General features: G+C 31.6%; 4 protein-coding genes across 8 annotated transcripts; 2 read left to right on the forward strand and 2 right to left on the reverse strand.

The window, feature by feature from the left end:
• Nucleotides 1-1391: 1391 nt before the first annotated feature.
• On the forward strand, nt 1392-35675 carry LOC145304723 (uncharacterized). 2 transcript variants are annotated; one of them, XM_080146674.1, is made up of 30 exons: nt 2822-2884; nt 3832-3902; nt 3969-4627; nt 5590-5661; nt 6055-6153; nt 7167-7256; nt 7381-7459; nt 7719-7798; nt 7867-7942; nt 8667-8735; nt 9550-9636; nt 9704-9841; nt 9948-10021; nt 10081-10173; nt 10235-10317; nt 10707-10795; nt 10862-10915; nt 20705-20758; nt 20829-20951; nt 24959-25023; nt 25582-25651; nt 26031-26141; nt 26327-26427; nt 26490-26619; nt 32970-33067; nt 33307-33351; nt 34432-34550; nt 35254-35300; nt 35393-35445; nt 35521-35675. In XM_080146674.1, exons 6-30 carry the CDS (start codon nt 7189-7191, stop codon nt 35567-35569), a joined length of 2055 nt encoding a protein of 684 aa, XP_080002800.1. In that variant the 5' UTR covers nt 2822-2884; nt 3832-3902; nt 3969-4627; nt 5590-5661; nt 6055-6153; nt 7167-7188; the 3' UTR covers nt 35570-35675. The 2 variants fall into 2 exon arrangements, with proteins under 2 accessions (XP_080002799.1, XP_080002800.1); XM_080146673.1 differs by lacking the exon at nt 3969-4627 and having other exon boundaries at nt 1392-2884.
• A 620-nt stretch (nt 35676-36295) lies between these two features.
• On the forward strand, nt 36296-40813 carry LOC145304724 (Y+L amino acid transporter 2-like). 3 transcript variants are annotated; one of them, XM_080146677.1, is made up of 18 exons: nt 36296-36597; nt 36654-36717; nt 36775-36874; nt 37054-37196; nt 38550-38602; nt 38659-38736; nt 38902-39024; nt 39097-39194; nt 39289-39325; nt 39418-39499; nt 39565-39644; nt 39703-39741; nt 39904-39978; nt 40042-40116; nt 40197-40281; nt 40340-40432; nt 40559-40624; nt 40683-40813. In XM_080146677.1, the coding sequence occupies exons 1-17, from the start codon at nt 36403-36405 to the stop codon at nt 40621-40623; spliced, it is 1485 nt and encodes a 494-aa protein (XP_080002803.1). In that variant the 5' UTR covers nt 36296-36402; the 3' UTR covers nt 40624; nt 40683-40813. The 3 variants fall into 3 exon arrangements, with proteins under 3 accessions (XP_080002803.1, XP_080002801.1, XP_080002802.1); XM_080146675.1 differs by lacking the exon at nt 39904-39978 and adding an exon at nt 39802-39876 and having other exon boundaries at nt 36313-36597; XM_080146676.1 differs by lacking the exon at nt 40559-40624 and having other exon boundaries at nt 36313-36597.
• Nucleotides 40742-41891, reverse strand: LOC145304725 (uncharacterized). 2 transcript variants are annotated; one of them, XR_013874177.1, is made up of 6 exons: nt 41824-41891; nt 41544-41682; nt 41412-41486; nt 41229-41353; nt 41089-41136; nt 40742-40829 (listed from the first exon to the last, which is right to left on the reverse strand). XR_013874177.1 is itself a non-coding variant. In XM_080146678.1 (4 exons), exons 1-4 carry the CDS (start codon nt 41840-41842, stop codon nt 41272-41274), a joined length of 315 nt encoding a protein of 104 aa, XP_080002804.1. In that variant the 5' UTR covers nt 41843-41891; the 3' UTR covers nt 41228-41271. The 2 variants fall into 2 exon arrangements, 1 of the variants encoding a protein (XP_080002804.1); XM_080146678.1 differs by lacking the exons at nt 40742-40829; nt 41089-41136 and having other exon boundaries at nt 41228-41353.
• A 12464-nt stretch (nt 41892-54355) lies between these two features.
• On the reverse strand, nt 54356-61032 carry LOC145335216 (uncharacterized). The gene is made up of 12 exons (XM_080180950.1): nt 60936-61032; nt 60754-60813; nt 58039-58103; nt 57941-57973; nt 57671-57725; nt 57571-57613; nt 57333-57398; nt 57203-57263; nt 54902-55006; nt 54696-54790; nt 54571-54630; nt 54356-54512 (listed from the first exon to the last, which is right to left on the reverse strand). The coding sequence occupies exons 1-12, from the start codon at nt 60976-60978 to the stop codon at nt 54356-54358; spliced, it is 843 nt and encodes a 280-aa protein (XP_080037076.1). The 5' UTR covers nt 60979-61032.
• Nucleotides 61033-71329: the final 10297 nt, after the last annotated feature.

Genomic DNA, 71329 nt, shown 5'->3' on the forward strand with positions numbered 1-71329 from the left:
ACTTTTGTGTATACCAGTGAGGTTACTTAAAAGAACGTTTATATTATAAACACAATTTTACATTAAAAATTATCCTTCTAACCTTGTTAATACAATATGCGCCGCCTAGATTCCATTGGCTTGTTGACAAGAAAAATCAATGGTGTTATGGACTTACCGACGGACAGATAAATTGAATTAAAGATTAGCTTCGTTACTAAAAACGAATTAGGATTTTGTATTATTTTTCTGTTGCTATTCCATTTAATATGGTTTACTTACACTTCCATAACAAAGTTGTTCAAAGCTTTCCTGAAAAACTGAACTCATATTATCATTCCAGGTGTAAGATATCAGGAACAAAGAAAAATTATAGACATAGACAATTTTATGGTCGTTAAAATGTGTGACCATTTATGAAGACTTAACTTTTAATTATTGTTAAATTTAGAGAAGGCTCATAGATTGTATGATGACTCACAGACTGACGGCCAAAGTAAATTTGCTTTCCACTCCCTTATTCTTTATAACTTTATCACCTTTCCTTTACTTTCCTTTCTTTCTCCCTCCTTCCCCTGAATTCTTGACACTCACCAAATTTATAAATATGACTTGTTTTAGTGACTTATGTGGATTTGTAGTGACTCACTCTTTCCCTCTCTGTATTTCTTTTGTTTGTTTTTTCTCTTCTATTCCCCATTCTCAGCTTTGCTACTATAGGACGTAATTGTCCTTGTTTTTTTTTATTAATATGATTATTGCATTTTCATCTTAGGTTTATAAATTAAATGAGTTAAGACATACCAAAAATAGTACCAAAAGTAGTCGTATATTTATTGCAAAGATACACAAAAAATTAACAATCATGTGTCTGATTAACTACAGTGTGTTTTTTTTATTAGAACTTTTTTGAAAGTAATTTTACCCCACTTATAGTTATCAGAATTTAATGATTGATGGCTTATTTGCTTCGTTTTTTAATGCAATTAATAGAACAACAAAAAATATTTCAGTTTTTATTCAAAAAGGACAGTAAAATCTAAAATTCAAAACTTAGGTGTCAACATCTAAAAATGGTTTAAGCGCATTTTTCTTATGCATAAATCTTCTACCTTTTGCAAGAAAAAAATTGGATTTTCTGTAGTCGACTTTGGGGGGCCAGTACTCCTTCCTTGGTTGAAATATGACCTTCAAACTTTGATATGTTCTAGTACATGTCCCTAATAGTATCTGTATACATTTTTAGCTCTATATCTCAATTTTGAAGTGTTTAGCAGCCATTCTTGCAAAAGGTTGAATATTTGAGCATAAGAAAAATGCGCTAAAACCATTTTTAGACATTGACACCTAAGTTTTGAATTTTATATTTTATTGTATTTTTTAAATAAAAACTAAAATATTTTTTTGGTGTTCTATTAATTGCATTAAAAAACGAAGAAAATAAGCCATTAATCATTAAATTCTGATAACTATAAGTGGGGTAAAATTGCTTTCAAAAAAGTTCTCATAAAAAAAACACACACTGTATAAACAAAGGTTTGACTTCCATAGTGGGCGCAGGGCTTCCTCTGACTCGAAATGTTATTTGTTTGATCAATACCTGACTGATTCAGGCCCAGCATTGTTGTGCACTAACTAGAAATTACAGGACAGTTTTCCTCAACAGTAGCAAAGTATAAGCAACATCAATTCAATTGTTTTCACAGTTACGTTACCTTTGTACCTACCTACAATTCGAAGTTTCCGTCTGTCTGACCGAAATGTTTTAAGGAAAACTTAATTTGCTTAGTTCCTATTCGAGAAAAAAAGGCTGAAATTTTATATTAACGGCTCTGTCACAATGGATCATAATAATTTAGAAATCATTTATGGACTGGTTACGGGCAGCTTTTTAGCCCCTTTTGTCCTATAAAACTAATTTTTTTAAATCTTTAGTTTTTTTGTCCGTTTTTTATTCTTTTCTTTGTGGGCAGATTAGTGGGTATTAGAATTAAATTTCTTATCACTTACTGATTTATTGTGTCTATACATGAAGAACAAGTAGCTTTATTTTTTTTTTTTTTTTAAATACCTTTGGTTTTTTATACAGATATTCACAATTTTAGAATGACAATAGTATTAAAACTAAATTTCAAAGACTTTTATTTGATTTTTGTAACTTTAGGTGGAAGGAAAATTAGATTTTTCTCTTATTTTTTTATACTTAAAGTTTTAAATGTTTGTAATTTTTGTTATATGTTAGATTTTTTCTGACACTAACTTTTATTACTTTTTATTTCATTAGCTTTCTGGGTTATTTCTTTGTTTCATGACAAGGATTGTCAAGGTCGATTAAAGCAGCTGATAATCACTGCTGAACAATTCATATATATTATGTACATTATTATATAATAAAGGGGAATTTAAACTGCGACAAACAAATAAAAACTTATTCTGGAAACTTATGTAACGTACCTAATCTAATACAAATATTACAACAAGCTTATTTTTTATACATCTAAGAATAGCCTAAATTGTGATTTAAAACTTCAGTTTTCTCCCTGTTACAACTATTAAACTATTTCTCTACTAAACGATTATTTTACAAAGGTTGATCTTTCTTTCATGGAGACATGCAATCCATTGGAACCTTTTATATCAGGGGTGCCTTCTTAAAAAAAGATAAGTATAGTTATTGGTTATGATAGCAAAAAAAATTTATTTTAGTTCATTGTTTCCTCTTTCTTTTTTTTAACTTTGTGTTAAATCTTTCTTCTTTTTCTAACATTCTTAATGGTTGGCCGTATATTTTGCTACAATTGTACATAATTGTTCTTGTTAAATCTTAATATTTCATTATTTCAGAAAGATGTCTCATGGGACGACACAAAATGGAACCTGTAATGAATTATTTAAATCGGCTAAGGTATGAAAAACTATTTTTATACTATTTGAAGGTCTTTGGTAAAAAAAGAAATAATGACGCAAGAGTGACAAACGTCGAAGTGGAAAACGCAGAAGGGGGACAAAAATCAGAGTTTACATGAAATAAGTAAAACGTTGGAGTGTTTATTATTTTAAACCATCTTTAAAGGTCTAATGTTTATATATGGGGAGTTTATGCCCTTATTCTATTCTTAACAAATTTAAAATCATCTTTTGAAATTTAAAACCCCAGCGAAGGGCGTATTTGTTTATCATTTACTAGCGGGTACGCCCCCTGGAGGCCTCTAGGGGCACTTGATGAGGGGGGAGTTGAATCCCAAGACTCATTTAAATTTAGATTTTTAAAAAAGGAAAAAAAAATATTTTTTGGAGGGGGAAGGATGGGATTGACCTCCCATCAACTACATTTTATATTTATTTTTTTTAGGGGGGGGGGGGTGGTAATTTTTTTCTCTTGGAAGGTTTGTGGCACCCTCCATCAAAATAGTTCTAACCTTCCCGGGACCTATGAGAAGTACCCTGTTAAGGAGAACCCGATCGGTTCAGCAGATTCTTAGCGAGATTCTTCGGTACAGACAAACAAACAAACAACTTTATTATAAGTATTCAACCTGATCTACTTGAATATGCTATAGCATGTTTAATCGGTAGTTATGTTGTTTAAAATTTGATTGAAACCTTTACTTCTTAATATTTCAGACACTTATTCGTTTTACATACAAAATGTCCACTCATGCGTTTGTTTCATTCCGACATTAGTCCCACTCCGACCTTTGACAGACCCGATGTTTTTCACTCCGACGTTTGACCACTCCAACGTTTGTCGTTTCTGCGTTTGTTCTGGAACCATAAATATGACATTCCAAGAACTAAATTGTATAGTAGCTACGGTGAAATTTTTTTTATATAACTAGATGATTATTGTAGGTTATTCTAGTTCACATACAAAAATGTATTACATCTTTGGAAGAAAAAAACCTAGAATGTCAAGAATTAAGGTAAGTCTTATCAGGGATATAGGGATTTAATAATGAATCTAAAATTAATTTTCTTGGCTTTTTTAGACTTCGGGTACTGGAACTATTGCAACTTTTCTTATTTTGGCTAATGTTAAAGACTTCAGGAACTAGCGCACATAATGCTGCTGTTTTTTTTTTCTGCTGATAGCAGACCAAACTCAATTAAAAATAATCAATCAAACACAAGCAGACAACAAAAATCATATAATTGAACAAATCCTTTATAATAAACAAAAAGGTTTTGTCTGCTTTGAAATTCCTTTTTTAGTTTTACAGATTAAGAGGCCAGATTGGTTAACTAGATCTACTAAATCTATTCAAATTATAGTTCTAAAACTTGAATTACTCCTTGTAATGGACTGTTCAAAAGAAAACTCGTTGCTGGGGAGGTGATAGGTTTGAATCTTGGATCGACACGGCGTCATAACAAATGAAGTTAAAGATTGTTCCTACCGCTGTGCGACATAAATACTAAATAGTAAGAATAGGGGAAGTGCCTTGGCCCATAAACAGGCGAAACTCATAACCATGCAAAGTTAGGACTTCTCAGACAAAGGCCATGCTATCAAAGGATTGGTTGTCTGATGGATGCTATTTAACTTCATATCCTTAAGTTTAAGAGTATTGCATTCCATTACATGTGGATGATGCTCTGGATTCTCTACATGATCACTAAAATCAAAGGAGAATCATGACCTTACTAGGTAATGGTAATGGTAATATCTTTTTAAATTGTAGTTTTAAAACTTGAATTTATACTCATAATGGACTGTTCAAAAGAAAAAGAAAGATGAATAAATGTGTAACTTAAACTTTATTTCTAAAACTATTGTTTTCTGTTCAATTTTAAGCTGCTTTTATAGGGATTGAGGCAATTTGAGTAAATTTAACCTCTTACTATTGTATGTTACAATACATACTGACATTGGAGGCAAAAAAAACATATACAGGTCACCATAAAAGAGCTCAAAAAATTCTAGTAGTTTGAGGTTAGATTTTTAAAAGGGTCTTTAGTCATGATGCTCTCAACATAAATTCGCCTAAAATTAAATCTTTTCTTCATGTGGACAGTCCTTTTCATTATTATTAATCATTGTGAGTTTTCAAAAGATAGAAGGGAGAATACATGCTCACTTTCAAAACATAATCAAACACATTCATTTGTCTTTACAAATATGCCATCATTCTACTGGCTAATATAGGCCAATGAATGCATTTGTTTATGGTTTGAATGTGAGCATGTATGCTCCCTCCTATCTTTTGAAACTGACTTCTGCTTTATTGGATTTTGTATTTACAGACAATGCACAATATTGTGAAAATGCCGCTATTTCCATATTTTTTAAATTGTTAAATTCAAACTTTTACCCCCACCAACAGCTGAAAAGGGCAAATTAAGAAACATTGCATCATTTTGCCCCCCAAATCAATTTGCTTGTATTTCAAAATCCAATACTGTTTATTTGGTGCTGGTTGTTGAGAGAGATATTGGTTAACAAGCTCCAAGTGTGATATTACTAGTGATTAATTAGTAATTACAGAATTTTCTTTGAATTTCAATTAGAACTCTAAAATTTATATAATTGCCAATTGTCCCATTCCTGAAGTCTTAATCATAAGATAACAATTGAAAACTTTTGAAACAAACATCACTTATAATTTTCAGGGCTAAATATCGTTCCAGCAATGATAAAAGAGACCTACAAAATATTGAGATTATTTCAACACTTAAATCTTTTAGGAAAATAAGCAATTAAAGTTCTGTTTTATTCATCTATCATTATCTAATCATGTAAACAAGGCCGAAAATGGTCATAGGTTACAAAGAATACATCAAATACAGGCTTTTTAACTACCCCTAAAAAAATTTGCAGTATAAATTAGGACAAAAGTAGTAATATAAACAATTTTCAAAAGTTTTTTTATGATGAGCAATTATTTGTCTAGATATGCATAAGATAGATGAACAAACTTGTGGCTAACTTTAAAATGTTTTACTGTAAAAATCGTAATATTTCACTCATGCACGGCAGAAATAATTAGAAAATAATAATATCTTTCATGCAGACCAAAGGACCATGTAAAATGTATTAGATTAATAAATATATGATATTTACATTGCTTTTTTGCATAGCGATGTTATTAATGAAACAAAAGGTCTTCCAGATAAGTTTAAAGGTCTTATCACAAATCAGAAGAGCTGTTCAACCTCAATATTCTTTAGAGTCAGGTTATTTATTAATTTATTTTTTATTGATTCATCCCTCCTATAAAATTTGAAAAATGTAGAAGTATGCTAATATTTCCAAAAGGATTTTAGTGTACTATCTGATAATAAGTACAAAAAAAGTAAATTTATATTGTCACAACCAAATAAGGAAATAATAAGAAAAACAAAGATGAAAACATCTATAAGTAGCGAAGCACAAAAAATCATGGATGTGAATACATACAAGGATATTTTAAAGAGCATTTGTTAAAATCAAGAATGTATTATTGGAGAAAAAATCAAGAAACCTTTCACACAAATTCTTTTGTATTTTTAGTAGCGAAGCTACTCTTTAATTCCAAATGTTCATCTGTCTGTCAGTCCATAAGATACGAAGTGGGGGTAACGTGATTTTCTCGGCTCTTATAAAAGATTAAAGGCTGAAACTTTATTAGAACATTCCTAACATTAAGGAGCATAATCAACTATACATAAAAGTAACCATGGCGGTCGAACAGCTTTTGGGTTATTTTTATATTTTTCTTCTTATCTCTGGTGTTTTTGGTCCTATTTTAAAATTTTTATGAGAAGATGATTTTAAAAAAATTAAATTTCCCGTCATTCATTGCGGTTGAACTGCTTTTCAGTAGGCTTTCTATAGTAATAATTATGCTCCTTAATGATGGAAATGTTGTCAAAAAATTTTTGGTGTTTATCTTGAATAGAAGCCAAGTTTCCCCCATTTCGTCTCTAACGGACTAATAAAGGGGTATCATATAACAAAGCTTTGATTTCAAGAGTTTTCGAATAGCGGTACGTAAACAACATCTTATTTGAAAGTCCATGCATTGAGGAAAGTGGGTAATTATAAAGATGCTAGGCAACGCAAAGAATAAGAGGCAAAGACAACACATGTAAATTCGTTTTTTTGTCGTTCCTTCTTTATGGACTTAAAGAAGACAGCTGTAATTGGTATAAAAGTCTAACAATTCAAGATTTTTTAAATAGTTTGTTTCAACACTTTTAATTTGTAGGCAAATTATTTCACAAGTTGAGATGAAAAAGTTAACAGGATATTTCTTGGTGTCCAAAATTTTGCACAGTCAACTTAAAATTATGGCTAGGTACGTGAAAAGTATAAATAAATTTTTGGTATGCTCTTTTGGCAACATTATTTAAACTCTAGATTTGCAGTTAACAGTAAAGTGTTGCTTAATACTTTTTATATAAAAATAAGTATTATTCTAGACAAGATCTTGGGAAAATTAGATCAGAATTGGTAGATTTGTTTGCAATGGTGGATCTATACAACAACTTACTTACTCAGGTATCATAATCCAAAAGCTATAAACCCAAGCAACAATTTATTCATTACACACAATTAATCTCTTCCTACTCGACAACGTTACTTTGTGAATAAACATTTAACAAACAAAAAACGGTATATGATAAACACCTGTTAATCCCGATCTTGAATGTGGGGGCTGAGGCTCTTGCTTCAGCTACTGCTAAAAATAGTTTTTTTTATATTTTTAATCTCGTATTGAAAATTTTGATATTAATTAACAACATTACTTTTTATTAAGGATTCATGTATTCCTCAAATAAAAAGTAGTTCTCCTAGTGGTAATAATGGAGAAGTTATTTCTTCTGTTCACAATAATAGGTAAATGTTACAACAAAAAAATATTAGTTTAAACTGTAAATTAATTGTTCAGGTCTGTTTTGTTTCAGAAATTATCATTCTCACATACACGAAAATTTTTCTTTGCCACTTAATCACCAATTGAAACCAATTACAGCCAGTAAGGTATGAAAGATTTTGTTTAAACATTGTCGACCCTTTACATATTTTTTTCAGCTAAACTTTTCTTTAATTAGAGTCGGTCCGTCCGTCAGTCAGTCCGTAACGGTTAGCTTTTTTTGGGTAAATTTAGGCATGCTAGAATTGTCCTATCGATTTCAACTTGTGCATGATGATTCCTATAACAGTTAGGTACAATTTAGAAAGCGTAGCAACTCTATAATCACAACCAGAAAGTACGTACGTCAATTTAAAACATGTTTATTTTTTTTACTTTTTTTACTACAATTTTTAAGTTATATGATTATCCTTTATATCTGATTTTTGGAATTCTGATTCCTAGGACAATAAAGTACTATATCATAAGCAATCTATATCTCTATAATTAAATATACGTATATCCTTTAAACAGTCTCCCATATTTAACAGTTTTGCATCAAATTTACGTACAATATTGTTAAAATTTATACATTTATATTTGCTTATTCATTTTTGATACTCTACAAGTTTTAATGTTAGTTTGGAACCTAGTAATAGTAAACGTTTTATCTTTGTGACGTAACAAAAATCGAAGGATGAGAGGGGAGGTGGGAAAGTAAACCCCTAAAAAAGAGATGGATTTTTGTTACGTCACAAAGATAAAATGTTAGACACTATTACTAGGTTGTTAGTTTGTCCTAGCGTTTCAGAGCTTCGCTTTTATGGATGTTGTCATTCTTGTTCTTTTTAGATATTGTCAACATTTGCAAGAGAACGTGCCTCTGCTGTTTCTTTAGAAGTTGCAAATACATTCTTAGAGGTAAATGCTGAATAACTGTTTGAATGATAATACAACTTTTGTGCAATTAGAAAGTTAACATTAACATTTATATTATTAATAACGGCGTTGCTGCATGTCATACCCTCTGAATATATGACCCCTTTCAAGGACATGTAAGAAGCTCTAAATTTATAAAATTCTTTCTTCAGTTTAAGTTATTTTATTTAAAGCCCAAACTTTTATTGTAAATAGACTTAAGAAGTCTAATGTTAAGTTGCTTTTGAATTTAACAGACAACTTTACAACTCGAGGCTAGACTCAACTCATAGCCATGTAACAGCATAACCAGACAACCAACCCTTTGTCATTGTCTGGAAATCCTAACAGTAGATGGTATGAGTTTTTGCCTGATTAAGAGGCCAAAAGTTTCCCCTTCTCTCAATAATTGATATCTTGTTCTGAACAAAGTATCTTTTTTTAGCATAGGGTAAGACGCAAATATGAAATTACATCTTACATTATTTATCTTTACACTGAAATAAGGCATTTTTGTTTCGATATTTTTGAGACTTTGAATCCAACAAGAATCAAGGACCCATGCATAAGCAACAATCACACCACAACAAGCTATTACACAAGCAACCTATATCCTAGTTAATTTTTCGATCACAAATTTGCTGTGTTAATAACCAACCTTGCATACCTTATTTGGGCTAAGGGTTCCTCTCTTCTTTAAATGGTAATCTCTAAAGCCTAAAAGAGAAACTGCAGGCGCTAATTTTTACATCAAAATATTGATGGGATCTAGAAATAGACTATCTATCTGCAGGTATAGATTAACTTTACTTTTAAGACAAGCGACAGACAACATCTGGAACATATTGCTGAAGAGTTTTCCTGGATGGATGTTCCTATTGGCTTTACAACAATTGAACATCAGGTTAAATAATTAAAATGTGTGCATTCTTAAAAAGTAAAACCGTATGTTATAAACATGTTTATTACAGATTTCAGGAATGGAAAAAGATGAATTAAGCAAAGGTGATGTGTTCACTCCTGATATAAGAACTCATATTGACTGCCTGGAGAGAGTTGTTGAAAATGAAAGTGTTACGCTTCATCATATACTTCATGCTATACCACAGGTATACATATGATAATCATTACAACATTTATAAGTATCGAAGATCAAAAATTTAATTATTTTATTATGTTTTCTTTCTGTTTAAATTTGAATTAATTCTTATTAAGATTGAGGGCCTTGTTAATCCTAACCAAGTGAGACAAGGAAAAGATGGAACGCCTAAGCTTCAAAGCACAGTTAAGTAAGTCAACAATCTTGATTTTAAATTAATAAACTTTTTTAACTTGTGCGTGCATGCAGGAAGAAGATGGGAGAATATTATCATGATATACTGTGGCGACACTGTGGACAATTGACAGAAGAGCCAATTTTGTGGCAAGGAAAAACAAAAAGGTTTATTTGAAACATTTTTATATAAATATGATAATTTTTATTTTAAGTATATTTTTCATAGAATACCCTTGGGTCTTGTTCATCCCAGAGTAACTCTGTCAATTCAAGCAATGTTAAAAAATATTCTATCTTCACAATTACAAGGTAAAAAATAAAAACCAATACATTGCAAAAGCGTAGTCATACACATTACAAATTTAATATACAACAACACTATTAAAATAATAATATTCCACCGTCGTTAGTGCCTTTCCTTAAATTTTATGCAAAGCATGTTGTATTAGGCCTATTTTCCCTCGCTATGTATAACAGCGACTCCACTTATTGGTCTCTTTCTGTATACCCCTCTTGACATAGGTTTTCACACCCCTAATAAACCCCATAAAACCTTTATAAAATTATAAAGGTAAAAAATTCATACCTATCTGTGAGGAGAGGGGGAGTGGTTGATTTTATTGTATGTTTCTCAATTATATTAATTATGTTATATTAATCTCATTAATAATTTTATAAAAATCATTTTCTAATTTTAGAGGGATACCCCAGTTTGATCTTACCCGGCATTCACTTACTCACAGAATTATTGAGTAACCATACAGTTGTTGCATCATGGGACCTTCAGGTTAATTATTCTTCTCAATATTTAGTTATATAAACTAATATTTTTCTAAGAAAATGGTTAATTTAGTTCATGCGCAGTATTGCTCTTGCTGGGAGGCCTAAGCTACAACGAGTTATTCAGGTAAACAAATTATTTTCAAGATTAAAAAGGATAAAAATTTTAAATAAAGTGTGGAATGTGATTGTGATATGCCCTGAGAGAATACTATAAAGGATTAACTACTCACTCACAAAACTCAAATCTGCAGCGAGATAAGATAACTATATCTTGTTTTATACAACTTGTAGGAAAATGAAAACATATTAAAAGCAAAGCAAATTTGTGATATGTAGAGTTCGGACAAATGAACATTCATGATCCATTTTACTTTTAACTTTATTTAACAAAAATCCAAATGTCTCGACAGGGAAGCTGTCCCTGTGTCCTTTGGGTCGTGCACTATCATGAAAAGACCTTTGGCTATTAATCCTTTCACCAGAAATGGTAACGATAACATTTCCCGTCTCACAGAGACATCCAAAGTGCGGCATTGCTAGCGAGGTGCGCATGTGACTCCGATGAGCACATTTTCTTCTGTTGTTTACAGAATGCGTATGATGTGAGATGTATGTTGATTGTTGTTAAAAGAATCTTAGGTGTATGAATTCACCTGTAAGACTGAGAATACAAAATGCTTTATATGGACATACTTATGTGGTAAGCCAAAGCGTTTCAGCTCACCGGTTGCGAGTTCGAATCCAACGAGCCCTAGCCTTGAAGTATTCTACCAAAACAAACTAGCAGGATTTAGTCATACAGAAATTATATATTTAACTGAATACATTTACAATGGATGTTTACTATATATATACAAATAGATTATAACAATAGGTTAGGTTTGAAGGGGGTGTGGGAGACAAGGGCGTAGCCCGCGGCGGTAGACAGTTTGTGGGGGTAGCTGTGGTAAAAGGGGAGGCACCGCCTCCTGGTTGTATAGTTGCATGAGGGGCGCGTGATTGCTGCGTGTCCGTGCCCCTCCCCTATTTAGCCAGTCCAGTTTGACCGCTGCGCAACGGGGTCATCTGCGGTCATGAGGTGAATGGTGATATAATGGGATTAGTGCAGAAGGCTTGTCATGATAAGCCACTGCGTAGCAACTCTGTAAACTACCCGTCCGTCTGTTGCCGTATTACCACAACCTCCCCTTCAAGGGCTGCGGGGCTCCCGAGCCACCAGGCCTTGAACCTGGGGATACGGCAGCCTCTGTCTGCGCACGACAACATCTTCCTGGGGCACAGCTCGGTGTAGTACAGCTCTGGCTATACAGGCTCCGCGGGACACTCGTTGCTTGGTTTGGCTGTGGTTGGATATCAGCATTGTCAACTCCCGGTTGGCTTCCAGCCGCGGGTTGGCGACAGCCAGGCCCCGTCGTTGGAAGTTTGGCCTGGTTTGCAGGACTAGTTCTGTCTCAGCTGGTAACTGGACACGGAGGCCTAGGCTCACTCTGGAGGCTCCCAAGGGGGGAATAACGATGGAGGAAGGCGCGTAGAATTCCATGGGGGCGCCTGCCTGGTCCAGGTTGCTTGGCCTCTCAGCTCCCACTCGGATGGGGACGGCTGTCATCAGTAGGGGACACATCGCTTCAGCTTCACCCTCTGGGGCCGCAACTTCCATCTCAGTGGCTGCTTCTCCTCCTGCAGGCTCGCTGCTGGCCGGCAGGGGCTCCATGTCAGCATCAGGGTTCCAGATTGCATCCCTAGGTGGCTCTGGGGCTGGCAGCGGCAGCGGCGGCTCGTTGGGTTGGTGCTGCAGGTTCTCTTCTACAGGGTCACGATCCTGGCCGCTAGGCTGTAGGGCGGCGGCTGCCGGCTGGTACACTGGAAACTGTCCTGGATCACTAGCTGGCAGCGCCGCAGCTCCGGCTGGCAGCTCAGTGGCGTCCTCGTCGCCGTCCAGGTCGCCTTGGATGTCTGTTGGAATCTGCTGGGCAGTTACATCTCCGGTGTATTTGCGCAGTCGGCCTACATGCGCGGTGATTTCCGAGATCTTGGCTGTTGGAGAGGCAGGTTTGATGACATAATGGACGTCTGTGGCTTGTCTCACTATCTTCCAAGGGCCAGTCCATCTCTTGGTAATCTTGGCTGACTTCCCTGGCACCAGGCGGGGGGCCAGATACCAGACCAGGTCTCCAACTTCATACTTAGCCGTGCCTTCGTAGGCAGCCGCGCTCCTTCGGATGGTTCCCTCCTCTCGCTGCTGGATGGCGTCGTACATGGCATGGTAGCGTTGCAGGAGAGCTTGGACGTTGGCTGGGACTGAGGCATATTCAGTGTCTGGCAGCCGGAGTACCATGTCCACCGGAAGCTTGGCCTCTCTCCCAAAGTAGGCCAGGAACGGGGTCACGCCCGTGGATCTGCAGGCTTTGGTATTGTAGGCGAAGGCAATGGCTGGCAAGTGTGGCTCCCAGTTGTTGTCGTCTCTGTCCAGGAACAGCCTCATGCCTGTGTTGAGCGTCCGATGGAACCTCTCCACCCGGTTGGACTGCGGGTTGTAGGGCGGTGGATGTGTCAGGCCAATCTCGAGCTTGGAGGCCAGTTCCTTGAATACCTGGCCAGTAAACTCCATCCCATTGTCGGAGTGGATCTTCAGGGGACATCCGAACATGGCCAGGTGGTGGTGCAGTAGGGTTTCAGCCACCGTGAGAGTGCGCTTGTTGGGGATGGCGTAGAGGCTGACAAACCGGCTGAACCCATCCTGACAGGTGAGGATGTAGCGGTTCCCGGCTGGTGTCTCTGGCAGGGGCCCCACCAGGTCAATAAACAGGACTTGCTGTGGATACCCCTGGCGGGAGGGCACGTGTATCCCTAACTTCAGCCTCTCCTTGGTGACCTTCTGTACACACTCAGGGCAAGTCTGAACCATCAGGCGGACGTCACGGGACAGGTTGGGCCACCAGAAATGCATGGCGACGCAGGCAATAGTGGCGTCCATCCCAAAGTGCCCGGCCATGGGAGTCCCATGGGCCAGGAAAAACGCGTCCTGCTGGAGGGCCGAAGGCAGCAGGTATCTTGTCCTCTCTCCTGTCAGGGTCTGGTCGGTGGTGGTGAGGCAGCCATGCTCGTCGAGTCCCAGGGCTGCGAAGCGGCTGGCATACTGCTGCTCGTCCCGGTCCTTGCCTCGCAGCTCAGCCTTAGTTGGGGCCTTGCCGTCGGCCACCCACTGGCGGACACGGAGCAAGAGGGGATCCTGTGTCTGTGCCTCTAAGACTCTGGCCGGGTCCAGCCGTGCTGCGGAGGGTCTGCCAGCTGCGGGCTCCCCTAGCTGGCAAAGGGTGTGAAGGTACTCAGCCTGCTCTGCTACTTCTTCGGCGGTGGCTGTCGGCATATTATCATCCTCCCGGCGGCTGAGGGCGTCAGCATTGGTGTTCTGGGTGCCAGGACGATGGCAGACAGTGAAATCTAGGGCCGCTAGCTCCTCCTGCCAGCGGGCCACCATCCCTGTGGATGTGTTCAGTAACTTCATCTGTAGCAAGGCTGAGGAATCAGTGTTGATCTGGAAACTACGGTAGGACAAGATGCCGTGAAATTTCCGAATTCCATACATGATGGCGGCCATCTCTCCCTTCCAGGATGGGTAACGAGTTTCAGGGTCGGTTGTCTTGCGCCCCACGGCGGCAATAAGCCTCTCCTTGCCGTCCTGGCATTGGCTGAGTATGGCAGAGATGGCGCGGCTGCTGAAGTCTGTGGTGAGCTGGAACACGGCCGGTAAGTCAAACCTGGGTGGCGCTCGGATGGGGGCTTGGCGAAACTTGTCCTTGAGTTGTATCAGCTGGGCTTCCATCTCAGGCGTCCAGGTCAGTGTCTTGGCTGTTTTCTGCCGATTCATCTCGTAGGTGAGGTCGGCATACTCTGGGATGAACAGGCGGTAGTAGCCGAAGAACCCCAGGAGCGCCAGCAGATCCTTGGGGGTGATGGGGGCCGGCCAGTCAAGGATGCGGTCAATATAATCCTCTTGCATGGCTATCCCCTCACGGCTGAGGGTGTGGCCCAGGTAGTCTACTTTGGCTCGAAACAGCTTGGTCTTGGCTGGCTTGAGGCGGATTCCTCCCCTGCGGTGGGCTTCCAAGACTTCCCGGAGCCTAGCCAGGTGGGCCCAGGTATCTTGGTGAAAGGTCAGGACATCATCAAGATATGACTGGAGGTTGGCCGTGCCTAATGGGTTCAGGACTCCTGCAATAAATCTGGAGTAGACAGATGGTGCTGTAGCTAGGCCAAAAGGCATCCTTTTCCATTGGTACAAGCCTCTGGGGGTGGTGAAGGCGGTGCAGGGCCGGCTGTTCTCGGACACTCGGATGGTGTAGTACGCAGCCACCGCGTCTAAGGCACTGTAGACGCTGTGTCCCCCGGCTCGTTCTACCAGCTGCTGGATCCTGGGCAAGGGGTAGCTGTCCAGCTCAAGACACTTGTTGAGGGCCCTGTAGTTGACGGCCCAGTGGGTACTCCCGTCCTTCTTCTTGATGGGCACCAGGGGGCTGCTCCAGGCGGAGTCTGAAGGCTCTATGACTCCCTCTTGCAGCCAGGTGTCCAGTTGCTTCTCCAGCTCAGCCTCCTGCCGCGGGTTCAGATCCCTAAATCTCTGGCGGATCAGCTGGGTCCCTGGCTTGAGGCGCAGCTGTAACTCTACTACATCAGTGCAGCCGGGGGTAGAGTTTGAGAAGACATCTCTGTACTCTGACAACATGGTCCAGACCTCCTTCTTGAGCAGGGGGTCCTTGCGCAGAAATTCGTTCTCCTCCATCTCAAGGGCTGCCCACAGCTGCTGCATATCTGGGGGCTCAACAGGCTCTTGGAACGAATGGATACGAGGGGGAGGCTTGTCAGAAACCTCCAGAATGTCGGGCTTTACCAGCTCCCCAGCCACGGGGAGGCCGGCGTTCAGCAGGAGAGGCATCTCCCCCTCATTTACCACCAGCACTCGGAACACGCTGGCGGAGCCAGGCCTGTGTGCATACAGGCCTTCTGGGATGACAAGATACTCCCCAAACCTCTGTTCTGGGGCAGATAGTTGGATGGCATCCTTGGTACGGTGTCCCACTAGTTCAACAGGGACAGCCATGACACCGCGGCCAGGCAAGACCACCCTCTTGGCCGTATGGAGTTGGGGTGGTTGGCCATTGGTTGGAGTGACAGCGCTTAGCCTATACGTGGCTGGCACGGGGTCAGCTTCAGCTCCGGGAGCCACCGGCCGCGATTTGACGGGCTCGGCGCCGGGAGGGGCTGAGGTGTCGGAGCCATGCGTGGCTCCAAGGGCGTCCGGCCACGATTTGACGGGCTCGGCGCTGGGAGAGGCCGGGGTGCTGGGACCAGCCTTGGCTCCGTGGGCGTTTGGCCACGACTTGACGGGCTCGGCGCTGGGAGAGGCTGAGGCATTGGAGCCATGCGTGGCTCCGGGGGCGTCCGGCCACGACTTGACGGGCACGGCGCCGGGAGAGGCTGATTCCTGGGGGTTGAGCGTGGCTCCGGGTGCATCAGACCGCGACTTGACGGGCCTGGACTCGGACTTGGCCGGTTGGATTGCTGGGGGCCCCAGGTAGAGGGGGCCAGGTGGACACGGCTGGCCGTTGATGAAGGTGTCAGCGGAGAAGATAGGCTCTGGCGGGCTGGAAATCTCGGGAAACGTCGTTGGCAGGTTCTCCAGAGGCACCTTGGGCACTGGGGGCAACCCCATGGCTAGCAGGTTGGTCCCCCTGTGGGCGTTCAGCGCAGCATCCACCCAGTGCGTGCCTTTCTCAACTACACGCGGCTGCTCTGGCAGTGGGCCTGGCAGAGGCCCCTCGTAACTCAACTCTCTCTCGGCTGTCTCCCGGTCGATGGGGACGCCACGGAGTGGGATACCCTCCTAGGTTCAGAGGGTGTGAGAGATTCCGTACCACAGTCACGTGGTACAGATGGAGTATAAGAGTGTGTGAAACTGCCATATATAATTCATATAATTTTCCAATTACCTGAAGGGTCTGCCCTTCCTCATTAGCAGTCAGGATTTGGGTGTTGTCTGGAACCAACATGCGCTGCACGCCCATTGCGTGCATGAGGTGTTCAGAAATGACAGCAGACCCTGGTACACGGTTGCCAGAATCTACCATGGCATCAACCTGTACGTGCTGGGCAGGGTCAGGAGTAGGAAACCTCACCCTGATGTGGCAGGGGAAGTGGAGGTCCTGCCCTTGAGACAGGGGGGCCTCCCGCTCGGCTGGGGTCGGCAGAAACTTCGGCGGCGGCCGAACCGCAGCTATGGTAGTATCGCTTACCATGGTGTGTGTGTGTAGACTGCTGGTGGTGGCTTATACTGTAGCTTCGAATCACTAGAGCTTATCAATTATCTAGGTGTGATTCTGGAAGCACCGGCAGCAGGGAATGTCCGTCCTGCAAGGGTCAGATGGATGGCGGCGGCAGGGAATGTCCCGTCCTGCAGCGCCGCTGGTTCGAATCCCGAAAGATGGCGGCAGGGAATGGCCATTCCTGCAGCGCCTCCGGTTCGAATCCTGGGAGGCAGCGGCAGGGAATGTCCCGTCCTGCTGTGCCTTTGGCTCAAATTCTGCTATCCGTCGCAATGGTAGGCCTTACTTGTGTGCTGAAGCTTCGCAGCCACACATTGCCTTCTCAGGGAGACCAGCACTTAGCTGTCCGTCTCGTAGGTTTGGCCTGGGTGTCCTGGGGCTTGTCCCAGCTACACTTGCCAATTTAGACTCAGTTTTGTAGCCGTCTGAGCTAAATTATCTGATTACCGTGGCTGTGCACCTAGCGCTACTCCTACACGGTACGGAAAAACGCTGTAAACTGGCGCTTTTAGCAGGCTAAATCTGCTTGCCGTAGGCCAGAGGCCTACATAATGCGTTCAATTGATGGAAAATTGACCTAAAAAGGCCGTCTCACGGGTCAGTTGGCTTCTCAGTTGGCAGCTGACTGTCCCCTTACTTGCAAAAGGGTCCAATCAGAGGTAGAATAGGCTAATTTCTGTAGGGCTCGATTGAAACATGCTGACACCAAGATGTGGTAAGCCGAAGCGTTTCAGCTCACCGGTTGCGAGTTCGAATCCAACGAGCCCTAGCCTTGAAGTATTCTACCAAAACAAACTAACATTTAGTCATACAGAAATTATATATTTAACTGAATACATTTACAATGGATGTTTACTATATATATACAAATAGATTATAACAATAGGTTAGGTTTGAAGGGGGTGTGGGAGACAAGGGCGTAGCCCGCGGCGGTAGACAGTTTGTGGGGGTAGCTGTGGTAAAAGGGGAGGCACCGCCTCCTGGTTGTATAGTTACATAGGGGCGCGTGATTGCTGCGTGTCCGTGCCCCTCCCCTATTTAGCCAGTCCAGTTTGACCGCTGCGCAACGGGGTCATCTGCGGTCATGAGGTGAATGGTGATATAATGGGATTAGTGCAGAAGGCTTGTCATGATAAGCCACTGCATAGCAACTCTGTAAACTACCCGTCCGTCTGTTGCCGTATTACCACACTTACATTTTGAGAACTAATTATAGAAAATTTTTACATTTTGACAAAAGGCATCTAATTTTTGGTTCTTAAAAATTTTTACCCTTAACAGTCAGGCCCCTTGCCGCACCTTAATCGGTCCGGGGTGGGGGGGCGTCCCCCCCTCCTATTATCTCAGTTCCTATTCGAGCTAGAAGGCTAAAAAAATTTTTTGGAAGTCTCCTGTTTGATAATGAATTTCCGACCTTAAATAAGTCAAAGTCAATTTTCGCTTCCTTCACCCTTTTATTTAACAACCTTTCTTTTTAGGTCCTTTTTTACTTAAACATTTCGGTATTATCCTCTTAGAATTTTTTTTTTCAATTTTGAAAATTTGAGTACCCAATCCCCCCCGACAACGAACTATGAACTCTGGCCGCAGCGCTCGGCCCCCTTGCCTGCCTAGCAGCAGCGCTCGGCTCTTTAGCCTAAAACCTAACCTAAAATAGTTGTTCGTCGTTGTCGGGGGGGGGGGGGGGGGGAAGGGGGGGTTTACTCAGAGGATAACGCCAACATTTCAAATGGCTGTAATTTTCTTATTTTTGAAGCTAGAAAAACAGTTTTTGTAGAAAATGTTTATCTTTATATAGATTTTATATTAAAAATCTCAAAATATAAATTTCAGCGGCCGCAGCTGTACTTGGCAGCTGCCAGCCGCCGCAGTCGCAGTCGGCGGGAAAAAGGCGGCGAATCTTTATGAAATTTTAATACGTTATGTAGCCATGTAAGAAAAGCTTAAGTTTAAAATTTGAAGTCTCAAAGTAAAAAAATGAGGCCACAGGAGCCTTTTAAAGATTTCTGGAGACCTGGAGGATCAGGACCTGCAGGATAATACCTGGAACCTGAAATTGACTTGAACACCTGTATTTAATATGAGGATGTATAACTAGAGGGTATTTTAGTATTTTGGTAAGATAAAATGCTTTGTTCAAGTAAAAAAAAACATTCTTGCTCTTTACCAGGTTTGCTGGCATCCTGCTTTCCACCAGGATGAAGATATTCAAAAATTCCAACTCTCAGTTATGTGTCATACCCCTACTTAAAAAGTCACGCAGTTTGGGCTCTTTATCTTTCACACACAGAAAATAAGATAGAAAACACTTAACCCCCCCTCCCCCCTGACCGCTAAGGTTTAATAAACTATTTAGTGGTCATTTAAATAACACTGGGAACTTATTTTAGGTTGGTACCCAAAATGTATGTCTGTCTGTTGTTACACTAATTGTGTTTGTTTCCAAATTTTTTAAAAAATAATCTGACTCTAATCCCACGGTTTTAGTCGATTAATGAAAAGAATTAAAATATTTTATCTCAAAGTGATAAGACAATGCTTGATTGATTGATGTACATTGTACATAAAGAATGGTCCTTTTTTAGATAGTTTTATTAACCCTTTTTCTTTCTTATTTTCTGTGTGTGAAAGATAGAGGGCTATAACTGAGTGACTTTTTTAAAATATGTGTATAACACATAACTGAGAGTTGGAATTTTTTGAATATCCCCATCCTGACGGGCACAGGATGCCAGCAAACCTGGCAGGGTTATCCAGATATGAGCAAAAATATTTTTCAACTTAAACAAAGCATTTTATCTTACCAAAATACTAAAATATCCTCTAGTAGGAAACCCATAAATAAAATTTAGGTTTTCAAGTTAATTTCAGGTTCCAGGTGTGATCCTGCAGGTCCTGATCCTCCAGGTCTCCAGAAATCTTTTAAAGCCTACTGTGACCGCAATTTTTGACTTAGAGATATCAAATTTTAAGCTTTCTTACATGTCTACATAACGTATTAAAATTTCATAAAGATCCGCCGCCGTTTTCCTGCCGACCGCCGACTGCGGCGACTGGCAGCTGCCAAGTACAGCTGTGGCCGCAGAAATTCATGTTTTGAGATTTTTAATATGAAATTTACATAAGGATAAAAATTTTCTACAAAAATTGTTTTTTTAGCTTCAAAAATAAGAAAATGACAGCCTTTTGATATTTTTAAGTAAAAAGTGACCTAAAAACAAAGGTTGTTAAATAAACGGGTGAAGGAAGCGAAAATTGACTTTGATTCTGTAATAGTCGGAAATTCAGTATCAAACAGGGGACATGCACAATTTTTTTTAGCCCTCTACCTCTAATAGGAGCTGAGATAAGGGGGGGGGGGCGACCGATTAAGGTGCGGAAAGGGGCCCTACTGTTAAGTGTTAATATTAAGATGATTTTAGAGGGCAATATAATTTCTATATGTTTAAGGTTTGTTTGTCTTTGCATGAAAGGACAGTAATTTTTTTCATTTGTAAAAGGCATCAGTTTTCTACTCTTCTACTTTCTATAAATTATTTACATTTTTTTGAACATTAATAAATCATAATAGAATAAAATCTTATTTTTATCAGGATGATTTAACCCTTTCTACTCTGGCTGGGTCTTTCTACAATACAACTATAAACGTTAGTAAATTTTTAGAAAAATATTTTAAAATTAAAATTTCCCAATGCCTCAAATCACATGAATATTAAGAGCCTTGTACATCTCAATAACCGTTGTCTCCCTGATATCATGGATGATATAGTAAATCATGGTTCTCATGATGCTGAAGAGTTTCCATTTGCAGAAGAACAACAAATTTTGAGAAGACTTAAGGTAAATTAAAACATTATTTCTATAAATAGGTATTCATAATACAAAGTGGCTTGATGTCTGTTTATCTCTTCGTCCGTCCGTCTGAAGCTTATAATCTCACTAACCATTGAACTGATTGGACACATTTTTCTCTAAATTCATAGACAATGTATAAATATATAATAAGGTGAGCAATTTCTCTTGTTGCCCTTAGCCCTAGCCTTAAACAAAGCTAGACAACATGCATAAAGTGAAGGGTTGATACCTTGCCCTATGCTGGGTGTTGGCTTGGCTGCTGGTTGGTCCTTGTTCTCAGCTGTCATTCTCTCCACTCTTGCAGTGCAACTGCAGACTTCAGTTCAAGTGTTGTATGCAGCTGGTATCTCTATATTGCAACCTTTTCTGGCAAGGTGGCTGGCAGGCTGATGGGAAATCCTAGCCCTTAGGTTGCCTGACTGGTGGCCCCAGAAGCAGGTACTGGTCTCAGGCAGGTTTGGCAGGTTCTTTAAACACAATACAACACTGTACTAATGCCAGGCTTCGAACCAACAACTGAAAGGCAAGGTGCCACACAAGCTAGCTTTGGACTGCACAAGAGACCACACTTTGCCTACACACGTCCTTGGGTAGAAGTGGAGGCTAAATGAGCCTACACAACCGGTAATAGGCTGCTATTATTCACTCAATAAGGACCAGCGGGCCAATGCTTGATTAATCCAGACCAATGGGCCATCAAAACAAAAAATCTGAAAGCAACTTAGTCAAATCCAGGCCAGTTTGCCAACAAAACAGGTTAGCCTTTCTCCAAACATACAGAAGCTACACCCAATTGTGATAACATTTAGCTCCTCCTTAGCATCAAGGGACTATCACTGTTGGTACAAAGCACCTCAGATATCAATTAGCAGCAAAACTGAACAGTCTAACTTGGCTTTGGACTATTATTCAGTTTCCAATGTAACTTTGGCTCCAATTCCTTTCACTTCATGCCTCTATTGACCTCAACAAAAGGTCTAGTAGTGTATTATCGGCCTAAAAGGGTCAATAAAACTGGGCCCTCTCTTCTGGAATCCTCACTTGGGGATCGGACCATGTACTTTATATGAGAATACACACCTTACTCTAAGGTTGGTCACTGTTGGTGTGGCTGCATCAGCTGCATGTCTCTTACAGACAAAAACAATAAGCTCAATAAGGCGGCAATGACCGCCTATTCCTTGCGGCCAACATCCCTTGCAGAGTAGCTCAAGGCAGTAATTAATTTTGGGTGCTGCAACGCTAATCTTCTCTGTACTCCATCACTGTAACTGTTGCTGAAAACCAGGAACAATCTTTTCCACCACTTACCCCCTTACTTGGAAAGGAAACAGTTAGTGGCAAGTACAACTCGTTTGACGGCTTCGGTCTTAACCATGGCCCACCTCTTTTCTTGCTAAGGCTGTGGACGGCAGCTGGTATATCTCAGCCCTGAATTCAAGACCAAACGCAAGTTCAAATCCCTTTGCACATAATCTTTTATATTTAGCTAGTCCCTATAACTCACTACATTGCACTCACCATAATATGTAGCACAAGGACTCAAACCATTGCTACTGACAGAGTTGTATGCATAGTTAAGATTAGCTTTGCGCCTAGAATAACAAACAGTTGTTTAGAGGAGAAAGATTCATTTTCACCTCTAGTCTTATGGATGAAGCTTAATACGTGTTAAAGATAATAATTACTCTTCAAAAGTCTAAAAAATGTCTTTTGATGTGTTAAAAAAATCTTTTTCAAAATCTTGATTTTGAAGATGATGGCCTTTAAGATGCTTCCAATTGTGGTGATGGTGAGCAGAATGTTATCAAACTGCATGCCCATGATGACAACTTATATATTGAACTATGGTCTAATTTTTTTATTCATAGTAGCCTCCAGCCAAGCAGTAGAAAAAATAAAAAAAAATACAATTTTAATTACTCCAATTCATAAGGTAAATACTATAGTTTTTAGAAGAAGGTTATATTTCTTATTTATAATCCACTGGAGATTGCTTTGACTAAAAAAAATTGGACCATAGTTCAATATATAAGTTGTCATCATGGGCATGCACTTGGCTAACATTTGGCTCACCATCACCACAAGTAGAAGTATCTTAAAGGCCATCATCTTCAAAATCAAAGGAATAATGAGAGAGAGAGAGTGAAAAAGGTACATAGGTTAATAGACAAGTAGTTGTTACGGGCATGTACTTAGATAACATTTGGCCCACCATCATCACAAATTGGAGCATCTGAGAGGTCATCATCCTCAAAATCAAGATTTTAAAATAGATTTTTTGAACACATTAAAAACATTTTTGTACACTTTTGAGGGTAATTTTTATCTTTTACGTGTATTAAGATATATCCATTAGACTGGAGGCCAGTAGCTGGACTCTAAAGTGATAGGGGTAGAATTTCTTTTTTTCTAATATTTCTTAATTAGATAAATCATTAATATCTACTCTATACTAGATTTTATAATAATTAATGCATAAATCCTTTTAGAAATTTAAATTTATCAGAATCAATCTTTAAAAGAGGAAAAAAGTGCCAAAAAAATCGTTTTTTCATTAATTTGTTTTGGATTTGCATATCTTTTTGGTTCACTAGTATTTCTCCCAAATCCTGTTTATGAGATCTTTTGCTTTATTGGTTCTGATAAATAAAAAATTAACAGTGGAAACTTTTCACCAAAAGATGCATCTACATTTCATATTTATAGTAAAATCATCCAAAATGAATAATGAAGCTGCTATTCTGAAAATTCGGATTTGCCTATATTTTTGGTTCGCTGTGTATTACAAATATTTTGGATATTATAATGTAACTAGTGGCCTTTAGAGGCTTTTGAAGGTGGTGGGTTGATTTCCACAACCATATTTTTTGTATTTAGAGTTTTTTATAAAGGGGAAAAAATTGTGGGGGGGAATTTTTTCACCCCAAAAGAAAAAATAGTTTAAAACCATCACAGGACCAGTACTGATATTCCCTGACGAAAAAAGTCCTAACGGATCATTGGTTACTGAGATATTAAGCTTTAAAAAGACAAACATCTGATTCGTTCTACTTTGTATTAGAGATATGGACGTATTTAGTTTTATTTATTGTAAATTAAATGTTCTATTGTGCATAAACATTCATTTTATCTTTAATTACATAGGAACTATAGTGAGGATGGCTTCAGTCATTTTTAGTAGCGAAGCTTTAGTAGCGAAGCTACTCTATAATTCACTTTGTCCGTCAGTCAGTCCGTCAGTCAGTCCGTAACGCTATGGGGGAAATGGGATTTACTCAGCTCCTATAAAAGATAGAATGCTGAAATTTTTTGACAACATTCCCATAATTAAGGAGCACAATTAAGTATAAAACAACGATGACGGTAGGACCGCTTTTAAGCAGGTTTTAGGCTATTTTATATCTTTTACATTTTTCTCCATATCTTTGGTGTTTCTAGTCCGATTTCCAAAATTTTTTCAGTTATACATATCAAAATTAAATTTTCTGTCCTTTAAAGAAAACAATTATAAAGTTCAGACTCGCTTTCAGCAGGTTTTAGGCTATTTTTGTATTTTTCTCCATATCTTTTGTATTTATGGTCCGATTTCCAAATTTTTTTCAGTTATACATATCAAACTCAAATTTCCCTGTTGTTTAGAGAAAACAACCATGACAGTCAGACTGCTTTTTTGCAGGTTTTTGGCTATTTTTAAATTTTTCCCTTTTTTTCCATATCTCTGATGCATTTTGGGATATCAGTATCAAAATAATTTTTCCCATTGTTATGAGCATCTTTTATGTAATTTACTTTGACCGACATCGTTATACAGAATAAAACAAGGTTTCGTGTTTATTTTCTCCAATAAATCTATTCTTGATTTAATTAAATACACTTTAAATCTACTTTTACGTATTCCCATCCATGATTTTTTGTGCTTTGCTACTTATGGATGTTGTCATCCTTGTTTGTTTATTAAAGCTTTAATATCATAATCAATTTTATTTTAGATTACATTACATTCCTTAAGAAACTGGGCTGAACTTAAATCAATTGGCCTTATTCAAGCATGGAGGTATTTTTTTTTAAGGAACAATAGTATTGTAAATTTAAAACTAAAATTGTGCGGACTGTATAATAGAACAATTTTATGTCATATGGTCAAAAAAATATATGTATTATATGAGCTATTTGTAGTTTAAAACATAAGAGCTACACTAAAAAAAAGTGAGAAAAATAAGATTAGGTCAGTTATAACCCTTTATTACGTAGCTCCTAAAATATGCGTAGAACAGAATGAATTTTTATAGATCCAAAAACTAAAGAGTATAACAATTCTAACTGTATGCAAAACTTTGTTGTGTTATAAACAACATCTGCGTAATTTGAATTTAAAAAATATACGCATTTTTGCAAACCCTTTAAATTGGTCATGATTTATTATTATTCAAAAATGTGGCACTTTAAATAAAACGATTTTTAAGGCATTTTAGTTTAGGATTATGTATACAAAGTGTCCCTAGAAAAACTTCGTTTTCAAGTTTTTCCAAAAATTATGAATAAAATAATAATAGGTCCATATTTATGTAAAAATATGCATTAAATTAATAACAGCTCAATATTCTGATTTTAGGGTTGGAGACTTTTTTATAATAAACCATGCAGATATTGCAAGAATCATACCATTATTTAGCCTTATTCAGGTAAATAATAAAAATCATCAATACCGTAAATTGCAAAAAAAACATTGATTAAATTCTTTTCTCCAAATATACATTTTCATCCAAAAATTATACTTTAAAATTTGAAACTACAGTTTGAATTTTGATGACATTTTATCAAAAAAATGCTTATCATTTCAAAGTTTTTTTTGCATATAAAATCATAGAGAAATTAATTTAGTATATATTATTAGTTTATTCACAAAAAAATACTCAGGTTTACGGTTGGAAGGCTCTCATTTGTAAATAGTCACCATTAGATGACTTTACTAATTAATCCTAAAAATTATATTTTTATATAAAATCTTAAATTTCACAACTCAATATTCTGATTTAAATCTAAATCTGTAATATTTTATAGATTTGTGGACATGAAAGAGTTCAAGCAACAACGTCAACATCAATCAAATTGTTTACCCATGTTCAAAAATCTTTAACTGCTACAATATCTGATATCCAGTCGGTTGTAATGGTAACGATTACTTCTTTTTTGTTGTTGTTAAGCTTCTACAAATTTTATTTAATTTACAATTAATTTAAACTAATTCCATTTAATTTACAATTATAGACATCTTTTAGCTCCACGTTGAAGCACAGAGAAGCTTGGGTTAAGAGTTTTAATGATATCATGTAATGTTGATCAAATTATTTTTTAAGAATATTGCTGAGCATCAAAATGAAAATATGTGCAAAGTTTGCAGAACATTATCACTTGCCTGTCTACAAAATGTGTTTCCAGGATCAAAATTTTGGTCAAAGTAAGTAGCTCTAGCTTTAATTTTTTTTTTTTATGTCATAATACTTTTATTTATTATTTTAGATCATCTCCTGACACAACTCCCAGCAAATATGTCCGAGAGTATATTGAAAAAATATTGATGCCTGTTTTTTCACAGCTAAGCTCTTTTTCAAATCATGTTCAGCAATCAGTAGGAAGATTAGCCGTAAAGGTAAAAAATACCTTTTAATAGAAAATATTTTAAAACCTTAATTACAAAAATTAACTAGTAAATGTATATGCAGTAATTGGCAAGTCTCGCACGCACATAGAGTAGCTAAAATTTAGTATAAACTTTATCATTGTTATTGTAATATTTGTTAGAAATAAGTAGATAGATGGTTATAGCAGGAGGTACTTCTTGAAGTACTGGGGGATATTGACGTCCCTCCCCTTACCAGTTACCCTTCCTTCCAGGGATATAAAAGGTTTGCGTAGGACTAACTATCCTACCTGTAAAAATCCCCATAGTTACAGAAACCACCCACAAAACCTCAAACACTTATGGCTTTAACACAGCCAGAGGTGTGCATGAAACAAGAACTGTTGGAACTGATGCTCAGTTTACTGAGAATATGAAAGATGATGGTGAAATCCGAAAGGAAGCTATGAACTTGATGACAGGACCAATAAGTTCTAAGCAAAGCTGTAAGATAGGAACCTGGAATGTTAGAACAATGTATGAGTCAACTAAAACAGCCCAAGTAGTTAAAGAAATGACAAGTTACAATATCGGAATACTTGGAATTGCAGAATGTAGATGGACAGGACAAGGACAAACCACAACCAAAGATGGCCACCTAATACTTTATTCTGGTCATGAAAGTCAACATATGTATGGGGTTGCTATAATTATTCAAAAACGACATGTCAATTCACTAATAGACTGGAAACCTATATCAGACAGAATAATTAAGGCTAGATTCCAATCAAGGCACTGCAAGTTGACCCTTATCCAATGCTATGCCCCAACAAATGACAAAAGTGAAGAAGTAAAACAAGAGTTTTATGATCAACTGCAATCAATCAGAAACTCAGTACCCAAACATGACATGTGTCTAGTTCTTGGAGATATGAATGCTAAAGTAGGAACTGACAGGACTGGAGTGGAAAATGCAATGGGACACTTTGGCATAGGTACAAGAAATGAAAATGGAGAACTTTTACTTGAATTCTGTTTAAATAATGATATGGTCGTAGGAGGTACATTATTCCAACTCAAAAACATTCACAAATATACCTGGACAACACCTGATGGACAAAGAAGAAACATGATTGACCATATTATGATCAATAGAAAATGGGTCAAGTCAATGCAAGACTGTAGGAGCTATAGAGGAGCCGACATATCCAGTAGACTATAAAAGTTGGAAAGATTTTTAATCAATATAATAGATTTGAAATCTGCATAAAATTTTAAGGATTTTTTATAAAATTAGTTTTTTATATAGTTCTTTATTTAAAGGCGCAAATACAAATTAAGTTAAATAATTTTGAGATCTGTGATTGGTGGATTGAAAACTATCTGCGCTCTGATTGGAGAAGCTTAAGTGGAGTACATCATTCAACCAATTAGAGCGTAGGTAGTTTCCAATCCAGCTGTCCTATTGGTCAAAATTTATTAACTTAAATCGTATTTGCGCCTTTAAATAAAGAATTATATAAAAAACGAATTTTATAAAAAATCCTTAAAATTTTATGCAGATTTCAAATCTATTATATTGATTAAAAATCTTTAAAACTTTTATAGTCTAATATTCAGTGACCATGAACTAGTTGCCAGTACGATTAAATTAAAGCTGAAGCGTACTGGCCATGATAAAAAGAGTGAGATTGGTAGACAATATGATTCTTCAAGATTAAAGGACCCAGTGATAAAGAATGAATTTGTCTTAAAACTCAGAAATAGATTTCAAGTCTTAGAGGACCTAAATGACGAGACTGAGATCACATGGACTTCAATTAAAGAAAACTTTCAATCTACTGCTAAGGAAATCCTAGGACACAAGAAACCAGAGAAAAAAGACTGGATCTCTCAAGAAACATGGAACAAAATAGAAGAGAGAAAGAAGCTTAAAAACAAAATTCATAATGCTCAACATTTTGCTGACATGGGCAATTTAAGAGCTGAATATACTGCTAAAGACAAAGAAGTCAAAAAGCGCACAAGGAAAGACAAGAGAGATTACATTGACAATATGGCTGAAAAGGCCCAGAGAGCAGCTGACTTCGGTAACATGAAAACAGTATACAACATAACCAAGCAATTAAGTGGCAAATATAACAAAAAGAGTGGTGAAACTATCAAGGCTAAAGATGGTAAATTACTTACTACAGAAAAAGAAGTTGCTGAAAGGTGGAAATCGCATTTTGAAGAAGTGTTGAACAGACCTGAACCTGAAATTACTGCAGAACCAGAACCAGGACATGAAATAGACATAGACACAAGACCACCAACTATTCAAGAAGTTAAAGCTGCTATACATAGTCTAAAGAATGACAAAGCACCTGGACCTGACTTGATAACTGCCGAAATGCTTAAGACAGACATAGATCTTTCTGCTAGGACTCTGACTGATCTCTTTGATAAAATTTGGAGACAAGAAAAGATACCAACTGACTGGTCTAAAGGTATAATCATAAAACTACCTAAGAAGGGAGATTTGAACAATTGTGATAATTGGAGAGGAATTATGCTGCTTTCTATCCCAAGCAAGGTCCTATGTAAAGTCATTTTAAACAGAATTGATGAGAAAATTGACAATAAACTAAGAGAAGAACAAGCTGGATTCCGTGCTGGAAGAGGCTGTGTTGACCAAATTTTCACCCTTAGGACAGTTATTGAACAATGTGTTGAATTTAAGAAGTTATGGTATACCTGAAAAGATGATAATTATGATAACTAAAATTTATGACAACTTCCAAGCCTGTGTTTCAGTTGGAAACAATAAGACATCTGATTTCTTTAAAATAAGCCCTGGACTCTGGAGTTAGACAGGGATGCATCTTATCACCTATTCTATTTATATTGGTCATTGACTGGGTGATGAAGAAAACCACAGAGGACAAAAAACGTGGTCTCCAGCTGGGCATACTAGGACACCTAGAAGATCTGGACTTTGCTGATGACCTGGCACTGATTTCAGAAACAATTAAACATCTACAAGTTAAGACAGATAGACTAGTCAAATACGCAGGACAAGTCGGGCTCTTTGTTAATGTCAAGAAGACTGAAATTATGAATATACCTACAAACCCTGATCAAACTATAATAATAAATGGTGAACAATTGAAACAAAGCAACAAATTCACCTATTTGGGGAGTGTTATCAGCAGTGAAAATGGCTCAAAAGCTGATATTAAAACCAGGATTGATAAGGCTAGGGTTGCTTTCAACAGTCTACACAACGTTTGGCATTCAAAGAAATTTGCTCTGAAAACAAAAATCAGACTTTACAACAGTAATGTGAAATCAGTTCTTCTTTATGGAGCTGAATGCTGGAGAACTGTGAAAACTGAAACAAATCAACTTAATGCATTTCACAATAGCTGCCTAAGAAGAATTTGCAAAATATTCTGGCCAAACAAAATATCAAACATTGAGCTAGCTGTATGCTAAGACAAAGTGCAATAGTATTGAAGCAGAAGTGAAATTTAAAAGACTAAGGTGGCTAGGACATGTGCTTAGAATGGAACAAAATAGGTTTCCAGAAAAGTGCTTAAAATGGAACCCCACCACTGGTAAACGTAAACGGGGACAACCAAAAATGACCTGGAGGCGGAGCACTGAAAAGGACCTCTTTAATTTGGAATTAACATGGGGAGAAGCTGAAGCACTTGCCAAAAAAAGGAATTCATGGAGGAGCAGGGTGGCCGTATTCTCTGGACTCCACAGTCCAAAAGAAAGACGCGCCTGAACTGAACTGAACTGGTTATAGCCATCTAGGTGGGGTAAAACCCCTCCCCTTCTGCTCTACGAATAGACATGTTAAACTATCTCCGCGTGATAAGGCGCAGCCATTGAGGGAAATAACCTACAAGGCGTAGGTGCTAATCAAAAAGGGTGCAAGAAACAGTAGAATCTGGCATGCTAAGGTGCAGCCATAGAGGAAATTTATGAAAAATTTGGCCTGCTAAGGAGCATCTGCAGAATGAAAACGCGATAATATGGTTGATTTTTGCAAAAAATGATCCATGCAAAATATTTTTTCTATAATGCAAAAATTGCGACGGTACAAACACTTTAAAATTTTTAGGCCACCCTTATGAAGGTCAAAAATTCATTGCATCAAAACTATGGTGCTCCCAGGAAAGGCCTTGAGGAGTAGAATCAGGAAACTTTGTCCGTTTAAAAATTCTCGTTCCTCGCCTCAGAAATTACTAAAAAAACACCATTTTTTAGAGTTGATTGAGAATTGTCCAATTTGTAGAGGATTTTAGATATTTTCTTAGGCTATGATGATCCATGCAAAATATTTTTTCTATATTGCAAAAATTGCGACGGTACAAACACTTTAAAATTTTGAGCCCACTCTTATGGAGGTCAAAAATTCATTGCATCAAAACTATGGTGCTCCCAGGAAAGGCCTTGAGGAGTAGAATCAGGAAACTTTGTCCGTTTAAAAATTCTCGTTTCTCGCCTCAGAAATTACATTAAGTAAACATTCCCTAGAAACTTTATTAGCTAGAATTTAGTACCTGTGTCGTAGCCCTGTTATACCTGCGGATTTGAAGCACTAGTGTTGGTTATCCAACCACCCTACACTGTGGGCTCCCAGCTTAGATGGCCAGAGAAAATTTCATGCGGGAACCGACTTGGCCGGATGACGATCCCCAGCTGATACCCACCAAATACCAAAAACTCATGATGGCAGGCCTTCTCACCTTTGCCAGACCAAGGGAATGGTGCGTTGCGTCTAATGTTCAGAGAATGCTCCAATGCAAGCAGTTTAGGTCAATGTTCCTCATCACAGCGATACCAAAGCAGATAAAGGTAGGCACAGTATTAGTTTAGTCCAGCGAGGAGCTGACCCAATCCAACAGCATGGCCCTCCTAAGTACAACAGAGCTGAACCAATGGACATCAGCAGCATGACGGTCAAGCTGCCCTAAATGTGGGCTGCTGCAGTAGCTGGAACAGGGCAGCGGTTCATAGGTACCTGGGCATATGGCCAGGGACCCCATCAGAAGGTTGGCTACCTTATTGGAGAGAGGCTGCCAGCCCCAGCCTGCAGCAGCGGGCTATGTGAGCGATGCAAGATGCACAACCACACAGCTGTCACTGCGGCTCTGATAGGAAATTGACACCAAACTCATACGTGCTGTACTAAATTAATCATTACTTGGACTAATTTTACCAAATTAGGCTCTTGTTAGGTTTTTGATAATTTATGTTATTCATTACAATAAAATACAATTTTAAGATTTATTTACTGTGTAAATTTGCATAAATATGACGTTTTTACGCCTGCTTGTATGCGGAACTGACCTGCACCACGCATATTTCCCCTAATTTGGTAAAACTGACGAGGAAATCTGCTTGATAAAACCTCAGGAGACAATGCTTGTAAGTCTTGTACGCATATAAAGTAGCTACGCTGTTAACATTTTGTATGAACTTTGTTTGTCTGTATTTAGAACCATCAATTTATCATTGTTATTACCCTCCCACTCTGCACACAGGGCAGAATAAAAGGATTTTTACCTCTAAAATTCACCATGTTTCTGTAAATATAGTATAATTTGATGTTAAATATGTGCTTATTTCTTTGTATTCTGATTTTTAAATTTTGTATATTATTTAACAGTTCAACTGTAGCTTATAGCAAAGAGACTTAATAGATCTATGTACATAGTTTATTGTTTTTTTTATGGTTTAGAGCACAGCTTTTCTGCCGTCAAAGTTTTTCATACGTCCGCTTTCTCTACAGCAAATATGCTCAACATGACTATTTAGTACTTAGTTCCAAACCCTAACAAATTTTGACAAATCAATTAACAAATCAAAATTGTATGCATCGATAAGTAAAAATGTAAAATCCTTATAATAAAGTAAAAGGATGTTTGTTTGTTTGTTTGTCTGTCTGTGTGTCTCTTTGTCTGTCTGTACAGAAGGATCTCGCTAACCGTTGAACCGATCGGGTTTTCTTTTACAAAGTAGCTTCTCATAGGTCTTAAAAAGGTTTATTATAACTATTTATAGGTTAAATACTACCATCCTCTTAAGAGAAATCACCCCTAGAAAAAAAATTAACTCAGCCTCCAAAAAAATTTAAATAAATAAAATAAAATTTTTTTACTTTAAAAAAAATCTAAATTAAAAAAACGCTACGTTTTGGGATTCAACTCTCCCCTTTTTAAGTGTTCTTAGAGGCTTCTAGGATGACAAAACCGCTACGTAATAAATAATGAAATAGGAAAAAGGCTACTAGAAAAATTTATTAAATATATTTTTGCAAAATTTGGTTAGAAAAAATGCAAAAAAAGAGGCTTATAATCAAAATTAATATTTATTCTTTTTAGACGCTGTGTGACTCATGGCTAGAACACATTTATCAAAAGAAAATCAAATTTAGTACTGGAGGAGCTAAACAACTTGGACATGATTTTAATTACCTGAGGTTTTAATTGTATTTTTTTTTATATAAATTTCTAATTTGTGTTTTCATGAAAAAAAGTATAAGATTGTACAGTTTCTAATTTTTTAAAAACACTCTATTCATGATGTATGCTTTTTTTTACAAAATAATTTTAAAAAAAATTTTTAACTCAAAATTCTGCATAAAAAAACTTAAGAAGACAGACGGGTAAACATTTTGTATTATAAATAAATTTCTTACACTTAAATTTTTTTTTTTAGAGAATGGATAGCAGCTAACAATTATTTAAGAGATGACTCTAAAAGGTAATAAAATTCTAGTCTTGAAGGTCAACATTAAGACCAGGATAATCGCAATTATTATCATAAAGATCACTTACGGCGTTGCTACAAAAAAAACCAATTCTACAAAAGACCAACGCCTAAAAAAGACCAACTAGTCGGATTTACAGAAGACTATTACTACAAAAAACCAACGCTTAAAAAAGACCAACGCCTACAAAAAATCGTAGAAATGACCTGTGACCCTAAATATGATAGGCAACATTGTTAATGGTCATTTTAACTGTGTTAATGACCAGTTTTACTTAATAATCATAACCTAAATAATTAACTTATTTTTTTTTGCAAACATTTTTTTGTAATTTTCATGACAAATATGGCAACTAAACTGAACTTGTTGGTAACCTTTTTAATGATAACAGCGTTTTTTTGTCTACACAAGTTTAAAAAAGATATTTTACTTTTTTACTTTATTTTTGATGAGGTTAGAGCTATATTTTTCCACTAAGCACCTTTTAAAAGAACCATTTCGGTTCAGCAGTAGGCGAAATTGTTTTTGGTACAAACAACAAAAAATATTGCTATTTTATAATAAAAACTAGCGGCTTTGCTTCTAGCCTCTAGGGCTTTTTTCTGAATGTTTAGGGGAGAATTAAACAATTTTCTTTACATTTTTTTTAGACATTTTCTGTATTTGTTCACAATTTTTAACTCTATTACATTTTATACCCTTTATAATATTTTATTGTTTTTTAAAACTTTTTTGCCATTAGCAGGAGTAGTAAAGTTTTACATTTTTTTATTTGACAAAGTTTACAAAGAGAAAAGAAATTTAAAAAAAAGAAAATTATTTAAAAAAATAAAAAAATTTTAAAAATATAAAAATATGAAATTTTTTCCTTTTTTTTAGAGGGAGAGGGGGGGGAAGGGTTTAAGGTATCCCAATTCCCCAAAAAAAAAGATTTAAATTACCAATAGAAGAGTAAAATTCAATCGGTTCAGTAGTTACCAAGATCGTAAGCTTCAGACAAACAAACAGACGGACGGACAGACAGACATCATTTTACTTTGTATTATAGATAACTTTTTTTTCACTTGTTTTAGATACTTGTTATTGCTAGACAGCATTCGTCAATGCGAAGGAGTTGCGCAACTTTTGCAAAATTCGGCTGTAAAAGAAGTTCCTGTTAAACCAGTTAAATCAAATAAAATTTCTCCTGAAGGTATTTTTTATGAATTTTTTTTTAAGTTGCAAGATGTTTGGTTAACCTCAAAATACAAATTTGCCTAAAATGATAAAAAATCTATAAAATTTTTCTTTAAAGTAAATGTTAAAAGGTTTGAAGGCTTTAAAAAATAACATCATATAAAAATACAGTTCAGTTGTTGTGGTAAGACGCTTACAAATCAATTTTTGACAATGAAATGTGGTTTTTTTTTTGTTTAAATGTAGTTAGTTATCAGCAATTTTTAAAATTTTTTTAAATTTTTCAAAATTTTAGGTATTCTTATTAGGAACAATAAACAATTTTAAATTTTTATTTCAAAAAGATGCAATAATTATAAAGCTACAATTTTTTTGTTATTACTGCTAAAAAAATGGTTTTAATTCGATTTATTAAGTGTACTTTTGTCAGTTTTTATGCAATTAAAACAGTAAATTTTTTGCAGGCTTTTTTTTTATTTAGAATTTATATATTAAACATTGTAATTGGTTTTTTTTTTTAAAACACATATATTCCTAAAATCGATTATGAAAAAAAATTTCAATTTTTACAAGAAACAGTTATCAAAAATATACTTTAATTTTTGATAAAATTACATTTTCTAAATTTATGTCATATTATTTTATTTATATTACCATATGTAAAAATAATTAAACAAAATGCACTTTATTTTAAAAAAATACAAAAAAATACATTTTAGATGAAACAAATTTAGTTGACGATGCCCCAGTTACAAACATTTTACAGGTAAAATTAAATCTAAAAAAAAAAAAATTTTTAATACATTAACTTTTTTCCTAAATTTGCTTTTTTATTAAATTTTACATTTTTTTGTTTAGGCAATCCCACCAGAACTTTATGTTCAAAATCATAAAAAATGGTTAAGTTTAAGGTAATTTTAAAAATAAATTAAAACTAATAGTAAGAAAAAAGTATTGTACATAAATAATATAATGATATATTTTAGAGCTGGTGGTAATACAAGTAGTTCTATGCCATTGCCGTTTTGCTGTTAAAGTAATAATATTCTAGTTTAAAAAATGTACGTAATATTTTAAAAAATCTTAATTTAAAAAAATGTGAATGTAATATTTTGTTAAAATAAAAAACTTTGTAACAATACTCTTTTTTATTTGTTTTTAATCATAATTTTAGCATTGTTAAAAACTTTTGTTAACAAAAATTTGTCCAGCTATCTTATCTATTGCGCTAAAAATCCAAAGAAATATGAGTTTTATGGTTTAAAATTTACAACATATGTGTATTTTTATTAGAAAAAAATCACAATATTTACGGATTATTAGCGCAATTTTTTTTCTTTTGTAACTTATTAAAAATAAATAAAAAACTTAAAAAACATTTAGCATTTGCTTGATTTATTCATGCAGTTTGAAAAACGACATGTAAATTATTCCTGCTTTTTATTTTTGTTAATAAATAGTGTACAAATTCTTAGTATATAAATTTAAAAGTAAAAAGTATAGTTCAATATATTAAAAAAACTTTTATTTTTTAAATGTACAAAATTATATAATAAAATAAAATAAGTTTCACGAAAAAATTGTATAATAAATATTTAAATTTTTCTGTCTCTCCTTTTTTTCTGGTTTAAGTGTATTCTATAAGTAAAAAGTTGCAATATATTTTTAAAAATAAATCTTCTATAAAATTAACAATATTTTCAAAAAAATTAATAAAATTATTATTACACTTTTTTCAAATGAAATTTTTTTTTTGTTTTTAAGAAAGCTTTTAATAGACGCGTAGTTAGCTTTCTCAAACAAAAGCCGGCAAACTTTTCTGTTTACTCTCAACTCGTGTGATATTTTTCATTCGTAAATCATACGACATGGATTCAAAAGAAGCTAAAAAAAATGTTTCTTACGAAAACATATCTTTAAATGAAATCAAAGAAGATTTTAAAAAAAGAGATGATGATCAAGTTGAATTAAAGCCAAAAATGACCCTTTTAAATGGAGTCACTGTTATAGTTGGTAGTATTATTGGCAGCGGAATTTTTGTTTCCCCAAGTGGTGTGCTTAAGGTAAATTATAATTTAAAAGTATATTTTTGATAAAAGATTATTTTTTTTTAATTTAGGAAACTGGAAGTGTAAATATGTCGTTAATGGTCTGGATAACAAGTGGAATTTTTTCAATGATTGGTAATTTTTTTAGTTTTTAAATTTTTAGAAGAAAAAAATTATCAAAATGTTATTCAGGGGCATATTGTTATGCCGAATTAGGATGCATGATAAAAAAAACTGGAGCTGATTATGCCTATATTATGGTGACTTTTGGAAATTTTTTGGCATTTTTAAGGTAAACTTAAAAAACTATATTTACATATAAATTTACTTATTTAAAATTTTACTTAAAAAAACATTTTTGGCAAAAACAATTTAAAAAAAATTTGATTTAAAAAAATGGTTGATTTTTTATAAAAAAAAGTGCAAGTAAGATACTTAAGCAAAATTTTAATTTTAATTAATGTTTTTTAGGTTATGGGTTGAATGCATTATTGTTAGACCTTGCTCACAAGCTATTGTAGCTCTAACTTTTTCAATTTATGCAACTAAGCCGTTTTTTCCTGAGTGTGACCCTCCTGACGAAGCTGTACGACTTCTAGCTGCTATCTGCATATGTAAGTTTTTTTTTTTTTAAATTACGACATTTGAACACTTTCATCTTTGGAAAAAAATATGATTTAGAAATTGGCAAAACGACAAAAATAAAACATGTGTGTAACATATTTTAAAATCCTAACGTTTCATAGATTTTTAGTTATTGCACGTTGCTTGAAATAAAAACATAAAATGAGTGCACAGGTTTCTTTATTAAACAAACAAAAAAAATTTTAAATATATAATTTTTTAAAACAACAAAAGTATTTATTAAAGTGCGGTGAATTAAAAATAGAAGAAAAAGAATCTGTTGGTCTTAAACCTACACTTGGTTTAGTACAGGAATTATATTTATTCATTCCTTAAAATATAAATTCTTATTTAAAAAATTTCAAAATTTGAAAACAACAATAAAATTTAGGGTTGTACAATTATTGTTGGGTCTATTATTGGAAGTGGAATTTTTATTGCACCGGGAGGAGTTTTAAAAGAAACTGGCAGTATAAATTTATCATTACTTGTTTGGATAACAAGTGGTTTATTTAGGCAAGATTTTTTTTTTAATAAACATAATTTCTAAAAATGTAAACAAAATCAAAAACATTCTTTTACTTTATTAAAGATTTTTGAATAAAAGTTTAAATTTTTAACTGCAATATTAAATTTTATAAAAATTTAGTATGGTGGGTGCATACTGTTATGCTGAACTTGGATTGCTTATAAGGAAAAATATTACATTTCACATGGATTTTAATGTTAAAAAAAATAGTTTAGAAAAAGATTATAATCATAAATTATTTCAATAATGTAATATTTTAGAAAGGTAAATTTTTAATATCAAAATAGCTAAAATTGAATTTTAAAAAAAATTTGTTTCTCATCTGCAGCCTGGAGGCGATTATACATACATTTTATTGTCTTTGGGAAACTTTGTTGGATTTTTAAGGTTTTTTGTTTGTTTATTTAAAAATTTTTAATAAAAAATGTAACAAAACTAAAATAATTTTTTTTAGACTATGGGCAGAATGTTTAATTGTCAGACCTTGCACTATTACTATTGTTGCGCTAACTTTTTCTAAGGAAATCACTTTTTAAATTCCAAAAAAATGCTGTTAGTTCTTGTTATTTTTTTATATTACTCTAAAAATGCTAGTTATGTGTGTTTTAAAAAAAATTTTAAACATAGGATTAAAACAATATTTTTTTAAAATGAAATTATAAAAAACTAAGTGATTTTTAAGTATGCTGTGAAGCTTTTATTTCCTGAATGTCAACCTCCTGATGAAAGTGTTCGAATGTTAGCTGCGTGTTGTATTTGTAAGATTTTTTTATACAAACAAAAATTTTTTTTGAACTTATACCTTTAATTTAAGGTTTACTTACATTCATCAATTGTTATGAAGTAAAATGGGCAACATTTGTACAGGTATTTTTCTTTTAATATTAGTTTTAAAAAAAACTTATTCAATAAAATGTTTTTAGGATATTTTTACCTATGCTAAACTTTTAGCGCTGTTTATTATTATTGCTACTGGAATAGTTCAACTTGGCAGAGGAAAGGTAAGGCATTGTTAATAAATTAAAATATTTATTTTTAAAAAGGGAGAATCTAGTGTGATTTTTTAACCAAAAAATAATTTAAATAATTTTATAGTTATTTTCCTTACACGAGTATGTTTTATAAATTTAAAGATACTTAAGATTTAAAAAAAAACACTTTATTAGGTTGAAAACTTTACCTGGGAAAACACAGAAACTGATGTAACTAAGATAGCATTATCATTTTATTCTGGTTTATTTGCCTATAATGGATGGAACTATCTAAATTTTGTAATTGAAGAATTACAGGTATGAAAAAATAGTTTTGATCTTCATTAATATATAACACAAAATATAAAAATTAATAATATTTTATATTAGGATCCTGTCAAAAACCTTCCAAAAGCAATTTCAATTTCATGCATTTTGGTTACAGTCGTTTATGTTTTAACTAATATTGCATTTTATACAACACTTAGGTAATTTTTAACGAAATATAAAAATATTAACTAGTTAACTTAAAAAATTTAATAATAAAAATGATTTATTGGTTAAACGATAAATATTTCTTAGTGTTCCTGAAGTTTTAGGATCAGAAGCTGTTGCTGTGGTAATAATTTATATAATAAATTTAAGTTAAACATTAAAATTCAAATATTTAAAAAAAAAAAAAATTATATTAGGTAAATAACTTTGTTTTAGACATTTGCAGAAAGGTTGTACGGAAAATTTGCTTTTATGATTCCAATCTTTGTAGCAATGTCAACGTTTGGTGGTGTTAACGGTAAACTTTATATATATATATATTAAAAATATACGTACCTTTTTAATTTCAAATATTCTTTTTAGGTATTTTGTTAACATCAAGCAGGTTATTCTATGCTGGCGCCTGTGAAGGACAAATGCCTGAAATTTTGTCAATGATTCAAGTAAGATTTTAAACAAATAAGAAATGCATATTATATTTTTACGTTTTGTTTTTTTTAGGTAAAAAAAATGACTCCTGCTCCTGCTGTTTTAATAGTGGTAAATTTTAAAAATATTTTTTTTTTTGCAAAATTATATCTTTTTATACTTTTATTTTAGGCTATGTTGTCACTTTTTTATTTGTCTAGTTCAAATATTTTCGCTCTTATCAATTATACAGGATTTGCAACATGGGTAATTTATAAAAAAAAATTTATACAGGCTTTATTATCTTTGGTGTATTTGGGATCTTCAGACATCTACAGACTCATAAATTATGTTGGATTTGCTACTTGGGTAAGATTTTATGAATAATTTTTTAATTAATTCAATTACTTATTAAAAAATTTTAATTAAAAGGTTTCAATTGGTCTAGCAGTTTTTTGCTTGCCTTGGTTAAGATGGAAACATCCAGAATGGAACAGGCCAATTAAGGTTGTAAAATTTTTTTCACTAAAACAAGTTTTTAAAAAACTCATATTAAATGCAAAAATTTTAAAATTAATTTTTTGTAGGTTCATCTAATTTTTCCAGTGTTATACATTTTAGCAACAATTTTTATTACAATTGTACCAATGATAGCTTCGCCGATTGAAACAGGTACAAAAAATAATTATTATTATAACCAAAACCTATGCATTAATTAATGTTTTTTTAGGAATTGGAATTGCCATTATTGCAACTGGTATTCCAGTTTATTTCTTTTTTATTGCTAGAAAAAACAAATCTCAATTTGAAAAAAAAATTCTAGGTAATGTTTTTATTATAAAAAAATATTACTAACTCTTAATGTTATACAAAAATAACGAAATTAATAATGCAATTAAAAGTTATACAAAAATAACTTTTTTTGTTCTACTAACAAAATTAACTTTAGCTTGTTGCAATACTTCACTACAAAAGTTGCTGATTGTTATGCCACCATCAGCAAAACAAGCTTAAGGTATTTTATTTAATAAAAATTTAACTTATTTATTTTTGAACTAATAAATTTAATTTAGGAGTGTTTACAGATGTGCTTCAAAAAATGTTGCTGGTTTTACCAAAAGAAACAACAATATAGTTTTTTTAAAATTTATTTGATCAAAGTTGTCTTTTATAAATACTAATTTAATAAATATTTGATGTATAATCTTCTATTCTTTGTTCTAAAAAAAAAAGTTTTTGAATGTTAAAACAGTTATTTTATGGTATATGCGTTTTAATCAGAAAAAAAACATTCAGAAGTAGCAAAGCACAAAGAAATATAGATTGCTTAAGTTAATGTTTTAATTTATGTAAAAAATTAGATTTAATTTTTTTGAATAAATTTCTGCAAATTTTTCTAAAATCTTCATAAAAATTTTTTTTTAAGACAATATTTTTTTTGCATAAATTAAAGTTTTTCTAAAAAACAGTAAAAATTACCTTCAATGTAAAATACAACAAAAACTCTGCTTACTCTTTTATTTTGTCCTATTTAAAGCAAAAATAAAATTGTATTTTATAATTATATTTTAAAATTTTTAAAAAATAATAGGTAAATTAATCCTAAAAATCAGATTTACCTTTGTCGTTTTTGTTTAGAGTTATGTTTATTTTTTAATAAAGCTAAACAGGACCACGAATTGGTTCAGGTTGTCCAGGAAAAGGAGCTTTGTCTGGAAATGCATGTGGGTCTGGGTTTATTATTCTGAAATTAAAATAAGATAAAAAATTTTAATAAACTAAAATTTTTTGTAATAATTTACCTAAAAACATTAGGTGTTCCTTTTCCAAATCCAAGCATATCAAACATGTTCATATTTCTAAGAAATTCTCCAACTCTATAAAGAAATTAGTTATTTTTATAATTTTATTTTTTTTTTAATTTTTAAATACACCTGCTACATGATGCACAAAATGGACCACAAGTGTTTTGTTTGTTGTTGCAACAAGCTGGATATCCACCAAAACATAGTCCCATTCCTTCTGTTTGTAAAACAATCGACAACAAAAAGATGGCTACTAATATGCTGGCAACTAAAAAAAATGCATTATTAATTTTTTAAAAATAAGTTATTGTAGAATTAATTTTAATTTTTCTAAAAATAAACTTTTATTTTTAAACATATTTTCAGTAAAAATTTTTTGTGCGTAAAATTTTAGACTGCGTAAAAATACCACAAGCTCTTGGCAACATCTTGTCACTTTAAAAGCTAAACAGCAACTAAAATTGATTTTGTATTTACAGCGCGCTGTTTTAATTACTTTATTGATAATTATTACATTTATGGTTCAAAAAATATACATGTAATCAAATTTATACAACACGGGTTTTTTTTATCTATATATTTATCAACAATTTGTTTAAAAACATAAAATGTTTTAATGTAAATTTTTAAATTGTTAGTCTATGTTCATTTTATTATTTTATTCTTAAATTTACATTTTTAAACCAAAAACAATAGGTTTAACAATATTTTTATATTTTTTTAAAAGTGTATATTTTAAAAAATAAATTTTTTTTATATTAAAAATTATTTTAAAACAGAAGTAAATTTAAAAAAAGAAGGCTTATGTCTTAATTGTTGTTAAGTTAGGTTAGATTAAAACTAAACCGTTTTCAAAAAAGCATGATTTCTTATATTAAAAAAGATTAGTTTTTTTTATAAAATTCGTTTTTTTAAAATTCTTTATCTAAAAACGGAAATGCAATTTAAGTTAATTAATTTTAGCATTTGTGATTAATGGATTTAAAAAATCTGCGCTTTGATTGGATAGCGTACATCATTCAACCAACTAGAGCGCAGGTAGTTTAAAATCCACCTATCCTATTGGTCAAAATTAATTAACCTAAAATGCATTTCCGCTTTTAGATAAAGAATTATACAAAAAAAACGAATTTTTCAAAAAATCCTTAAAATTTGATGCAGATTTCAAATCTCCCCCTAACATTAAAATTTCGGAAAACTTATATATCGTACTGTGTTAACTTTAAGCTAAGTATTAATGAAAAAATGTATTTTCTCGTATTTATTTGAATCCGGTAGATAGGAACCGGTTCTCTAATATATAATTTTTCTTGTGCTAATCTCATTTAAGAATTATTACTTTTAAGTTGCTCAAAAGGAACAAATTGTAAATGGCAAGAATTGTGGCTATTTTGTGAAAAATGTTGTCCTACAAAAACCTAAGAATAAAAAATTAAATAATTAAAATGACACCTATACTGTAATTTTGAGGAAACAAAAACATTTTTTAAAAAAATTCTCCTTTTTTAGAAACTAAAACTGTTTCTAAGATAAAATTTTGATTACTAATTATAGTATATAACTATTTTACAAAATATCACACTTTTAGGACACCCTGTGCATGTTTTAAAAATTATATTTTTTTGCTACTTTTTGAAAGAAGGAGTTTTTTAGGCAAATTATTTGTTAGTTATGCATTAACTCCCTCCAACGAATTTTTTTGCTGTTAATTGCCGCCAAAAGCGATATTTGGACGTTTTTCTTCTTTTTTGATGTTTAACAAAGATCACTCTAAAATATTTTTTAAGGCAAATAATAAAAGTTTACGAAATGCATTTGAATTAACTGCATATTTTTTGCTAAATTATGGATTAAACTAAATTAATATGGCATATATTTCAATTTTCTACTACGTAGTTTTAAAAATATTAGGATTAAAAAATTGTCTTTTTGTGATATATAAAATTTTAAAAGACGATTTTTAAGTCTTGATATTTAAAAAACTACGTAGTAAAAAATTGTAACTCTTTAAAACTACATTTATATAGCATATATTAAAAAAATATGCGGTTTACTTAATTAAGTTTAAATGTTTTTCATGTAAAGTACATTTTTTTTTGTACATATTACCCATTTTTATTGTTTAAACAAGAATAAAAATTAAATGTAATATAAATCTAAAGTTTTGCACAAGTACCATCAAAATGAAGACAAAATAGGGAAAGAAGCATTTCTTTACACCCAAAAATACACTTTAAGAATAAAACAGCTACTAAAAGCAGAATTTAATGGCACTGTCTCTCGCATCGTGCTGATTATCTGGATACCCAAACTCTCGCTGTACGTCCACCCAGCCAAAGTGCAACTGCATTTTGAATCAAGTTCTACGATTTAACAATGGTTCAAATTTTCTAATATATAATTTTTCTCGTGCTAATCTTATCCAAGAATTATTACTTTTAAGTTGCTCAAAAGGAACAAATTGTAAATGGCTTTTTTGTAAATAATGTTGTTCTACAGAAGCCATTTTGTGAAAAATGTTGTCCTAAAAAAATATTTTAATTTAAATGACACCTATACTGTATTTTTGAGGAATAAAAACATTTTTAAAAAAAATTTTCTTTTTCAGAAACTAAAACTGTTTTTTAGATACAAACTTTGACTACTAATTATAGTATATAACTATTTTACAAATTATCACACATTAAAGATACCCTGTGCATGTTTTAAAAATTGTAATTTTTGCTACTTTTTCAAAGAAGGAGTTGTTTTAAGGCTAAAGACTTTATATTCATTTTTTAAAATCTTTTTAAGGCAAATTATTTGTTAGTTATGCATTAACTCCCTACAAAGAAATTTTTTTGCTGTTAAAGAAACTTTGTTCACTGGTCGCCGGAAAGTAAAGGCCAAAATGAAATCTGTAATAACTCCTTAGTTCAATGTTTACATTAAAAAAACTATCTTAATGTCTTTAAAAATATTCTTATATCCTTTAACCAATAACATCAAAGAACCAACTTAAAAAAATAACTATAACAAGTCCAAAACAGCTAGGGCAAAATCTGATATTGACTAATAATTTTAATATGTTTTAGGAAGCCCTAAGAAGAAAAGTGCCACATATGGCTACATATCTTAATTATGAGAACAAATTTTTAGTTAAAAAAAAATCTTAATATCTTTTAAAATAGGCTCATAACTTTTAATTTTAGTGTTTTGGAGGGTAAAATAACCCATTAGCCCTAAAAATGAAAGTGCCAAAATGTAATTTTTAGTGACTACTTTGCTAAAATATGTCAAAACAAATTTATATTAAAAAATAAACTTGACATTAAATTTGTCCAAAAATTAAATTAAAAGTACCTAAAATATACAAATGTACCTATATAAAATAATATATTTAACTCCTAGATGCTAAGCAATATAGTTTTTAAAAGGTTTGTGTAACAAGTATCAAACTTAAAATTCAAGAAAAAACTGCATTTTTAAAACTCTTGTATACTTCAGAGGATAGCTCAAAAACTAAAAATAGTACAAAAAAGTTATATACCTTTAGGAAGAGTGGGGATAAAACACACAATTTAAAAATACTTAATTTAAAAATGCCTAATTTTATAAATGTCTAATGTGACAAAACACCTAATTTATAAATACCTAATTTAAAAATGTCTAATTTAAAAATACCTAATTTTAAAAATGCCTAATGTGACAAAACATCTAACTTTAAAAATGCCTAATTTTATAAACACCTAACTATAAATACCTAAGTTTAAAAATACCTAATTTTAAAATACCTAATCTAAAAAAACCTAATTTTAAGTATATCTTAAAACTGTTCACGTATGGTCCCTCAGATGTCAAAACTTTATTTTAGTGTTTGGCCAAAATGACTTAGCAATTGTATCTGTAAGTACGTCTAATAACACCCTATGCTATTTTTAAAATCCTAGAAAATTTTTTTTGCAAGAAAATTGCATAAATTCGCAACCTTTTTTAGAACCACTACATAACTCGAGTTTTAAAACTTTTTATATAAAATCCTTTTTACAAAAAATATCAATAATTACTTAAAATTAAACCTGAAAGAAAAAAAATCTCATTACACGTGTTAATTTGCATGTTTTAGGTCTTTTTTTGAGGAAAGTATAACTTCCACATTTTTGACAACAATTATATTTTTTAACATTTCAAAGTAAAATATAATAAAACTTAAACGATTTTTCTTGTATTATCAGTTGAAAATTTCATCAAACATGCAATTTAAGTGATGAAAATTTAATAAAATCATTTTTTGAATGTTTAGAATTACCAATTTTCTACATTTAAAACAAAATGTTAACAAAATTTAAAAACATTCTAATATAAAACTTTAAAAATCAATAACATTTTATAAAATGATGTTTTAAAAAATAAATCATTAAAAGGTATTAAAATGCATTTTAAGTTGCTTAAAATTAAAACGAGAATATCTTTTTACACTTTATTCTTTGTAATAGAGATTAATCGTCATTTGCTGAAAATGAAACATTTAATAAACTAATTGAATCTTTTTGTGACCATATTTAGAATTTTTAATTTTTACACTAAGGTGTTTTTTAATAAAAATCTTTGTTAATTTCTGTTTTACGACAAAAAAAGAAAGGGACTTTTTTACTATTTCTAGGTTATCTTATGCAATTTAAACTATATAATATGAAATAAATTTTAATTGTCTTTCTTTTGAGCCACAAAACACTGTAAAATGTAACATATATGCAAAAATAACAATTTTTTTAATGAATATTATAATGTCCTTACATGACATTGCGTCAGAGCTTATTCTTTAGATCATATGTTCATGAAAAGTAGCCATAACTTGGAGGGTTGCGCTATTTATTAGAATATTAAATAAACTTGAATGGTAAAAATATTAGCATATCCTTTGTTAATTCAAATGCTTTAGGTATATTGTTCGGAAAGTTAGTTAAAAAAGAGAGAATTTGCTGTGTATACTGTTGAAAGACTTTCAAAAATGTGAATTACAAAGCAATCCTAAAAGATCGGGCCGTAGGCGAGTCTTAGTCGATTGGGGGGGTGGGGGGGGGGGGTGGGGGTGGTTAATGATTACCTTTTCCAACCAATATTCAATCAACTTCTATTTAACACTTATCAGTCGGTCGCCTGCCCCCCTATTATCTCAGCTCCTATTTGATCAGGGCTCAAAAATTTTGTGCATGTCCCCTGTTTCATAATAAATTTCCGACTATAAGTGAATCAGATTTTCGTTATTAGTATACGAGGTAAAAAAAAGAACATTTTAAAAAAATTATTTAAATAAAACCCAACGTGTATTGGCAGTACAAACATCTTAATGCTAGCAGACATATGTTTATCAACATTTGCAGAAAGCTATTTCCACAAGAAAAATTATTCAGGTTTCTACCTCACAATTTTAAATATTTCTTTTTGATAAAATGTTTGACATATATCGTATAATCATTTACCAAAAAAAATATTTTGATAATTTAGATTTCAGAGAAGATTAATCCTTTCAAAAAACTAAGACGACATTTTACATCTTCTGTCATGACATTTTAGAAAAAAATATAAAAAAAACAAAATTTAGTATGAAAACTATTTTCATCGATTTTTCTGAAGGTATTATCGTATTCTGTGGCTTTGTTATTATCATTTACTTATATTGAAAGTGCCAAACATTCTACCCTAACTTATTCATTTAATAAAAAATCAACCGTGTGTTGTTAAGTATATTAAACCGGCGGTTACGCCCCCTAGAGGCCTCTAGTGGCAATTGCAGTGCGGAGGGGAATTCAATATTCACTTAAGTCTTTGGGGGGATGGGGGGATTGAGGGTTCATGACCCCCCCCCCTCCCTCCAGAATTTCAAAGGTTGAAGGACAAGGAAACAAATGAATTTTAATTTTTTTTGGTTTCTTCCCTAACCTAAGTAGCTGTAGCATCCCTTTTTTTTCTTGAGGGTGATAGTTAATCATCCCCTATTTTTGTTCTAGTAATTGATAAAGAAAGATTGAAGAAATATTTAAAAACGGAGGGAAGGGGGGTATTTTTTCAAAGGGTGATTTCTCATTGGAAGATGTTGGTAAACTCCCCAAAACCTTCCCATGACATATGGGAAGCTTCATTGTAAAAATGCCTGGGCGTCCAAGCTGTTTTTTTGGGGGGGCATAAAATTTTAATGTTATCAAAATTTTAGGTATTTTAGTGAAAATATTTGATATTTTAGAATTAGGAATTTCTAAATTAGGCGTTTAGATAGTTTCAAATTAGGTATTTTTAAATTAGGCATTTTTAAAATTAGACATTTTTAAAATTAGGTATTTTTAGTTAGGCATTTTTAGTTAGGCATTTTTAAATTAGGCATTTATAAATTAGGTGTTTTTAAATTAGGTGTTTTTAACGTAGGTGTTTTTAACATTAGGTATTTTTAAACTTAGGTGTTTTTAGTTAGGCATTTTTAGTTAGGCATTTTTAAATTAGGTGTTTTGTCCCCACTCCCTTTGGGAGAAGGCAGAACGTAAGACACGGTATAGGAGAGTGTCCCTCTCATCGTGCTGATTCTCTGGATCCTTGTACTTTCGCTGTACGTCCACTTTAGCGAAAGTGCAACTGCATTTTGAATCAAGTTCTACGATTGAACAATGGTTCAAATTTTCTAATATATTATTTATCTTATCCAAGTATTATTACTTTTAAGTTGGCAAGAGTTGTGGCCATTTTGTGAAAAATGTTGTCCTTAAAAAACCTGAGACTAAAAAATTAAATAATTAAAATGACAACTATACTGTATTTTTGAGGAAACAAAAACATTTTTTAAAAAAATTCCTCTTTTTTAGAAACTAAAACTGTCTTTACAAATTTTGACTACTAATTATAGTATTTTACAAATTATCACACTTTTAAGACACCCTGTGCATGTTTTTAAAATTGTAATTTTTGCTACTTTTTGAAAAAAGGAGTTGTTTCAAGGCTATAGACTTTATATTTTTTTTTTAAAACTTTTTTAGGCAAATTATTCGTTACTTATGCATTAATTTTCTCCAACGAATTTTTTTGCTGTGAATTGCCGCCAAAATCGATATTTTAAAAATAAGCTCAAAGCGCATAACTTTTGTATTTTAAGGTTGTTTTACCCTACTAGACTCTAGAAAGAAAGTGTCAAAATGAAATCTGTAATAACTCTTTAATTCAATTATGTGAAAAATGTTTACATTAAAAAAACTAGCTTAATGTCTTTAAAAATATTCTCATATCTTATAACCAATAACATCAAAGAACCAACTTAAAAAGATAACTAGGTATAACAAGTCCAAAACAGCCAGGGCAAAATCTGATACTGACTTATAATTTTAATATTTTTTAGGAAGCCCTAAGAAGGAAAGTGCCACATATGGCTACATATTTAAATTACTAGAGTTGGCTCGATATAACTATCTCCCTATTGGCTAGTTTTCTGTATGCATATATATTTCTCAATAAATATATTTTCCTCACCCGGCATTACTATTTAAACGGAAGTAAATATTTAATAATTTAAATAATCTTAAAAAGATCTTTTAAATTATATTTTTTTCTTTACATTACCATCACCAAAGTTTTCTTAAATTTATTATATAACTTGAGCTCGTTTATAGACATTTATTTCCTATATAGATCTAACATGGATCTTGAAGCAATTAAGCAGGCCGTTTTGTACAGGTTAAAAATTGGAAGATTTCATTAAATAAAAGTTATCGCAAATATACTTAGTAAACGAAAATAAATTTTTATTTAAAAAAAAATCATCTTAATATCTTTTAAAATAGTTTGATAACTTTAAATTTTAGAAAACTTTTTGAAAATTGGACCATAAACACCAAAGATATGGGGGAAAATCTAAAAAATATAAAAATAGCCAAAAACCTGCGAAAAGGCAGTCTAAACATCATTGTTGTTTTCTTTAAACGACAGGAAATTTAATTTTGATATATTAAACTCAAAAATTTTGAAAATCGGGCAATAAACACCAAAGCTATGGGGGAGAATGTAAAAATTTTAAAAAAAGCCAAAAACCTGCAAAAAGGCAGTCTGACTGTTATCGTTGTTTCTTTAAAATGACGGGAAATTTAGTTTTGATATATTAACTGAAAAAATTTTGAAAAGCGGACCATAAACATTAAAGATATGAATAAAATATGGAAAATATAAAAATAGCCTAAAACCTGCTAAAAAGCAGTCCGACCGCTATTGATGTTTAAGAGTTAATTATGCTCCTTAATATTGGGAATGTTGTCAAAAAATTTCAGCTCTCTATCTTTTATATGAGCCGAGAAAATTACGTTTCCCCCAATTCATTAATTACGGACGGACGGACAGACGGTCGGACGGACATTGTGAATTATAGAGTAGCTTCGCTACTAAAAATTGTAACTCATTAAAACTACATTTATATAGCATAAATTAAAAAAATATGCGGTTTACTAAATTAAGTTTAAATGTTTTTTATGTAAAGTACATTTTTTGTACATATTTTTATTGTTTAAACAAGAATAAAAATTTAATGTAATATAAATCTAAAGTTTTGCACAACTACCATTAAAATGAAAGACAAAATAGGTGAAGAAGCATTTTTTTACACCCCATAATACACTTTAAGAATAAAACAGCTACTAAAAGCAGAATTTATTGGCATTAATCATCTTTATTTTAAGACTTAAACAGCTGTTGAAGCAAATTTACTTCAATTTAACCATTTAAAAGAGCTTACGAATAATATTAGAACGGTAAGCAAAGAAAATTCATTTTTTTTGCTGTTTTAATAACCCTCTTAGGTATAGTGCTCAGCTGTTGTATCTTAACGTTGGACAACTTTGTTGATGATTTTTAAACTCAGTGATCTTAGGAGATAATGTACTATATTTTTTTACATCCCTTATAATGATAAACAAAAGTGGGCCTTTTGTTGATTGAAAAATTGAACACTTCTTGTTTAGAACGGACGAAACACTGACAAAGTTTTTTAGTCAACGTGGTTACCTAACTTTAGTAAACGGTGTAATTTACAGTCAAATGTTCCTTTCCTCCCTGAGCAAAAAAAATTTAAAATTTAAATTATCCTTCTGGAATAAATACAAAACAGAAAATAACAAACGTCGAAATTACAAAACAGCGAATGTTACAAAATTACAAAACATGTTACAAAACAGCGAATGCTACAAAATAGCGAGTGTAACAATACAGCAAATGTAACAAAACAGCAACTATAACAAAAATATAACTATGTAAAATTTTTTTAAATTTATTATTATTTGAACAAAAAGAAAACAAACTATACATTAAATCAAAACAAAAAAAGTAAATTTTAAATTCTTGAGGGACAATTTAAAAATAACCAGCTTTTTTTTCCTCCTGTCCTTCCTTAAAATTTACACCAATATAACGATTCACGATTTGACGTTAAGCTTAATTTTTTTAATAAATTTTTTTAAGATAAAAATCGTAATATTTTTTATTTCAAATTATCGTTCTAAGAGGTAAAATGTTTAATTTAATTTTTTACCACATAAAGAGGAGTATCTTACGAATTAGTTTGTTTTAAAACTAAATTTACTTAGATTTACTATATTATGAATTTAAGTTTTTGTTTCATAAATAGAAATCAAATACTTCAATGTTATTTAAATAACAACATGAATTTAAAAAAATACTGAATTTTTTATGCAAAAAGTAAAATTATGGGCATTATTGTTGTAGTCAATGAGAGTCTATTATATTATTGTTATTACACCACTATTATAATTTAGGTTTATGTCTAAATTGTTTACTATTATTAAAAATACACGCATTTTATGTTTTTTGCATACTTTTTGAAAAATTAGATAGTTTAAGCAAAGTTCTTAGCCGTTTTGAGAAGTTTTTCTATTTTACAAATGAAATAAAACAAACATGCTTCATAATCAGCAATGATTCTGCATAAAGTATACCTTGTAACATTACCAAGTTATCTTGATCACAATTGATTCCTGGCTTAATGTCTAAAATGTTCCTGTTAATTAACATTAGAAACTGTAAGTCTTAAAAACCTAATTGCTTTTAAAGATCATTAGATAGAAAGAATATCAGGGACTAACAAATTGCATTTTAAAAAAATACAGTGCTTGATTTATTAAAAAGGTGGTAAAGAATGGTGGAAATGTTTTAATTAGAAAAAGTCATCTGCAATGGAATTACCACTTTTTAACCAACTTTAAGGGCTGCTAGTTAAGTTTTTATGTCTTTAACAAAAAAAATTCACATTTTATTTAGCAAAAAAAAACTAGATGTAGGTTTTAGAACACCATTAATGAAATTTACAGAGTAAAAAGTACGGAGGTTAATCTTTAAATCATTTTAATGATGCGCACCTCGATTTATCGCACCATTTAATTGATTTCAAGATCCAGTTTAGGTGATATAATGCCGTTTGTTCACTGTTCACTAGTCGCCGTAAGAAAAAAGGAGTTTTTGAAAAGAAATTATTACAGATTCTGATTTATACATATATAGACTAATGAAAAATGCAATAAACAAAATTAAAAGCGTTCTTTTTTGAGAGAAAATCCAAGAAAAAGATTCTAGCAATTTTTAACCTAAAAATTCACATTGGCCAGCCTGCAAAAAATAAAAAAACATTTAAAAACATGTCATTGCTCAGCACCTAGAAGTGGTAGAATAATGCTTTGCATACCATTGGAAAGCTAATAACCTCTATTTTTTATTAAGGTATATAACGTTTTTGTACTATTATAAGTTTTAAGCTATCCTCTAAAGTATATTCAAGTTTTAAAAATGCAGTTTTTTCATGAATTTAAAGTTTAATACTAGTTACACAAACCTTTTTAAAATTTTATTGCTTAGCACTTAGGAGTTATATATTTATTTTATATAGTTAAGTATAAAATTTTGCTCTAGATGTTTGGGCTAGTTGGTATAGTTATTAACCTGATTATTTTTGTAAAAATCTCTTATATGATTAATTATCAATAAAAATTAAGTTTGACACTTTTCTTATAGTGGCTAGTAGGGTAAAACTTCCCTTAAAACTACTTAAACTTTAAACTCTGGGCTTATTTTTAAAAATATTGGGCTGATTTTGTTAATAAAAACTTTTTTTTTCAAATAACTTAACTAAATAATCACTATAGATTTCAATTAGGCACCTCTTTCAAAGACTAAATTTTTTTTTTATGATGTAAAATAAGTTTTTATGGAAATTCAATATGAAATCTTTAAAAATAAGCTCAAAACGCATAATTTTTGTATTTTAAGGGTGTTTTACCCCACTAGACTCTAGAAGAAAAGTGCAAAAATGAAATCTGTAATAACTCCTTATTTTAATTATGTGAAAAATGTTTACATTAAAAAAAATAGCCTAATGTATTTAAAAATATTCTCATATCCTATAACCAATAACATCAAAAAACCAACTTAAAAAAAAATAACTATAACAAGTTTAAAACAGTTAGAGCAAAATCTCATACTTACTTATAATTTAAATATGTTTTAAGAAGCTCCAAGAAAGAAAGTGCCACATATGGCTACATATCTAAATTATGAAAAAAAAATTTGAGTTAAAAAAAATTATCTTGATATCTTATAAAATAAGCTCATAGATTCTAGTGTTTTGGAGGGTAAAATAACCCACTAGCTCTAAAAACGAAAGTATTAAAATAAAATCTTTAGTAACTACTTTGCTAAATTATGTCAAAAAAAATTTATATTAAAAAATTAACTTAACATTAAATTTGTCAAAAATGTTTACATTAAAAAAAATCTTTTATCTTATAATTTTAGTGTTTTGGGGGCTTTTTTTACCCCTAATGTACTCTTAAAAAATAATATATATAACTCCTAGTTGCTAAGGAATATAGTTTTAAAAAGGTTTGTGTAACAAGTATCAAACTTAAAATTCAAGAAAAAACTGCATTTTTAAACTTGTGTATACTTCAGAGGATAGCTCAAAAACTAATAATACAAAAAAATTAAATACCTTTGGGAGAGGCAGAACGTAAAGCACGGTATAGAAGAGTGTCCTTTTCATCGTGCTGATTCTCTGGATACTTGAACCCTTGCTGTACATTTATTCTAGCCAAAGTTAGAGGCAATTTTTTATCAGCTTTCCAATGGTATGCGTGGCATTTTTCTACCACTTCTAGGTGTTAAGCAATGACATAATTAAAATGTTTTTATATTTTTTGCAGGATTTTCAATGTGAATTTTAGGTTAAAAATAGCCAAAATCTTTTCCCCGTGTAAAAACAAAAATCTTTGCAAGTCACAGTTTTATTAATTTATATTGTTATAAAATACAGAAAATAAAAAAGAACAAAAATAACATACAATGTGAAAGTGTTTTGAATTTGTAGATTTATTTGAAAATCATTTTTTAACTTCTTTGCAATGTCAATAAAATGACTACAATACTTAAAAGAAACTGAAAAATAGCTTATTGCAAAAAATAAAATTTTACAAACAACAAAAACTAAAAGAGTTGTAAACAAAAAAAGACCAATTGTTCTTGCAAATTTTTCTGTTGAACTATTTTCTTTTGTTTTTTCTGGTAATGTAATAAATTTTTCAGTTTTCTAAACAAAACAGTAAATTATTTTTTTTTAATAAAATGTTTCAAAGACTGTGCAATTTAAAAATCAGCCTAAATCCTTTACTAAAATTTTTAATTTAACAAAAAAATCCTATTTACACATTTAAAATTCTTTAAATTAGCGATAAAGAATTTTTTTATTAAATTTTTTTTTAAAATAAAAAAAACCTTTTCCGTTTGTTTAGTTCCACAAGCTTCACAGGAAAACTCTACAAAAAAAAAAAAAAAATTTAATCAACTTTATTTTCTAGGATTTGTTTTTTAAAATTTATTTTTTTCAATGATATTTTTTCTTACTTGTAATACAGTTTTCTAAAGTACACATTTCACATATCCAATGTAGACTTCTTTTTATCTAAATTTTTAAAAACTTTTATCTGTTTTTTTTTAAACTTTGTAATATTTTTTCTAGCAATTACCTTTAAGATTTTGTCATTTGGATCAAGTAAATTATCAAGATTAATTTCTCCAATACTGCTTAATCTAAAATTTTTTGTTAAACTTATTAAAGATTTTTTTTTAAATAAAAAAAAATATATACCTTGATCCGCCACAAACTTGACAAATAGATTGTTCTAATTTGTTTTCTAATGTACATTTTCTACAAATTGAAGATAGGAAAATATATTTAGGAGTTAAGTGTACCATGTTTTTTTTGTTTAATACCTGCATGACCACATGCTTATTTCGTCTTCTTTATAGCTTCTTTCAATTATTTTATTTGATAAATTATTTTTTACAGATAAATCTTCGTTTATGTTCTGTAAAAATAATTTTTTATTAAATTAATTATTTAAAAAAAAAAAATTATAAATTTGTATGTTTTTTAATTTTAAATAATTTTTTTGAATTTTTAAAAAGTTAAACATTACTTTAGCAAATAAGTCAGCCTGACTTATTTCTTGTTGTTGTCTTTTTTGATGTCTTTCATTTCTTTTAGCTTTATGTCTTTCTTCTTGACTTCTTTTTTCCTTTTCCTTGATTATAAAAAACTTTAAATTCTTTTTCTTGTACGTTCTTGTAACAAAATATTCAAATAGTTCAGTAAACTTTTCTCATCAATCTACATTTGTTAAAAAAAGTACATTTGCAAATAAAATATATTTGTCAAAAAAGAGGTTAATTTGTCAAAAGAGTACCACCGGTGTCCTGGATAGGAAACAGGTTTTTTTTTGAGTTACGTATGACAAAACCTATATTTCTATGACCAAGAGTGTATGACAGTTCAGCACATGACTTTTATTAAATCACAGCTGATCATTTTTAAAGATTTTTTTAAAATTATTTTTTTATCCAAATTGTAATAGTTTTTCCCCAAAAAACTCACAATATTCTCACATTTCTAGTTAAGGTATTTTAAATTTATGCAAAAAAAGTATAACAGATGACATCTATAACAAGATCAATAACCTCAATTGACTATTTTAAGATTTTTAGGTAAAATATAGATCCTGGATGTGATAAAAGGTTCCTCTAAGGTTTTACCAAAGAAGTTTAAACAAATCAGAATTAGCAATGATTTTGTACAATGTTTTCATTGTAGTATTGGCAAGTAAATCACTTCTAGATACCAAGCATACAGAGGACTAGTAAATTATTTCATTACTGAAACCAGAAATACCTGACAATCAGGGTTCCAGCTACTGCCCTGTCACACTTATTTTTCCTGCCTGCATGATTCTTCCCTACCTGAATGATGCTGTTAAACTTGCAGACCAACATTATGGCTTTTACACAGGCAGGTTTACTACCACTCCATTACAGAGTATTTAAACCTTAATTAACAACAGCCTAAACAATAAGAAACCACTTTTCAGAACAGTGCTAGTTGCCATTTATCTTTCAAAGGCTTTTGACACTGTAAACAATAAAGTTCTACTATATAATAACAATGTACTAGACTTGAAAGAGTACATGAAACGTTTTAATGTGAATACCTTAGAGGTAGGCAACAATTTGTTGTTATCACAAAATCTAGATCTGCGTATAAATCTGATAAAAAGGCTGTCCTACAAGGAGGGGTCCTATACCCTGTACTCTTCAATCCGTAAATTTCATCAATCCAACACCAATTACATCTAGTTTCCTGTGCTGACAACTCCAACAGCATAGGTTCCCTTATTGATTCTTATGTCAAGGTCATTAAAGCTTACTTAGCAGTTCTTGATGATTGGTTTAAAAATCAAATACAGTTAAAACTGTACCAAAAGTCATACATTCTAAGTTCTTAGGTGTTATATGTGACAATCTTTTTTATATTGATCATCTTGTTAAGTAGCCTAAAAACAAAGTAAACTCTAAAAACAAAATGCTTGAAGCTCGATCTCCACCTGAGGGAAAGAAAAGTAAGTCATAAAAAATACATACAAAGCAATTTACAAGTCCCTGATAATCTACTGCAGTCCCATATTCAGTAATGCCAGCTAAAACAGCATTCTGTTTGCTGGAAAAGATGCTCTGAGATTAGACATCTACTGTCACATCATGACCATTATTGAAAAACTGCATGCAAAAACCAAGATTATGCCAGTGATAGACCATTAACAGATGCTAAGCAAGCAAGTTTCTCCTGTCAACAAAAACACAAAATCACCTCTACATGGCAAATCTGGTCCCATCACCCTCTAAACACCAAATAAAAAACAGGATTTGCCAACTAGGCCTGTCTGAAAAGACCTACAGATATAGACTTAAGGAGATACACACAAAATCTGTCAGAAATACCAACAGAAACTAAAATGACAATAAGTTCTAAACATACCAGCCCCATCTATCAGAAAACACGAAAACTCGTGCAACCACAACTTATCAACACCTAGATACCACAATACTGAACTGACTGTTTTCAATGATGATGAGCAGCAACAAACAATAACAGAGAAACTATTTTGACATTAAGTCAGCAAGGAATCAATATTGAGCAAGATAACCTTTCAATATTACAAGGAAAACTTTATACAGAATCATTGCTGATTCTAAAGCATGTTAGTTTCAACCTCATTGGTAGAACCTCAGAGGAACATCTTATTACAGCCAGGAGCTATGCTATAACAATTCATGAGGCATGCATGAAGGACATAAAAAGTGAGTATTTTTTTATCTTTTAAAAATAAATTTTAATTAAACATTTTAAGGTGAACTATTAAAACCTATATTGTTTCAGAAAAACTTACTTTTTTTTTCTTCTTTAAATATGATCTTTCACTTTCCAAATCAAAAGTAATTGATGAACTCCTAAAAACATAAACCAAAATAAACTATATAAAATCTATAATATATTATAAAAATATATATCAAGAATACCTTGATCTTCTACTTTCAGGTCTGTTAGCTTCTGGACTTCTACACTCTGATCGCCCACGAAAATGACTGCAAAACATTACAAATGCAAAAATAATGCATTTTTTTAATACAAAACATTGTTTTTTTTTTTTTTTAATTTTTTTATTGACTATGAATAAAAATTAATTATATTTATATTTTTTTAGCATAAATACACTTTTTTTATACACTTTAATAAAAAATGTCTTTTAAATCTTACTTTGTTCTTGCAAAATCAGTAGATTGAGAAGGGTTGAAATAATCTAAAATAAAAAAAATTAAAATTATTATTATTTTTTTCTTAAATTTTTAACATTTACCTGATTTATAAGAAATGTCAAAATTGCTTCTATTTTCAAAACTTTTAAATTGATCCTTTAAAAGAAAAAAAATTGTGTTAAAAATGAAATTTTTTGTTTTTAAAAAAAGCACTTTACAAATGTAAAAACAAAAAAAAATTTTTAAATGTTAAATTTAAATTACTAAAAAAATTATATTGCAGCCAAAAAAGATTCAAGTTTTAAATTAATTTTTGTGTAAAAATTATTTTGAATTTTTATATCTTTGTTTTCTTGAGAAAAAAAACTTACATTTTTCTGAAAAGCATATTCCTTTCGAAAAACCTAAATGTAACTTTGCTTTAGATTTTTTTGTTCTACTGTTAAAAAATGCAAATTATTGTTTGTACCTGAACACTTTGAGGATGATAAGGTAAAAAAGGAATATGTTTTGGTAATAAATCTGGAGATGCTTCTAAAAAAAAACATCCATTTATGCTAAATTTTGTTTGCTTAAATAACAATTTTTTGCAACAAAAAAGTAATGTTAGCAAATGTTTTCTTAAATAAAAGAATAAAACGTTTTTTTAATTAATTTCTATTTGTTTTACTGTCGTGTTTTTGTTTGATTTAAAAATTAAGAATAAAACAAAAATCGTTTGAAGAAATTTTAAAAATCTTTAAATTTTTTTTAAGAAAATTTTTATTTTAAAGAAATAATATTTAGTTTAACTAAAACTATCGACATATGTTAAGCTGAATTATGACAAAAATTAGTTAATTAAAGGAAAATTACTAAAGTAATATTTTTCATTTTTTTAATTTAAAAAAGATATTGGACATATGTACTAAGGACAATACTTAATTAAAATTATGCAAACTTTAGATAAATTTGATCAAAAAGAATCGTTTTTAAGAAAAAAATAGAAAATTTTTCTTAATCATTTGATTTTTCATAATTTCTGTTAATCGTTTTCAAAGCAATACCTAAAAAAAAGATTATTTTTTATCCCATACTTTTTTCTCACGTATAAAAAATAAAAATAAAAATTATTGTGTTATTTATATAAAAAAAATTGAGTCCAATAAATGACTGTAACTTTTAAAAAATAATTTATGTTTTACAATCCTAATTGGAATTAATATTATATTACTTTTAATAAATATCAGTAGCACACAAACAACAAAGGCAAGCACACGTTTTCATGTTTTTTTTTGTGAAGATTGATTTTTTTCAATCTTACTTTTACAGTCAGCTTTTTGCAAACATAGGTTGAAAATGTATGGGTACATAAACCACACACCAAACATTCACAATGGGAATTTCAAGGAACTAAACAATTTCTGCTGATTTGTTGGTTGCTACTCAGTATTTATCCTCTACTACTCAAGCTATTGGTTTCTGCCATTTATTAAAATGAGTAAAGGGCATCTTTTTTGGATGTATTGCGTTGGACTGCAGACGACATGTTATCGTTTCTGGCATCTTTAATTAAAATTTTTTGCCAAAATTTTTGACAGATGAAAACAGCATTGTACAAACTGTAAATAGAAACAATAGCAAAGCAATAATTTATACATCTTTAATCATTGTTTAATTTATTGACTATCTCTCTAAGATATTAAGTATCTAATTATTAACAATCTAACAGTTAAATATTTTTGATGTTTTTTATTAATAACACCTAAGCTATTTAATATTTTGTGTTGTATTCTATAGCTATTAATTATTGCACAGTAGTTTTATGTTTATGTAGCAAAATCATGATTTTTATTTTTTTCAAAAATTGAAATATATTATTTTTAAACAAAAAACTTTTAATAAAAAAATCTTTTTTTCTTATACATCACAAACCAACTAAGTATTTGCAAGGCAGCCAAATCTACAGATGACATTAAACAATGTTCAATTTTTACTTAACAGACATCACAGTCTATCTTCCAACTAATTGTAGAATAAATCCAACAATATATGGAAACCAGCATTTGCCAGGCCAATCTATACCTAACACTTTGATAACTATGACAAAAGCCGTCTTTCCTTATATCTTCTTCCAGTCATGGTTTTAACCAACGTTAATGTCCGTTTGTCCTACCGTTTTAGAGCTTCGCTTTTATGGATGTTGTCATCATTGTTTATCTGAGATTTAAGTAAGAATCTGTGCTTGATTTTTTTAGATATAAAGTAGATAATTTAAAATTTATCTTAAGTCTTAAAATTACTAACGACCAAAAAACTTTATTTTTAAATGAAGAGGTATTTGCTGTTAAGTCTAAAATGAATTTTAACAAGCCTAAGCCAAAACTCTTAAATTTAAAAAATTCAAAAAAAATGCATAAATTACTAGCAAAAAAGTGCTAGAAACATTTTATAATTATATATAGCATTATTTATAATACTAAGATTTTTTACTTAAATTTTAAACTGATTTGGCCCAAAAGAAAATCAAACTGGCCAGCTTTGTAGAAAATTATTAACTTTTTTGGAAACAACAACCTTTGAAAGGACTAATATAATCCATTCTTGTCTTTAAAAAACAAATTTACTAATAAATTAAAATAAAACTTGATTCTAAATTACAAAAAAAAAACATAACAAAACAAGGATGACAACATCCATAAAAGCGAAGCACTGAAACGGTAGGACAAACGGACATTAACACTTGTATAGTGTCAGAACTGAATAATCAGAATATAAATGTATAAGAGTCGATGCAAAATTGTAAGTACATTTGTTGTAAAACTGCTTGATACAGAATGATGTTTATGGACATACTTACATTTTAAGGACTTAATTAAAAAGTTGCTTTGCTTATAATATTGTACTTTGTTGTCCCAGAAATCAGTATACAAAAAATCAGATCAATCGGATAATTAGATCATATAAAAATTTGTTGTTAAAAAAGTAAAAAAATCAACATATTTAAAATGGACGTACGGACATTTTGGTAATGATTATAGAGTTGCTACGCTTTCTAAATCGTATCTAACTACTGCAGGAATCACCATGCAAAGTTTAAAATCCATAGGACAATTCTAACATGCCTAAAAGTTTTGCGACAAAATACTTACATGACGTTTTTTTTCATCTGTATGCATTTTTTCTTCTTTATTTAACAACTTACCTATTAAAGGTGGTAAATTTCTTCTGGACATTTTATTAGAAGATTGTCTGATTTGCTTAACTGAAACATTCATAACTTTATGTTTTATTTGCTAGATTAGTTTTAAACCTTTTAAAACTGTAAATTTTTCATTCTTTTAATTTTTAAAATTTACAATTAGTTTTTTTTAATATATTAAATACCTAGAACAAAATCTTCCTTTTTGTTTTGATCTGCTACTCCCATTTTTATTTAACCATCTAAATTAACAGAAAATTAAATACTTTTACTTTGAAAATAATTGTGACACACACCCCTTCCGTATTAAACATTAGATAAAAAAATTTACCAAACATTTAGACAATTGGGCGTTTAAATAAGACCTAATGGTAGTTAGAATTAGGGAAATTTTTTTATAAAGTAAAAAAGTTATTCCTGTAAAGTTTTTACTATCTGGGACTAAGTGCAGTAATTTATCTGTTAAAAAGTAATTTAAGGAAGCCTGCAATAAATACACCCCTTCAACTGCTAAAAGACTGCAAAAGACAATTATCAAAATATCTTTTATTTGATTAGTTTTGCAAAAAATATACTTACAATTTTGTTTATACTTATACATTTGGTGCATTATTTGCCAAGTGTACTACTTTTCTGCACTACCTCTCTGAATTTGTTAATGCTCTATATTTTATTACGTTGGGTGATTTTAGGATGCTAAATGGCCAAAAACAAATTTAAGAGTTCCTAAATGTCTAGATATCTAGCTGTATATAAAAAAATTTTTTTAAAAAAACGCTAATTTTTTTTACAATTTATCAATTTTATGCACAAAAATGATTGTTTATTTATGTAAAAAGCGGACATAATACTTTTTTTGGCCAAAATTCTAGTTTTTTTTATGGTGTTTAATCTTTAAACGTGTGTCTTAGAAAGGCGTTTTTTTTTATCAAAATCACCTTAAAATACTTTTATTTAGGCAATTTGATTTTCTAAATTTCATGCAAAGTAATTTTTTTTTGAATATTTAACTGATTTTTGTCAACAAAAATTTTAATTAATTTTATGTTTTTATTTTTATACTTGTGTTGTATTAATTATATTCACTTAATTTTTTTGTTTCAACAATTAAAATCCATTTTGACGAAAAATAGTTAAATGCGCAAAAAAGTATTTTATTATAATCTTAAAAAACAACGCTTTTTTACCAAAAATGCCTAATACAACCTTGAAACGGCAAAAATGTAAAAAAAAAAACTCAACCTTTGGCAGTGAATAACGGCTAAACGGTTCTTTTGCGGCAATTTACAGTTAAAAAAGGCACATATTTTAGTCTAAATTTGTATCTATATGACAGTTTTAAGTAAACTAAATATAGAAAGAAAAAAAATTATTCTGTTGTTTAAAAATACAATTTGTCCAAAAAAATAGAAAAATATTGATCTAGTCAAAAAAACACTTTATCTAAACATACTTAGTCACTTCGTCGAGTAATTTTTTTTTACTACCTATGCCAACTACTTATACCAACAGATAAAACACAGGATTTTAACAAAAAAAAAAAACAACTTTTTTTAATCAGGTTTTTAGGGTTTACACTAGACATCTAAAATACTCTTTTTGTTGGACACCTTATAAAAATTAGAGTTTTGACCAAAATAGCATTATTTTTTTTAAAAAAGCCAATTTAGACAAAATTTTAGCTCTACAGACGCTTTAATCACATTTACAGGGTGTTTTTAAGTAAAATTTGACATTTATTATCGAGTGGTCCAAACTATTATATACTACATGTGCTTACAGAAAAAACACAAAATTTAAGCCAAAGAAAATGATTTTTTTTCGGACAGGTATTTTTAGTATTACACTTATCATCCAAAAAACACTTTTTGTTGGACATCCTAAAAATTTTGATCAAAATAGCATTATGTGCGCTTTTTACATGAATAAACGATCAATTTGGTGTAAAAAATATAAAATTTAATAAAAAATTGATAAAAAAAATAATTTTTTAAATTGTGAAAATATGAGTGTTTTTACCTTCATAGATAGCTAATTATCTAAACATCAAAACTTTTAAACTTTTTTGTTGGCCATCCAGCATACTGAATTCACCTAACGTACCAAAAAAAAGAGTATTAACAAAATTAGAGTAGTGCAGAAAAGTACACTTGGCAAATAATGCACTATTTGTATTCTGCTTTTTCATTTTTTTAACTCTACTAGCGTTAATGTTAATATTATATTTATCAGCTAGAGGCAAAATTTAAGGCTTTTTTAATACATAAAATTAAGATGCGAGATATTTTATAATAAAACATTACTTTTTACAGCCAATTTTTTTTCTTTTCTAAATTTAGCTTTACTTTTATGAGTATTGTAGTGTGTAAATTCTACCTTTTAATATTTTTAACCAAATATTTAAAATGTTTCTTTACAGCACTGGTCGCCGGAAGGGAAAAGCAGTTTTTTGAAAGGGGGCTATCTGAGATTAATACAGATTCCGGTTTCTACATATATAGACTAATAAAAAATGCAAAAAACAAAATTAAGAGCGTTCTTTCTTGGGAGAAAATCCGAAAAAAAGATTTTAGCTATTTTTAACCTAAAATACACATTGGCAAGTCTGCAAAAAATATAAAGACATTTTAAACATCTTATTGCTCAGCATCTAGAAGCGGTAGAAAAATGCTACACATATTATTGTAAAGCTCATAACTTTTAGTTTTTAAATAAAGGTATATAAAGTTTTTGTATCGTTGTTTTTTTTTTGAGCTATCCTCTAAAGTATACTCAAGTTTTAAAAATGCAGTTTTTTCTTGAATATTAAGTTTGTTTCTAGTTACACAAATCTTTTAAAAATCATATTGCTTAGCACTTAGGAGTTATATATTTTTTTAAATAGGTACATTTGTATATTTTGTGTAATTTCAATTTTAGTTTAATTAAAAATTGTCTTTGAAATGCGTATAGTTTGTAGTAAGAACTAAGCAGGGAGGGCAGCGTTTATACACCTATAAGAAATGAAATGCAGAATAAAATTTGTCCCTGGATGTTTGTAGGCTTGTTGTTATATTTATTAACCTGATTTTTTTTGAAAAATTACATGAGTAAATTGAAATATTGGCACTTTCCTTCTAGGGGCTAATGGGGTAAAACAGCCCTTAAGACACTAAAATCTAATGTCTGAGCTTACTTTTAGAGATATCAAGCTTATCTTTTTAATGTAAACCTTTTTTTGCATAATTTAGCTAGGTAGTTACTAAAGATTTCATTTTGGCACTTTCCTTCTTGGGGCTAGTGGGGTATTTCACCCTCCAAAAAACTAAATTTAAGACTTGAGGTTTTTTTTAGAGATATTAAGCTGTTTTTTAATGTAATTTTTTTCACATTATTGAGCTATGTAGCAACTATATATTTCATTTTTACACTTTGTTTCTCGGGGCTAGTGGCCTGGGGTGAAACAACACATTGAAACATTGTTAGGTTATGAAATGCAATTAAGGATGGAGAGGGGGAGTTTATACACTTATAGGAAATGAAATTTAGTATAAAATTTTGCTCTGGATGTTTGGGCCAGTTAATATAGTTATTAATTCCTATTTATTGTTGTAAAATCTCTTATTTCTTTCCTTCTAGTAGCTAGTGGAATAAAACTTCCCAAAAAACTACTAAAACTTTAGGTTCTGGGCTTATTTTTTAAAATATTGGGCTGATTTTGTTAATAATTACTTTTTTTAAAAACTTAACTAAATAATCATTATAGATTTCCATTAAGCACCTCTTTCAAGGACTAAATTATTTTTTTCTATGATGTAAAATAAGTTTTTTATTAAAGTTTTACATGAAATCTTTAAAAATAAGCTCAGAACTCATTTTTTTTTTATTTTAAGGGTGTTTTACCCCTTTAGACTCTAGAGGGAAAGTGCCAAAATGAAATCTGTAATAACTCCTTAGTTCATTTTTGTAAAAAAATGTTTACATTAAAAAAATTAGCCTAATGTCTTTAAAAATAATCTCATATCTTATAACCAATCACATTGTAGAACCAACTTAAAAAAATAACTATGACAACAAATTTAAAACAGCCAGGGCAAAATCTGATACTGACTGATAATTTTAATATGTTTTAGGAAGCCAAATATGGCTACAAATATTGATTATGAGAATAAATTTTAAGTTAAAAAAATCATCTTAATATCTTTAAAAATATGCTCATAACCTAAAATTTTAGAGTTTTAAAGGGTGAAATACCCCACTAGCCCTAAGAATAAAAGTGCTATAATGAAATTTTCAGTGACTACTTTGCTAAAATATGTCAAAAAAAAATCACATTAAAAAAATTAGCTTGACATTAAATATGTCCAAAATATTAACATTTAAAAAATCAACTTAATGTGTTTAAAAACAATCTCATATCTTATAATTTTAGTGTTTTAGGGGCTGTTTTACCCCACTAGCTCCTGAAAGGAAAGTGCCAAAATTCAATTTTTAGAGTTTTACTGGTGAATTTATTCATATAAAAGATTTTACAAAAAGAATTCGGTCAATAACTATAACAAAAACAACCAAGGCAAAGTTGTATACTGCATTTCATTTAGTGTAAAAACTCTCCCCTCTCTCCTTGGACCTGGTTCTTACTAAAAACTATACACATTTCAAAGCTTAAATTGAGAGTACCTAATGTATACAAATAAACCTATATAAAATAATATATACACAGTGTTTCAAAATAAACTGCGTTTTCGGTTTTAAGAAACAGCTAGAAGAAATATGAAAAAAAGGGTTATAGGTCCATTATCTATCTAAAAATGTACATCGGATCTACTTAAGGTGTTTTTGATATCTATAAAAATGCGGCTGTACTGATTAGTACATGTAGGGGAAAAATGCTTGATGTTGAATTTAAGATATCAATTGTATATTTTGCAACATATTGTTTCAAAAGTACAATATCAAAGTAGTAAAAGGTTGAATCAATGTCCTCCTATAAAATTTTTTACATATTCTCTTTTTTGGATCCATGCAAAGACTTTTTTAGGTTCTTCATAATTTAATTTTTTTCTATTCTCTATAGCAAAGTCATTTTTAGAAAAAAATCTCTATTTATATATAAATTGTCGGTAAAAAGTGCGTTTTCTTTAATACTCATATTTTATAAGATGATCTTTTATAATCTGTCAATCAAAATTAAGAGATTAAAGAAGGAGGGGCAAGGAACAAATATAAGGAATTTTAATACTAAGAACTAAAATCCAAGCAAAAAGAATATTGATTTTTTGTTTTAAAAAAAGGCATTCAAAATTAAGTTTTAAATTTAAATATTAGATTATTTTGATATTAATGTTATAATGTTGTTTTAAAGTAAAAAAAAGATTTTAATACAACGTTATAGCATAAAATTCTTTAGGAATACAATAACACACACACCTTTTAAACTCTTTGGGCTCTTAAATGTGCTGTTGTTTTAAGAGATATTAAAAAACACCTGTAACAAATTCAATGCATATTTTTTTGTACTCCTAATGGTTGTTTCCTAAATCTGGAAAACGCAATTTTTTTCTGAAACACCATTTATAACTTCTAGGTGCTAAGCAATATAGTTTAAAAAAAGGTTTGTGTAACAAGTATCAAACTTAAAATTCAAGAAAAAAATGCATTTTTAAAACTTATGTATACTTCAGATGATAGCTCAAAAACTAATAATAGTACAAAAAAGTTATATACCTTTATTAAAAAACTAGAGGTTATGAGCTTTCCAATGGTTTGTGTATCATTTTTCTACCACTTCTAGGTGCTAAGCAATGACATGTATAATTTTTTTTTTGCAGGCTGGTTAATGTGAATTTTAGGTTAAAAATAGCTAAAATCTTTTTCCAAGATTTTCTCCCAAAAAGGAACGCTTTTAATTTCGTTTTTTGCAAATTTGATAAGTCTATATATGTATATATCAGAATCTGTAATAATCTCAGATAGCCCCTTTAAAAAAAACTGCTTTTCCCTTCCGGCGACCAGTGTACAGGAACCCTTAAAGAAAAAACTTGCTTTAAGACTGCTACAGGTAGATTTAATAGGATTTGAATCCACTTATGACAGCCTTTTGGCAGTAAAGGCGGTGTATTTCTTGCAAATTTCTTTTAACCCTTACAGCTCGGGCGCCAATTCCCAACTTAATAGATCGGGAGGGGGGGGGGGGGGCTCTAAGAGCTCCAAGAGCCCCCCCCCTCTATCTCGGCTCCTGTTACAGATAAAGACGTAAAGTTTTTTTCTGGTGGTTCATGTGTATTTTTAGAGAAAATTACTTTTTCTAGTCATAGCGGCTAGGCCGCTCCTTAGCCGCTTTTTAACGGTTAACCGCTAAATTTTAAAACAGCTGTAGAGCGGCTAATTTTGCAGCTAGGATGACCAAATTTTAGGACGAACTTTTATTTTTCATAACAAAAAAATTACTTTTTCTGATCATCGCCGAAAAACGGCAAATAACGAAAACCGCCATTTTCGGCGGTTACGGCGGTAAAACGGCTGTTGGCGGCGCCAATTAATATTTCTATCTGTTTGTTGTTGCTCAAGGATTTACCAAAAAAAATTATAGGTCTCTAGCTGTAATAGAAGCCACGATATTCATTATATATGTCTGTAGTAAAAGCCGGACAAAAATCGGTAACAAAGTCGGTCAGGGAGCGGTTAAACGGTCATAACACCACTTTTCTCAGAAAGTCATTGATATCTAAGTATTCACCAAAAAAATTTTAGGTTTCTACCTTATACACAAAAGTCATAATGTAGAAATTAAGATTTACTTAGAATTTTTTTCTAAATTTGGTGCTACCTAACCGACTTTGACCGGACACCACGACAAACACAGACCAGATATCCTAATAAAATCAACTCTTGCCGACGTATAATTACTAAACTTAAAAAGTCATGAAGTCACAGCACTCCATCTTACCTACAAAAAAAATGAGATTGAAAAAACTAGAGGGGGGGGCTCTTGGAGCCCCCCCCCCCCCCCCCCCCTCCGATCTGTAAGGGTTAAGTAGATCACTAGATTGTAAAAAAAAACAGTATTTATGCAAAACATTTTTCTTTGTATGCCACAATTACTTTTTAATATTTAAAACGTTAGTTTTAAAGCATAGATTAAATTATAAATTAGTAATAATCACATTTTTTATGTGTTTAAAGTTGCTCTAAAAAAAAAATTCACGATAAGCAAGATACGTATACATTTATTTATAGTATAATTTACTATAGGAATTCAAAGAATTTCTATTATACACGACTAGTGTCATATGCACGAATAATACAATATACTAAAGCTTCACATGTAAATTTCCCCCTACAAATAAAAGAAACATTTTTGCAACTCTTTTCTCTCCTCCCTTCTAATGGAGCATAAAAATTAGGTCTTTCGCCTTCTTTATATTTAAAATCATGCTTGGTATAACTATTATCCTTTAACTTTAATTTTAAATATCAAATTGATCTTTTTTTTTAAATTTATAACAAATTTGTATAATTTTAAAACTTTAAGAAAAATAGAATTACATCTCTTGTCTTAAAAAAGTATATTTTTATGTAAATGCTCATAAACACGCTTAGTGACACAAACACCGGGTCAGCTTGCCCTCCGCACATACTTTCTCGTTTAAATGCTCTTTTATTTAATACAAATGACCGGCTTTACTTAAACTCACGCGCTAGAGGTTTGGGTCATACGGGTTTATCAGAATATCACATAATTTTTAAGTATTTTTAAGAAAGATATTTTTTGGTATTTTAAATTGTATAATTACTATAAAAAATTTGTATGGATGAGAATTGGTTCCTATCCACCGGATTCAAATGAATACAAGAAATTTAATAAAAGTAAGAATAAGAAAGCAAAGCAAATCTTTAAACTAATTTTAGTAAACGTTAAAATTTCTCATCTGATTATCAAATTTTAACATTTTCTAAGCACATTTTACTACACTCAACCAAAAACGTCCTATTAACAAAAATATCCAAAAATAATGTCTTGATTTTAATTTGGAGATAAAAAAGGAAAAAATTGGGAAAATCTAAACGTTTCCTATAATGTTTGTAGGGGTATTTAACTTGTCATATATTAATAAACAATTTACTTGCAGTTAAGAATTTTTTTAATGGTATAAAATTGACAATTAGTTTTTAAATAACGTAGTAATTAGGTAATAAAGTTTTTTTTTAAATTTGTATTATTGACTAAAGTACAAAAATTATAAATAAATATTCTGAAAAAATGAATTATGTTGCAGTTGTTTTTTTTAAATATTAAAGTAAAAAGTCACAAAATTTAGTAAGATTTATAACTTGAAAATCTAAGATTCGATCTAGCACCTCAACTAATAAGCAAATCTTAATGAAACTTTGTGGGGATATATAAATTTTTAACTTAAATAATTATTTTAAGTATCAGCCGTCTGTCTTGAAGTAAAGAAAATTATGAAAACTTGAAAATCTAGGAATCGAATTATTATATCCCAACCAATAAGCAAATCTTGATTAAACTTAATAAAAATATGCAGAATATTGAATAACATCGATTTTTATTAGGATTTTTAAGTTTATTTTTTCCTTTGGATTAAGTAAATTTTACTGAATCGTGAACTGTTTTCTTTTTGGGTAAAATTCTTGCCTTCAAAGTATTTTTCTTTATAATATAATAATGATAGTAAAACAAGGATGACAACATCCATAAGTAGCAAAGCACAAAAAATCGTAGATGGAAATACGTACAGGTAGATTAAAAAGGTTTTTACTAAAATTAAGAATAGATTTATTGGATAAAATAAACATAAAACCTTGTTTTATTTTGTATGATGGCGATGGTCAAAGTAAATTATATTAAAGATGCTCATAACAATAGGAAAAATTATTTTGATACTGATATCCTATAAAAGTTTGAAAATTGGATCAAAATAAACAAAGATATTGGGAAAGATGTGAAACATATAAAAATAGCCAAAAACCTGATAAAAAACAGTCCAGTCGCCATTGTTGTTTTCTTAAAACGACAAAAAAAAATATTTTTAAATATATAAAAATAGCCTAAAACCTGCTAAAAAGGCAATCTGGCCGTCATAGTTAATTGCTTTTAAAGACAAAATTTAATTTAGAACTGAAAAAATTTTATAAATCGGACTATAAACACTAAAGATATGGAGAAAAATGTTTAAAATATGAAAAAAACAGCCTTTAACCTGCTAAAAAGGCAGTTTAGCCGTCATGGTTGTTTTCTTTAAAAGACGGGTAATTTAATTTTGAAATCTGTAACTGAAAAAAATTTTAAAATCGGAACATAAACACTGAAGATATGGAGAAAAATGTAAAAAAATATAAAAATAGCCTAAAACCTGCTAAAAAGGCAGTTTAGCTTTCATTGTTGTTTCTTTAAACGACGGAAAATTTAATTTTAATATCTGTAACTGAAAAAAATTTGAAAATCGGACCATGAACACGGAAGATATGGAGAAAAATGTAAAAAAATATAAAAATAGCCTAAAACCTGCTAAAAAGGCAGTCTGGCCTTCATTGTTGTTTCTTTAAACGACGGGAAATTTAATTTTGATATCTGTAACTGAAAAAAATTTGTAAATCGGACCAATAACACGGAAGATATGGAAAAAAATGTGAAAAATATAAAAATAGCCTAAAACCTGCTAAAAATCGGTCCGACCGCCAATGATGTTTTATAGTCAATTATGCTCCTTAATAATGGGAATGTTGTCTAAAAATTTCAGCATTCTATCTTTTATAGGAGCTGAGTAAATCCCATTTCCCCCATAGCGTTACGGACGGACGGACAGACAAAGTGAATTATAGATTAGCTTCGCTACTAAAAAAATAGCTTTTTTGATTTTATATTTATAATTATTCACATAAAGTGAAATATGTAGGATATATCTTTGAAATAACATAAAAACTAAGAGGATTAATTAATGACAAAGCTAGAAATCCCCCCCTCATGTTTTCTCAATATTATGATAAGCAGCGGCTATTTATCCCTAACATTAAGAGCAACTAGAATCCAAAATTTTTCATTTTCTCTTATTGATACAATTTTCTGTAAGGACTTCCTAGACAACTTTGTAGATTCAAATGTAGTTGTAACAGATCTGTCTGACCATCTTGTACTTAGTAGTTCATTCTCTCACATTATCCCCAAACCCACAAAAAGACCACAATATTTTGAAAAGAGATTCCTTGAGGAAGCAAACATTGATAATTTAAATCATGAACTATCATTACAAGATTGGGAAGAAGTTCTTAACACGGAGGATGTTGATTTAGCCTATGCGAAATTCTTTTCCGTATTTATTTCTTTGTACAACAGCTGTTGTCCGAAGGAAAAAATACGCAATAACCGTCGCACTAAGCCACAGTCGCCATGGATGAATCAACATCTTCTGCTGTGTAATCGTTTCAGAGATAAGTTGTATAGGAAAGCCTTAAATAGTCCAACTGAAGTAAATTGGGATAATTATAGTCGCTATCGTAATAACTACCAAAGGGCATGCAGGGAGAAAAAACGAACGGCCGGCAGATATGGCAAGTTTTGAGGGAAGTGATGGGTAAA

This window comes from Acartia tonsa, chromosome 13 (assembly GCF_053477335.1).
Source record: "Acartia tonsa isolate MP-2025a chromosome 13, ASM5347733v1, whole genome shotgun sequence".
Taxonomy (NCBI): Eukaryota; Metazoa; Arthropoda; class Copepoda; order Calanoida; family Acartiidae; genus Acartia; species Acartia tonsa.

What these genes read in the sequence shown, in the direction of transcription:
- LOC145304723 (XM_080146673.1), top strand. Translation starts at nt 2,828, where the DNA reads ATGTCTCATGGGACGACACAAAATGGAACCTGTAATGAATTATTTAAA. An exon ending in AAATAAAATTTCTCCTGAAG is followed by an intron (nt 34,551 to 35,253) that starts GTATTTTTTATG and finishes AATACATTTTAG; the next exon opens with ATGAAACAAATTTAGTTGAC. An exon ending in AAAAAATGGTTAAGTTTAAG is followed by an intron (nt 35,446 to 35,520) that starts GTAATTTTAAAA and finishes GATATATTTTAG; the next exon opens with AGCTGGTGGTAATACAAGTA.
- LOC145304724 (XM_080146677.1), top strand. Translation starts at nt 36,403, where the DNA reads ATGGATTCAAAAGAAGCTAAAAAAAATGTTTCTTACGAAAACATATCT. An exon ending in CCCCAAGTGGTGTGCTTAAG is followed by an intron (nt 36,598 to 36,653) that starts GTAAATTATAAT and finishes TTTTTAATTTAG; the next exon opens with GAAACTGGAAGTGTAAATAT. An exon ending in ATTTGAAAAAAAAATTCTAG is followed by an intron (nt 40,433 to 40,558) that starts GTAATGTTTTTA and finishes AATTAACTTTAG; the next exon opens with CTTGTTGCAATACTTCACTA.
- LOC145304725 (XM_080146678.1), bottom strand. An exon ending in TTTTGTGCATCATGTAGCAG is followed by an intron (nt 41,487 to 41,543) that starts GTGTATTTAAAA and finishes ATTTCTTTATAG; the next exon opens with AGTTGGAGAATTTCTTAGAA. An exon ending in GGAACACCTAATGTTTTTAG is followed by an intron (nt 41,354 to 41,411) that starts GTAAATTATTAC and finishes TTTTAATTTCAG; the next exon opens with AATAATAAACCCAGACCCAC.
- LOC145335216 (XM_080180950.1), bottom strand. Translation starts at nt 60,978, where the DNA reads ATGGGAGTAGCAGATCAAAACAAAAAGGAAGATTTTGTTCTAG. An exon ending in CCTGAAAGTAGAAGATCAAG is followed by an intron (nt 57,264 to 57,332) that starts GTATTCTTGATA and finishes TTATGTTTTTAG; the next exon opens with GAGTTCATCAATTACTTTTG. An exon ending in ATTTAAAGAAGAAAAAAAAA is followed by an intron (nt 55,007 to 57,202) that starts GTAAGTTTTTCT and finishes TTTATAATCAAG; the next exon opens with GAAAAGGAAAAAAGAAGTCA.